This window comes from Ovis aries, chromosome 21 (genome assembly GCF_016772045.2).
Source record: "Ovis aries strain OAR_USU_Benz2616 breed Rambouillet chromosome 21, ARS-UI_Ramb_v3.0, whole genome shotgun sequence".
NCBI lineage: Eukaryota > Metazoa > Chordata > Mammalia > Artiodactyla > Bovidae > Ovis > Ovis aries.
The window spans coordinates 5259345-5331433 of NC_056074.1; the positions used below are offsets into that span (position 1 = coordinate 5259345).

The 72089-nt window shown below is 41.7% G+C and overlaps 2 protein-coding genes and 1 pseudogene across 2 annotated transcripts; 2 read left to right on the forward strand and 1 right to left on the reverse strand.

Moving 5' to 3' along the window:
- Window positions 1-9356: 9356 nt before the first annotated feature.
- LOC101121215 (tripartite motif-containing protein 64-like) lies at window positions 9357-14536 on the forward strand. Its single transcript, XM_004019387.4, has 6 exons — window positions 9357-9767; window positions 10265-10360; window positions 11025-11268; window positions 12062-12071; window positions 13362-13459; window positions 14037-14536. Exons 1-6 carry the CDS (start codon window positions 9357-9359, stop codon window positions 14534-14536), a joined length of 1359 nt encoding a protein of 452 aa, XP_004019436.2.
- A 6474-nt stretch (window positions 14537-21010) lies between these two features.
- Window positions 21011-28241, forward strand: LOC114110158 (tripartite motif-containing protein 43B-like; annotated as a pseudogene).
- Window positions 28242-48056: 19815 nt separating this feature from the next.
- On the reverse strand, window positions 48057-54801 carry LOC114110159 (tripartite motif-containing protein 43B-like). Its single transcript, XM_027960066.2, has 7 exons — window positions 54361-54801; window positions 53365-53422; window positions 52463-52551; window positions 51889-52116; window positions 50659-50681; window positions 50077-50174; window positions 48057-48556 (listed from the first exon to the last, which is right to left on the reverse strand). Exons 1-7 carry the CDS (start codon window positions 54769-54771, stop codon window positions 48057-48059), a joined length of 1407 nt encoding a protein of 468 aa, XP_027815867.1. The 5' UTR covers window positions 54772-54801.
- Between the last annotated feature and the right edge of the window lie 17288 nt (window positions 54802-72089).

The window sequence follows — 72089 nt, forward strand, 5'->3', positions numbered from 1 at the left end:
ACCTCTCCTGGAGCAAAGCATGGAGACGCCCACTTCTCTGAAGCCCCCTGGACAGAACACGGTAACAAGTAAGAGGAGCCAGAGGACTGGGGACGCAGCTCTTTCAGCTGCAGGGTCTCAGACACCTGCTTCCAGGGCCTGGTGGCAAGAGAGACTTCCATTTTCCCAAGGACTGGATCTCAAGGGGGTCTGAGGAAAAGCCTTCTGCTCCATTAGCTCTGGAAAATCCTCAGGAGTAGCCAAGGCCCAGGGACCAGGAGGAAGTTTAGGGATTAAAAATAGTGGTTCTCAAGGAGCTCACAAAATTCCCCAGGGTGGAGAAAACCCTGTGGTACCGAGGAATCCTGGCAGCTTCTGAAGGGACTGGACCCAGGAGGGAGGTGATCTCCTGTCCACCCAAGGCCAATCTGCCCACAGTGGTGCTGGGCCCCAGTAGACTCGGTCCTGGACTCAAGGGGTGGCTGCCCGCTGGGACCTTCCTTCAGGGCAGGAAGGGACCCTGCAGACCTTTGAGGGGCTGACACCAGGCTCTGTATTCTTGTCCCTGCCTCCATGGACACTGAATCTCTGACAGTCCAATGTGGTTTTGTTCAGAGAGGGAGATTTTCCCTGAGGCCCCAGCCTGGTTCGTGTACCTGGCACATCTGGTAAAGCAGGGGTGAGGCTCTGCTCAGCCCAGAGTCCCCCCTGGAGGATGTGCAGAAGGGGGCAGTGGGCTGCAGGGGTCCCATCGCTGCTCTTTACATTGAGTCTATGCCCCTCACCTCCAGGGCCTGCACCCCCAGGGGAACCGGGGAGCTCCACTCCTGGAGAGAGGAGGCAGAAGAACTAGGAAGGGCTCCAGGACTGAGAGGTCAAGAACTCCTGCCCTTCACTGAGAGAGAAGCTGCAGACAAGGAAAGGGAGACCGAGAAGCCTGAGAGGTGAGCCCCTGACCCCTGCTTTCCTCCTGCTGCTGCCCCACACCTGTCCTTTCACAGTGAAGGGGTCAGAAGTGCAGGCTGGGCTGGTTGTGAGAAGGAAGGTCTAATGATGTGGAGCAGCTGGCTCTCGCAGCCAAAGAGGCAGAAATATCTCTCGGGCTGAGTTGCTAGATCCTAGGATTCAGTTCTATTTCTAGAGAAAAAGGACGAAGCTGTCTGGCAGTGTGAGCAGTGCCTCACACTCTTCTCCATGAGTTTTTTCAATCAAAAGTTATGTTTAGATTTGCCAAGAGAAAAGAAATCCACTTAACATTTTGTGGGTATGAATGAACTGTAAGCCAGTCACTTTAGAAACACTAAATCTAATCTTAAACTAGATCTTAAACTACTGGAGTTTTATTCCCAGTTCCTGAATGGATAGGTGAGGCAATAAATATAGATTTATTATTTTAACCAATGCCATCTTCTTCCTTTAGAAAATTCAGAATTTAAGGCTATATTCATTTAGTATTTATATTTTTTAAAAAAAGAAGCTTATTTTGTACTGTAGTACCAGTCCATCCTAAGGGAGATCAGTCCTGGGTGTTCATTGGAAGGACTGATGTTGAAACTGAAACTCCAATACTCTGGCCACCTGATGCAAAGAACTCACTCATTTGAAAAGACCCTGGTGCTGGGAAAGTTCGAGGGCAGGAGAAGGGGACGACAGAGGATGAGATGGTTGGATGGCATCACCTACTCAATGGACATCGGTTTGAGTGGACTCTGGGAGTTGGTATGGACAGGGAGGCCTGGCATGTTAGGGTTAATGGGGTCGCAAAGAGTCAGACATGACTGAACGACTAATCTGAACTGAACAACTAATTTACAATTTTGGAGTAAAATGTACAATGTAGTAAACAATGCACAATGTAGTAAACAATGTACAGTGGTTCCTTGATGGTCTGGTGGTTAATAATCGCCCTGCCAATGCAGGGGACAGGGTTCCATTCCTGCTCTGGGAATATCCCACATGCCTCGGAGCAACTAAGCTCATGTGCCACAACTACTGAGCCAGCACTCCAGAGCCTGTGCGCTGAAATAAGAGGAGTCACTGTAGTGAGAAGCCCAAGCACCACAACAAAGAGTAGCCCCCATTCATTGCAACTAGAGAAAGCAGGTTCACAGCAATGAAGCCAAAATAAATAAACCTTTAGGAAAAATAAAAACGCTGTGATAGTTTCAGGTGAAAAGCAAAAGGACTCAGCCATGCATATATATGCATCCATTCTCCTCCAAACCTCCTCCCATTCAGTCAGCCACATAACAATTGAGCAGAGTTCCATGTGCTATATAGTAGGTGCCCGACCTGTATATTTATAAAGAATAAAGTATTTCACTAAGGCATCAAAGAGTAAGATGAACCCTCAAAACTCTACTATTTCCATACATATTAACACAACTTCATGTGGTAAAGAAACTGCCTGCCTATGCAGGATACCTCAGTTTTGATCCCTGGACTGGGAAGATCCCTTGGAGGAGGAAATGGCAACCTACTGTACTCCTACCTGGAAAATCCCATGGACAGAAGAACCAGACAAGCTGTAGTCCATGGGGTCACAAAGACTCAGACATGACTCAGCATGCACTTATGCACTTGTGTGATACTAATTTTCCATGAGAACCAAAAATGAAGCTAGCCAAGGATATTTAGAAAAGTTTAATGAGATGGCGCTAGCTTTAAACACATTTTAAAATAAACAAAAATTACAAAAGCAGTCCCACAATGGTACATGAATCCCCAAATAGTTTAGTAATCTCTGCACTAAGATACTTACCCGGATCATGGACAAATGCATAGCATAGTACAAATAAATCAAATGTATGACAAAAAGCATGATTCTCTCACAACCAGGAGCATAAGAAATGGATTGGAACAGAAACCAGAGATATTTAAACGTGGCCAAGAAAATTAGTGCCACTGAGTCATAGGAGGCTAGTTTTAAGGAAAAGCTAATGCAGATCAAGGAGTTTTAAATTTTTAATTTCTAATGATTGAGATAAGAAAATCTCATTGCCAGCTAAAAGTGCAAAAATACATATAGAACTGTTACTGTGCACATGCCCATCTCCATTTCAAAGATAAGGAAGGGTCAACTCCTCACTTTAGAGAGAAGGAAGAAAGACGTCAGAAGCTTGACAGTGTTGCTAAAGGAGACTTCTCTACATCCAGTCAATCATATCTTCCCCTCCGCAGTTCACTGCAGGAGTCCTGAGGGACGAGATCACTCACAGAGAAACGGGGACTCACAGACTCCTGGGACCTCACACCTAGGGGACGTCACACCTATGGCAGGCAGAGAATCCAATGGACGGAAGAGCCTGGTGGACTTCAGTCCAGAGGGTGGTAAAGAGTCAGACACGACTGAAGTGACTGAGCACGCACACACATTTACTGCATACAAGTTAAATAACTGTACTCCCTTCCCAATGTGGAACTGGTCTGCTGTTCCATGTCTGGTTCTAACTCTTCCTTCTTGATTTGCATAGCAGGTGTTTCAGGAGACAAGTAAGGTGGTCTCGTACTCCAGGCTCATTAAGAATTGTCCACGATTTGTTGTGATCCACACACTCAAAGCTTTAGTGTAGTCAGTGAAGCACAAGTGGATGTTTTTCTAGAATTTCTTTGCTTTCTCCATGATCCAACAAATGTTGGCAATTGGATATCGGGTTCCTCTGCCTCTTTGAAATCTAGCTTGTACCTCTGGGAGTTCTTGGTCCATGTACTGCTGAAGTCTAGCATGAAGGATTTTGAGCATAAACTTGCTAGCATGTAAAATGAGGGCAATTATAGGATAGTTTGAACCTTCTTTACCATTGCCCCTCATTGGAATGGAAAGTGACCTTTCCCAGTCCTGTGGCCTCTACTGAGCTTTCCAAATTTGATGAAATATGGAGTGCAACAGTTTAATGGCATTGTCTTTTAGGAATTAAATAGCTCAGCTGGAATTCCGTCACCTCCACTAGTTTGTTGTGACACTTTCTAAAACCAACTTTACTTCATATTGCAGGATCTTTGGCTCTAGGTTAGTGACCACACCATCGTGGCTATCCAGGTCATTAAGAACCTTCTTGTATAGTTCTTCTGTGTATTCTTGTCATGTCTTCTTAATCCCTTCTGCTTCTGTTCAGTCCTTAATGTTTGTGTTTATCATTGCTACCCTTGCATGAAACAGTCCTTGATATCTCCAATTTTTGGAAGAGATTGCAAGTCTTTCCATTCCATTGCTTACCTCTGTTTTTTGCATTGTTCATTTAAGAAGGCTGTCTTATTTCTCCTTGCTAGTCTCTGGAACTCTGTGTTCAGTTGAACATATCTTTCCTTTTCACCCTTGCTTTGATTTTTCTTCTTTCCTCAGCTATTTGTTAAACCTCCTCAGACAACCACTTTGCTTTCTGGCATTTACTTTTTCTTTGGGATGGTTTTGGCCACTGCCTCCTGTACTATGTTACTAACTTTCCTCCATGGTTCTTCAGGCATTCCGTCTGTCAAATCTAATACATTGAGTCTACTCACGACTTTCAGTGTATGATCATAAGGGATTTGATTTAGCTCACACCTGAAGGTCCTAGAGGTTTTCCCTACTTTCTTCAATTTAAGCCTGAATTTTGCAATAAGAACTCATGATCTGAGCAACAGTCAACTCTAGGTCTTATTTTTGCTGACTGCTGTATAGAGATTCTCCACCTTTGGTTGCAAAAAATAATAATAATAATAAAAAAAAATAATAATAATCAATCTGATTGTGGTATTGATCAAAATGCACTCTATGCATGGTGATGTCCATACCTACAGTCATCTCTTGAGTCTTTGACACGGGTGTTTGCTATGACCAGTTTAGTCTCTTGACAAGACTCTGTTAGCCTTTGCCCTGCTTCATTTCATACTGCAAGGCCAAACTTGACTGATAGTGCAGGTTTCTTTTGACTTCATACGTTTGCAATCCAATATCTTATGATTAAAAAGATATCTTTCTTTTAACGTCAGTTCTAGAAGATGCTGTAAGTCTTCATAGAATTGGTCAGCTTCAGTTTCTTTCACATCAGTGGTTGGAGCACAGACTTGGATTTCTGCAGTGTTGAATTGTTTGCCTTGGGAAAAAAAAACTGAAATAATATTGTCATTTTTGTGATTGCACACAAGTACTAAAGGAAATTAAGAGCCTCTTGATGAAAGTGAAATAGAGTGAAAAAGCTGGCTTAAAACTCAACATACAAAAAATTAAGATCATGGCATCTAGTCCCATCACTTAATGGCAGATAGATGGGGGAATAATGGAAACACTGAAAGACTTTATTTTGCAGGGCTCCAAAATCACTGCAGATGGTGACTGCAGCCATGAAATTAAAGAACACTTGCTCCTTGGAAGAAAAGTTATGGCTAACCTAGACAGCATATTAAAAAGCAGAGATATTATTTTGCCAACAAAGATCTGTCTAGTCAAAGCTATGGGTTTTCCAGTAGTCATTTATGGATGTGAGAGTTGGACCATAAAGAAAGATGAGTGCCAAAGAATTGATGGTTTTGAATGATGGTGTTGCAGAGGATTCTTGAGAGCCCCTTGGACTGCAAGGAGTCCAACCTGTCCATCCTAAAGGAGATCAGTCCTGAATATACATTGGAAGGACTGACGCTGAAACTGAAACTCCAATACTTGGCCACCTGATGCAAAGAAATGACTCATTGGAAAAGACTCTGATGCTGGGAAAGATTGAAGGCAAGAAGAGAAGGGGAGGACACAAGATGAGCTGTTTGGATGGCATCATTGACTCGATGGACATAAGTTTGAGCAGGTTCCAAGAGTTGGTGATGGACAGGAAGAATGGCATGCTGCCATCCATGGGGTGGACTAACAAAGAGTTAGACATGACTGAGCCACTGAACTGAACTGCATTTCAGACTCTTGTTGACCATGAGAGCTACTCCATTTCTTCTAAGGGATTCTTGCCCAAAGTAATAGATACACTGGTCATCTGAAATTAGAACTATGATGCAGTTCATTAAATGGAGATATTCACATCTGGGGAGTTTATTTATTGTCCAAACAGCAACTTCATGGATTACAACTATAAATTCAAAATGTGACTTTTTAGCAGAGATTGGATTGTGACACTTGGATTAAGTAGGTTTCAAAGGACTTCAATCATTGGCATCTAAAAATGTTTTCAACTCTGGGAAAATCTAATCATGTGCACCTATACCTTTTCACAGGACTGATAACACTATCACTTGGAAGATATGGGCGTGGTCTTCAAAGACTACATAAAGCTTCTCTTGAAGATCCACACTCACTTTTCTCCGGAGTCCAGAGCTGTCAGGACTGGAGTTGGCTGCATTGTGGAGACTTCAGGAAGTCTCTGCCAGCAGAGGTGAACCCCTAAAGCTGAACTGAATCGTGCAGAGTTACCTACAGCATAGGAGTAGAACATTTCATCAACTGTACCCAGTGGTGAGTTCTAATCAAAGTCAATGAAATTCTGCTATGTTCACTTAGGAATGAAACTTTAATGGTGATTATGGACAGAAATGTATTTTTTTTCCTATGAGTAATATCTGTATGTATGCAATGCATCAAGTATTTATTCCCTCTGAGGTCTGCAAAAATAGTAATGTCTTTTATCGATACGACATCAAGTAATTTCATTATAAAATGTGGGTAAAAATAGAGAATTAGTAAATATTGTTTAGAAGATTAAAAGAGTTAATCCATATAAAAGGAGTTAATCTAATGGCAAGCTGACTCTTTATCATGGAGCCACTGTGGAAGCCCATTTAGTTCTTCTATTGTTTTAATGCTATCATGATTCTCAGTGTCATTAGCATAAAAGTGATCTTATTCATAAAGAATTCTTGGTCAGTTTCTAGCCCACTCTACACATGGCTTCTTTATACTTTCTTCCTGTTCATCAGCTATCTCCTCATTTGATGCACATATTTATAAATGCGTAAGTATTTATAAAACACATAGTTCATAGTTCAGTCACTCAGTCGTGTCCAACTCTTTGCGACCCCATGAATCGTAGCATGACACACCTCCCTATTCATCACCAACTCCCGGAGTTCACTCAGACTCACGTCCATCTAGTCCGCGATGCCATCCAGCCATCTCATCCTCTGTCATCCCCTTCTCCTCATGCCCCCAATCCCTCCCAGCATCAGAGACTTTTCCAATGAGTCAACTCTTCACATGAGGTGGCCAAAGTACTGGAGTTTCAGTTTTAGCATCATTCCTTCCAAAGAAATCCCAGGGTTGATCTCCTTCAGAATGGACTGGTTGGATCTCCTTGCAGTCCAAGGGACTCTCAAGAGTCTTCTCCAACACCACAGTTCAAGAGCATCAATTCTTAGGCACTCAGCTTTATTCACAGTCCAACTCTCACATCCATACATGACCACTGGAAAAACCATAGCCTTGACTAGACAGACCTTAGTCGGCAAAGTAATGTCTCTGCTTTGGAATATGCTATCTAGGTTGGTCATAACTTTTCTTCCAAGGAGTAAGTGTCTTTTAATTTCATGGCTGCAGTCACCATCTGCAGTGATTTTGGAGCCCCCCAAAATAAAGTCTGACACCGTTTCCACTGTTTCCCCATCTATTTCCCATGAAGTGATGGGACCGGATGCCATGATCTTCATTTTCTGAATGTTGAGCTTTAAGCCAACTTTTTCGCTCTCCTCTTTCACTTTCATCAAGAGGCTTTTAGCTCCTCTTCACTTTCTGCCATAAGGGTGGTGTCTTAGTACTCCTAAAATATTCAACATAATGAATACATTTGATAGTCTTTACACAGATGAATATGAGTTAAATGGTTAAATTAATCAGAAAACCTTCTTGAAATGGTCACATTTGCTATCATTTTAAAGACATCACTTTGCAGTCCATAAATGAAAAGTGCTGAAAATAGATCCAATCAACCAATAGGGACTCCAAAGAAATGGAATGGGCAAAGAAGGAAACATCAAAAAACAAAAAATTTGATGTTGCTTCCATTAACCAGATATTTGGAATTTCCAGTGTAGAGCAGAAATCCTTGTGTATATTCAAACTTATTTCTGTGGTTATAGTAAACAATGAATAGTCAAATTGGTTCAGACAGTAAAGTGTCTGCCTTCAATTCAGGAGACCCGGGTTCAATCTCCGGGCTGGGACGATCTCCTGGAGAAGGAAATGGCAACCCACTCCAGTATTCTTGCCTGGGAAATCCCATGGACAGAGGAGCCTGGTAGGCTACAGTCTGTGGGGTTGCATAGAGTTGAACACAACTGAGTGACTTCACTTTCACTTTCTTTAGTGAACAATTGATTCTTTTTTTACAAATTACTGTTATAGTGGGAACATTCACCAGTTCAAAATATGAACTAGCAATGACATAGTTATTTTTTTTCTTTTTGTCTTGAAAGGAATAGTTTTGTTAATTTAAGTTGTAAGTAAACACTGACAAGTTAACAGTTTCAGAATGTCAAAGTTAAAGAAAACATTAATTATATTAAGTTTAAATTATTCATAAACAACTTTATTTGGCTTTAGAAAAGCATATATGTCACTTCAAAGGCAGAAGGCATAGAGAACATTAATGAAGAGACAAAGTGTGTGTTAGTGTGGGTTGTAAGTAGGGGAAAATGGAGAGAGAGAGAGACAGATTGAAATTATATATATGCTTTTGTACCAATCAGCTGACAAAAGTTACTCTGGAGTCATCCTAATATTTATCCTGAGGTTAATAAACAAACAAAAAATAGTTGCAAGTGGCTCTCTTATCTAATTTCATCCTTTTTATTATAGCAAGAATACAACCTGTCTGTGGTCACCATTTCCTGGTTTGTACTGTGTTTCTGCTTAGTCATTGAGTCATGTCCAACTCTTCGCAACCCCATGGACTGTAGCCCATCAGGCTCCACTGTCCATGGGCATTCCCAGGCAAGAGTACTGGGACTGGTGGACATTCCTTTCTCCAGGGGATCTTCCCAACCCAGGCCTCCAACCCACATTTCCTATTTCTCCTAAATTGTAGGCAGATTCTTTACCCACTGAGCCATTGAGGAAGTCTAGGTGCAATAATGGTAAAGAACCCACCTGGCAATCCAGGTCACTTAAGAGGCATGGGTTCAATCCATGGTAGCAAACATCCCCTGGAGGTGGGCACAGCAACCTACTCCAGTATTCTTGCCTTGAGAATCACATGAACAGAGCCTGGTGGGCTACAGTCCATACAGTCACAAAGAGTTGGACACGACTGAGCGACGAAGCATGTAGGTTTGTGTTGGGGTTTAGCAAATATGGAAATTAGACAAAGTTCAAGACAGGACTGTGCCAAAGGCTTTGTTTTCCCTGATCAAGGCAGAAGAAAGACTTTATCTTACCATTTCTATTTCTATCTTTAATTTTCAGAAACATGGATTCAGACACACTAGAAGCCTTCCAGAATGAACTCACCTGCTCCATCTGCATGAACTGCTTCCTGGACCCCGTCACCATAGACTGTGGGCACAGCTTCTGCCGTCCCTGTCTGAGCCTTTGCTGGGAGGAAGACTGGATTCCAAAGAGCTGCCCTGAGTGCAGGGGAATATCAGCAAAGACCCAGTTCACAACCAATATTGTCCTCAAGAGGCTGGCTTCCCTTGCCAGACAAGCCAGAGCTGACCACGACCACAGCTCTGAGGAGCAGATCTGTGTGACACACCAGGAAGCCAAAGGCCTCTTCTGTGAGGCTGACCAGACCCTGCTCTGTGGGCCCTGCTCTGAACGCCCCGAGCACACAGCTCACAGCCACAGGCCAATACACAGGGCTGCTGAGGAGTCCCGGGTAGGTGATGCCTCTCGAGCAGTTTGGGATCTAGAGGCTCCTAAGTCAGAGAGGAGGATGAGGATGTGATGATGGTGATGGGGGCGGAGATAGTGGAGGTGGGAGTTCTGAATGTGGATCCTCACATATAATGTGTCCTTTCAGTGTTGTTGCCCAATTGTCCACACGTGTGGAAATGCAGCATCCTGGGGCGGGTGGCAGCACCAGGGACAGAGGCTTCTGATGGGAGCTTGAGGCTTTCCTAATCAAGCTATATAAGTATGTGAGTCTCAGTTTCTTAGGGATTGGATTTCATGATCTGTAACATTTCCCCAGTTCTGTAGCATGCACCTTTGTCACTATCATCTTGGTGTTAGATTCAGATTAATGTGGGAAAATATGACCACAGTATTCTAGCTCAAGTTTTCTGTGTAACCAACAAGCGCCTTTGTTCAGGAATAAGGGGATGAAATTTACAGTGTCATCTTCTGTGTCTAAATCCCCTGGGTATTTTGTAGGAGAAACTTCTAAAGAGAATGGGCTCTTTATGGAAAATCAGAGAAGAAATGCAAACTATTCTGCACCAGGAAGCTAAAAAACCTAGGTCATTTAAGGTAAGAATAAAAACGCTCCTATTTATTTCTATAGATAATGATATAATTCCAGCTTTTAGGTCTATTTACATTCCCATTAAAGAATATTGATCTCTTCCCTTGAAAAAGCATGGTTTCAAATGACCTATCAGTAATCACAATTGGAACAGGACAATACATGCTAGCTAGTTCAAGGAATACTAGTACACGGGAAAACCTTGGCATGAAAAGTGTTCCTAGGCCAAATTTTGAGGATTTGAATAAAACTCAGAAATGAAGTATAAGACAACACTGCACTGTTACTCTGAGTAGAGGAGAGGAGTATAGAAGTACCTAGATGGAAAAGAGAGCAACTTTTAAAACTATACAAAATGGAGTTTACCCCATTAAATATATTTAGAAAAATAAGGGCAAGGAACAAGAGAAAAACATGATCCAAATTAAAGAGGAAATAATTGACAGAGTAAGAACCCTGAAGAATCCTTCTAAGGGGAGAGCTTGGAACCCCTCAGATGGCTTGATTCAAACAGGGCCAGAGACTAGGAACTCAGAGAAACCATGGACAGGAAGATACTTGAGGCCAACAGTTTGTCAAGAACATTCTTGATGACATCAAGGAAATAATATTTGAAATTTTCTTTTGAATGTGAGCATAAGCAATACTTTGAGTCCACTATCCCCACAGGACTATGTGGCCTTAAGGAAGGAGATGATTACAGCTGAATATCGGAGGATGCCTCTGTCGCTCCTGGAAGAGGAGCAACTGCATCTGGAGGCCCTGGAGCGAGAGGCCAAGGAGATTTGTGAACAACTTGAGGACAGTGTGTTCAGAATGACTCAGTACAGAGCAAGTCTGAAAGAAATGTACAGAGAGCTGACTGGGATGTGCTGCAAGCCGGACGGGGAGCTGCTCCAGGTGAGAAAGGAGGGCCCATCCTCAGAGAGAGAAACACTCTTTTAGACGAGTTGCTGTGACACTGGAATGTTCCCTGCTTAAACTTACTCTCAGCGGAGGGATGGTGCTCCTTGACGCCCTTTATTGTATTAGTCCAGTCCCCTAGTTCAACATATTCTGGTAATTTTTGGAAGATTTTTGTCCATGTCTTAGCTAAGGACTGTCAGTGTGATCAGGAGTGCTATCCAGACAGATGATCTAAAATCAGCAAAATTCTGTGACCAGCGGAAAGTTAACTTTCTGGGGGTAAATCTCAGTATGTGTTCCCCTAAACCTTTGTCACTCCCCGTTATCCCAAATTTTCCACAGACACTGAGGCTTCACCTGTTCTCTAGGCAAGGTTGTTACAACCAGTCATCAGTTTCACTCTGTAGTTAAATACGGTGCCCTGTTTTTGCTGTTGCTTTGTTAAATGGTGAGCTCTGCCCTTGAGAACAGCACTGGCAGAGGGTGACACTGGAATCCTAGATGCTGCTGTATCATTACGCAGACCCTTCTGACCTCCTTCCTTCCATAATATGCCCTGAGGAAGCCCCCCATGTTTTAGCTTAGGCTGTGTTATTAGGATGCCTGCTGAGTATTCCTTAGAAGATAATTTAAAAAACAATATCTTATTGAACAAAGAATAGAGAAGAAGATGCAAAACGACAGAAGTCTCATGATTAACATGATCTTTGTTTTTCTTTGCAGGTCTTGGCAAATGTATTGGAAATGTGAGTATACACTGAATTTTCATTTCTGGAAAAGTTGTTACCTTTTTGATGAAGTAGATGCACGGTACCATGGGAGATTGTTTTCAAGTCCTCCTCAATATTTAAATTCTGGGATACAGGATTCTTTATACAAAATGCCTAAGTATTTGCAGTTAACTTAAAAGCATATTGCCATACACTTTGTCATCTCTAGATGACTTATAACAACTAACACATACAATGTAAATTAAATGCATTGTAAATAGTTTCCTGCTATGTGGCATTTTCAAGTTTTACTTTCTGGAATTTTTTCCTGAATATTTTCCATTCAGAACCAGGACTAAGGATGGGGGAATGGATAGGCTGGGAATCCGAGGTTGACATATATACACAGCTGCGTTTAAAATATATTTAAAATCGGTTCAAGAAGTACCTCCCATGAAATAAATAAATGTATAAATAAACAAGTACATAAATAACTGAGAATTTATAAATCGAATCCATGTGTAAATCCATAGTTGCAGCACCCTCATATACAGATGACCAATATTGTCTTTTCGGCTGTTTTCTATTTTATTTCAAAAGAATTTCAGTCCTTGGCCTCAGAAGTTTCCTTTTCATTTGGCTGAAATACAATATACCTGAAAACATTCTGACATTCTGGGCTTTATTTTACCCACTCACCCCATCCTTTCCAACCTCATCACATTGAACTTAGTGAAGGGATTTTCTAAGATATCACAGAGGAAGCACCTATGCTAAAGAGTTGGAAAGTGGGAAAGCCAAAGAGGCAAATTCCCAAAGAATGAGAAAAGAACTGTCCTTTTGTTTTGAGGAGTAGCAGTGACTCAGCTTGTTCCATCATTGCAAGGTCCCTTATAGGCAGAACCTCAGAGGGTGTGACTTTCTGCTCCCCACTGAGAATGTAGACTTTTTGGACCAAAATAACCAGGTTGGAATTGGAGTCCCTTGCTTCGCTGACAAGAGCAAACAGGTCTGGCTCTCTTCCTTGTAGACACTGAATGTATCCTTGATGACTACTTACTGACTGAAGTCTCAAAGGCTTAGCCTAAATTTTCTGTCTGTAAAATGCCCAGTATCTTTGCATTAGCTGATATGGAATAGAGGAAGGGAATGAGGTTCAATGAGTTGAAAACTAGAATAATATCTGATGGGGAAGTTGAAATTTGATATAATTTATATTTAGGAAAAAAATCTGGTAATTTCTTTATATTCCAAACTGTGTAGAATATATTGTATATGCAATTAACCAAAAACAATTCTAACAAAATTTCCTGGGTTAAAAACTGCTTTTTTTGTAATGGTCATGTGATTAGCCTTTGGCCTTGACTTGTATCTATGTCATTTGTTGCAGGACTGACTTGGCAGAGATGCAGAAGCCTCAGCCAGTGAACCCAGAGCTCACTTGCTGGCCTGTCACTGGAATCCTAGACACACTGAACAACTTCAGAGGTGAGGGTCAGCCCTATGGTGATCAGGACTGCACTTCATTAGAGCTTCCTGGGAAGGAGCCTCCTTTTAATGTTATTTTATTTTTATCTGAAATGATATTATATGACTCTCCCAAGTTGTTGCATCTTTTCTGCCTGTATATTTGGATTGCAAAGATCAAGACTGCACTTTCCAACCTATAGTTTAATGAAAATGCAAAGTCACTTACATATTTTTAGTTACATCTGACATAGACCAAAAGAGAGCAATCACGTTGCTCATATGGTTATAAAGAAATAGAATATTCAGTTTTCAGAGTGATCATCAAGAGACTGAGATTAAATCAAGACTTCATACAGTTCATGATATATCTGTCTTCTTTTTTGATATGATTTAAGGTGTTTCTATATGCCATATATAGTAGTAACTTTTCCTTTTTGTAGAAGAACAATCTGAACTCACTTTGCTGTCTTTGTTTTGGGTTTCCTTGGAGGAGGGAAAATGAAAACAAAATCTCAGTGGGTAGGGAACCTCTGCCTTCTGCCTCTCAGAGACATGGAAATCCCACTTGCTAACCTGATTTCTGCTCTTTCTGCAGTGGATAACATTCTGAGTCAGACAATGACCATTCACCACATGAGCCTTTCTGAGGATGGTGATGATGCAAGTTTGATGTTCAGAGATGAGCACCACGGAGCATCCAGACAGCCTCAGATTGTGGAGAGTGTCATGTCCTGGGGAGCTCGGGCCTTCACCTCCGGGAGGCATTACTGGGAGCTGGACGTGACATACTCCTCCAGCTGGATTCTGGGCATCTGCAAAGATATCTTGATAACTGATACTAATATCAGTATTTATTCTGAAGAAGCATGTGTTCTATTTTCCAAGAAGGTGAACAATCATTATAGCCTCTTCACCAATGCCCCACCCTACATTCAGTATGTGAAAAGGCCTCTGGGTAGGATTGGGATGTTTCTGGATTATGACAATGGAATTGTGAGCTTCTACGATGTTTGCAGAGGATCCCTCATATACAGTTTCCTTCCTTCCCCCTTTTCCTTCCCTCTGAAGCCTTTCCTTTGTCTTAGGTCTCCATGATTTGTCAAATTCTGTGACCATTATTTTTACCTCCTCTGAGGTAATTATTCTGCAAAAACTCATGTGAGGCCACAGGATAATAATCCCTGACTATCTCTGAGCACACTGTAATTTAATGAAGCATAGTGACTGTATGTTATATGTATAAAATGGCATGACCATGTTGAATGTATAAATTTGTTAATTAAATTTTTTTCTAATAAAAATTTATTATGGAATATTTCATAAAATATAATCAATTGCTTTTCTTTTTTAAATAATAGTTCTATTAACATAAAAGTTACATACCATAACAATTACGCCATTTAAAGTACATAATTCAGTGTTTTTTTAGTAATATTCAAAAATTTGTGAAACAAGAACTAATTTCAGAACATAGCCATCACTCCAAAAACAAATCAATGCACATATTTACTCCCCATATCCCTTCCCCCATCTTGTTAGCCCCTTAATCCAGTTTTATTTTTCATGATTTTTTCTATTATATAGCTTCAATTAAACGGGTTCACACAATTTATGACTTTTTATATCTGGTTACTTTCACTTAATGCTTTCAAGGTTCATCTATATTGTAAGTAATGTGCTTTACTTGCATAAATGAACCAGACTGGGGTGCAGGAATGAAGTGGTATACTTATTTATATCAGGTTAGTAAACAAAAGGAATGGTGCTTAGTGTATAGTTCAAATCATGGTGGAACTTGTGATATCCACTCAGTGGGGGCTTCTTGGGCTTTCCAAGGAATTATATAAATCTTTTGACCTAGCAACATTACCTCTAGCATTCTTTCCAATAGAAATTATTACAAACAAGGATACATGGACCAAAGACTGTATTACATAGCATTTTCAATAACTAAATCAGTAAATAGAAAATCAATCAGAATTTCTGAAATATGGGATATCATTGAACAAAATATCTTACATATTAAACTATGTAAGTGACAATAGTTTGCACTTAGTCTCCGATCTCTTGTATATTTTTTAACTAGTTAATATTCTAAAGCAGTTGACTCCATATGACAGCAAAAAATACTGAAAAACAATTCACCATACTGAATGTTATAAGGTTAAAAATAGAAATCCACTGAAATCAGTCAAGTTCACAAACAGTAATCTTAGTGGACAAAATTTTAATTTCTTTCTCTTGCATCCAGAAATGTGTATGATCAGATTTGATCAATTTATTGAGTTCCAGACTATCTACCTAGTACACTTACTCCGTGCGGTCTTCATAATAAACTTATAATAGAACAATGAGGTATTTTTATATTTGGTAAATTCTTTGGCAGGGCTACATGACAGCGGGGAAGTGAAGGCAGCAGCCAGGTTGAAACATGCCCACAGGGTCACCCGGTCTATGATTATTCACACAAGCACTAAAGTAATCCAAGGGCTATCATGAAGGGAGTTTGCAGACATAAGTCTCTCATCCTGATTCTAAACTAGAGAGCTTACACTGAGCAGCCAACTTTTTTAAAGTATATTTTTAATCGGAGCGTGTATATATATACATATCCCCTCTCCCTTAAGCCTCATTCCCACCTGCCCCACAGCAGGGGCAGACTTTTCATTGAACATGCACTTACAGGCCTAATGTCATCCACTTCTGAGAACTCTGGGATAACACAGTCACCAAACTCTTGCACTGAGGAGATCCAGAGTACCCGTGTGTTCCAAAGAGGAAACTGTATACTTGTGTCTGGTGCCCTGATTTTTGTGACTGCTGCAATTTGTAAATACAGAAAAACAGAGAAATAATATAAAGTCATCTTTATGTCAGCATTCCTAAAAACACTTTATGACTAATTTGAAACACAAAATATTGTAGAAATTAACCTATACTGCCACACTTCACTTACCAAAGAAGGGTGCTAGGGAAATTGGTTAAGAATAGAAAAATAATGACCTGGGGATGCTTATAACAATTGTGGGCCCCCCTAAGACAGTGGTTGTGCTTTTGCAATTCAAGATCATTTTCATTTTTTAAAAACTTTTAATTTTGCATTGGAGTATAGCTGATTAACAAACAATGTTGTGATACTCTCCAGTGAACAGCAAAAGGACTCAGCCATACATATACATGTATCCATTGTCCCACAAACCCTCTTCCCATCCAGGCTGCCACATATCATTGAGCAAGGTTCCATGTACTATATAGTAGGTCCTTGTTGGTTATCCATTTTAAATAGAGCAGTGTATACCTGTCCATCCCAAACTCCCAGACTATCCCTCTTCCTCCCATTCTTCCCCCAACATCCATAAGTTCATTCTCTAAGTCTATGAATCATCAAGATCATTTTTAAATGCACATTCATAAACATTTAGGAGCATCAACAGCTTGCCTGCATGCATGCTCAGTCATTTCAGTTGTGTCTGACCCTATGGGCTGTAGCCCTCCAGACTCCTCAGTCCATGGAATTTTCCTGGCAAGTATACTGGAGTGAGTTGCCATTTCCTTCTCCAGTGGATCTTTCTAACCCAGGGGCCAAATCCATGTCTCCTGTGTGCCCTGCATTGCAGGTGGATTCTCTACCACTGAGCCACCTCAGAAGCCATCAGCTCCTTAAAATACATATAAATAGTACAGATGTCTTGAAAGAGGTAAAAGCACGGTCCTGATTCCCACTCTTCTCAAAAATTCTGCCCTCTCCAGCTGACTGTCAAATGGGAAATATATCAGGACAGAAAGGTGAGGATATGTGTTATTTCTTCAAAATATGTCTTTGTCCTAATTTTCCAACTGTGGTCACTAATGTTTCTGTTTTATACCAGAGCAACCTTTTAATGTCATTGGCCTGAAGGTGTGTCTGAGCTGGGGCCTTCCTCTACTGTCCTGCATGAGCTGGGTGGGGAGCACCAGGCAGAAACCCCTGTGCTGTTGTTGCTGGGGGGCACTGGAGTGCTCGATCTGGAGTGTGAGGGTGAGGAGCAAGAGATGTTTCCATTCTGCAGTGGTGAACACAGGAGTTCTTACATTACAGTGTTCCTTTAAAATGCAAAAATGAATGAATTGGTAAAATAAAGCTCCTCCTCCATGACAGAACATATTTGAATGAACCTCAAGAAACAGATTTCCAAGTTTTCCAAGACATTAGCTAAACTCTCTAAGTGATGAAATAATCTTTCCAACTTTTTTGGTAAGTTAAAAATGAAAATGATTAATATTCAGAAAGTCGAATATCATTATATTTCAGGGTGGGTTTGTAGTACAGTCAGTGATTCTTGATGAGCAGATGTTTGCAGAGACATGTATGTAGACAAGCCAAGGTGTTAAAGCAATCTTATCTTGTTTCAGAGAATCTCATCATCTGTATTAACCCCACTTGAAGACTGATGAAATTCAATCATTTGGAACAAATGGGTCGGGTTTAGAGATTCATTATAAGGAGACTCCAGGAGCCAAAGTTTTCTTCAGTACTGAGAGGCAGTGTTTGGAGCTCACCTGGATCTTGAGACTTTAGTAAGCTATCATGACCACATTGGAACTCTTGATCCCTAAGCCAACTTTACATTACTCTCCAGGATGAACGGTTTCTACATCTGCTTAGGTGCATACACAGTTCATCACAAAGCAGCTCCTGGGACTCTCTTGAGGAAGGAGGGGAAAAAAACACAAAATTTATTGATTTTAACAGAAAGCTGAGGTTGTTTCATTGAAGTAACTGTGTGTGTCAACTTAGTACAATTATTGTATTTCTATATTGTCTAAATGGCATACACGTTGGAATTAATGGTGACTAATTTTAGTTCTCTAATTTCATTCATCTTAGTTATTCCTATGCATTACAAGGACTCAGAAAGTGGTATAGATCCTAAAAATAATTTTTAGAGCTATTTATCTCCATGTGTAGTATCTACAATGGTCTACTTTAAAAATGGAGTATGCCTGTATACACAGGAGAGATAATATTGTCCACTATTGTATTCTATTGAACTATGTAAGGAATGCAATAGTTTGAGAAAAAAATATTATTTTAAAGTGAAATAAATCATTTCTCTTCAGAAACGTAAGTTTTTATGGCTGAAATTTTAAAGAAACTAGGATGTAATTTAGCCGGCAGAAAAGTGACACTTGAGATGTCTGAGGAATTTCTGTACTTAACTAGTACAGACACAAGGATCCAATATTTTAGCAAAGTCAATTTTAAGAGTATGATTTATTTTTTGGTGCTGATTATCACCATTACATGCAAACTGCATCTTACCACAAGATGAAAGGGGCGTCTGATAGTAATTTTAAAGACTTGGAAGATGTAACCCTATGGTTTCATTTTTGGTTTGATTAATGAGTATGATACTGATTAAACAGGAAGGGAAAGGCAGCCAATCAGTATATGTTACAATTCATGAAGGGCTTCCCTGGTGGCTCAGAGGTTAAGGATCCGCCTGTGCTGGGGTCCAGCCCCTGTTGATCCAGGGTAATTTGAAGTGAGGACAGAGTCAGAGTCCTAGGAAAGAACTTATTTAATTACAGATAAAAAGAGATTAGAAAAGAATAGTGTAGTAGGAAAATTTAGTGGAGAAAAAGAGGCTGAATAACTTGGTTTACATGGAAAACCAATAAAACTCCAAGACAAGGAATTTGCACCATCTATGTAGGCCACCAGTGCCTACTTCAATAGCGTAGGGTGCCCCGCTTTGGCTCCCTCTAGCATGGGTCTTAGAAGCCAGGGCAAGTAAGTAGACATGGCGAGCCTCCACACTCCAGATGGGAATTCAGCCAGAAAAGAAGAGAATGAGAAAAGACCACACGGGGGAAACCAGTCTTTCCAGGAACTGGTCTGTTTTCTTTATTTTTCAGGTTCGCTTATATACTTTTTGTTATACATAGGAATGAATACAGAGTCACGTGGGGTCAGCAGACCTGACCTTTATCAAAATCAGGTGCTTCATATAAAAGGTCTTAGAGGTTTTATATCATCTTCTGGCCAGAGGGCCTACTAACATTGTATGACCCTTTCTTTCTGATAACGGTCAGTCAACCAGAAAACTTATTTTTTTCCAGGGGTGATTTTTTTCTTAAACCAGGCACCACCCTCCGAAGGTACCAGATAAAGTTGCATTCCTATAGGGTGAGGGTGTAGTGGGTTACAATTAAGAAAGGAATTTACTTAGCCTAAGGTTTAACATGATTAATCTTAAAGGTTAATACTTATTTCTCCTATATGCTAGTTATATATTCATTAACGTGTATAAGGGCAGGGGATTTAGCAGCAAACATTGGCCCAATAAATGAAAAACTCTTCACCAATATAATTCCTAGTCAACCCACTATACTAATAATTTCTAACTTTCCAAAAGAATCTGTCTTTGGAAAGTTTTAAAACATTTTGTGCCTCTCACAGTTGGGAGGCTGTGAACAATCACATGTGGCTGGACGAACCTGTTCAGGCAGGCTAGATAACCTTCAGAGGAGTTTGTAAGTTGAAACACCCTAGTCACTCCCAGGAATTTTTATTAACTGGAGCTGTAGGTTAACTCCTTCTCCGAGAGAGGTGGTGGGGGATAGCCCCCTGTAAAGTCAGAGATATAGGTGAGAGCATAAGGCAGTAAAGTAGGCAGACACTGGTTTTGGGGGGTAGCTGCTCGGGAACAGGGGGTTTCCTGAGGCTCGATCCCACCTTTGCGTATGCAGCACCTCCTTCCTCATGACCTTTGCCATTGTCGAAGTTCCTCACACTGGCTCCCGGCACGCCTACAACACAGGAGACCTGGGTTCAATCCCTGGTTTGGGTAGATTCCTTGGAGGAAGGTACAGCCATCCGCTGAAGTATTCTTGTCTGGAGAATCCTGGTGGGCTACAGTCCACAGGGACCCAAAGAGTCAGACACGATTGAAGCAACTGAGCAGGCATGCACCCACAATTAAATACAGTGAGTTTATGTCAATAGTTTCTGTTACATAGGATCCTATTTGACAAAATTTACTTTCATCTTCATTAACTCTGAATGTATTCAGAAAGTGTTTTGGAGAGAAAAAAAAGTGATAGTGGATGTGAATTTAGATTGAGATAAAACAAAGGACATCCAATCACAGCAATGCTGACAATCACAGGAAATAATAAAATACAAGCTTAGTCAAATATCTTGTGCTAAATCAATGACTGGCATGGAGTATTGTGATTGATTGTGTAGGGCAATCAAGACCCATGACAAGAGCTATAAATTACGTCTAACTGCTAAAGCTCATGCTACTTAGAGGAAAATAAGACCTCAACAAAATTGAAGTTCTCCTCTAGGTAGAGGAAAAGGGGGCAGGAAGTAGATACTGTTTGTTTGGTGGTCGAGAAAATTTCCTGCAGCTCTTGAGAGCTCTCTTTGTGTCTCAGTTTTCCATTTGTGTCAAAGCAAACTCCAATCTCTTCTGTTCCCAATAGAGTTCCTCAGTTGAGTCATCCCCCAAGTCTAATTTGCTTGTTTCTTTGTGTCTTGGGGAAAGAGGAATAAACTCCTGATGTTCTTCCCTCAGGAAAATGGACTCAGAAATCCCAGAAGCCTTCCAGAAGGAGCTCACCTGCCTCATCTGCCTGAATTTCCTTCTAGACCCAGTCACCATAGTCTGTGGGCACAGCTTCTGTAGGTCCTGTCTTTGTCTTTTCTGGGAACAAGCCGAAGTCCCTGCCAGTTGTCCAGTGTGCAGACAACGATCAGAACAGACAAACCTCAAAACCAGTGTTCTTCTGAAGATTCTGGTGTCCACTGTCAGAAGAGCCAATCTCAGGCAATTCCTGAAGTATGAGGAACATCTGTGTGGGACCCAGAAGCAGACAAAGATGATCTTCTGTGAAGCCGACAAGAGCTTGCTCTGTTTGGTTTGCTCTCAAGGTCAGGAGCACAAGACTCACAGACATTGTCCCGCTGAAGAGGCTGCTGAGGAATCCTGAGTGAGTGATGCCCCTGAGAGCACTTAGGAAGCTTGGGGATGGTACACCTAAGAGACTAAAAGGATATGATGATCATGATGCTGACTGAAACTTCTCTTTACTGAGTGCCAGGACAGATCTAGTTAGCAGTGATACAGTTGTGGAGAAAATGCCATAGCACACCTGCCTTTAAGGAACTTGTATCCACTGGCTCGCTTATGAAGTCAATTTGTTGTAAAGTCATGTCTGACTTTGTGACTTCATGGACTGCAGCCCACCAGGCTCTTCAGTCCATGGCATTTCCTAGGCAAGAATACTGGAGTGGGTTGCCATTTCCTTCTCCAGGGGATCTTCCTGACCCAGGGGTTGAACCCACATCTCCTGCATTGGCATTTGGATTCCTTACTGCTGAGAAACCAGGAAGCCCCCTGATTATTTGGATGACACATTATTATGCTCAACACTCTGTAAAGCCTTCATTTTGAGAAAAGTCTTTGACTCCAAAATCTACAAGCATAAAAAGTCTTTTTCATGGGGTCCTGGTTTCCTAACCCTGGACAAAGAAGGAAGATTCAGTACATGGGAATTAACAGGGGACAAACATCACTAGAACCAAACTCTGATACAAGATCCCACAGTATCTGAAAGTTAGCTATCTTCAAAAAAAAACCTTGTTCCTTTCCCTAAAATGATGATTCCCTGGGTGTGGTTCTGTCATGTGGAATCTCTTGAAATTGATCATTAGTGAGGAAGAAAAGGGAAATGTGGTGATTTGTTATGGCCTTGCTAATCTTCCTCCAGTTCCTGTATCTGACATTCCCTAGTACATGCCCTTGTTTGGGGTCTGAAACCTCAGTATTTTCTGGCACTAAAAGTCAATTATTTTACAGGAGAAGCTGGCAAACCAAATGAGATCTTTATGGGAAAAGATACACGATGTTGAAAGAAACCTCAAAAAATATGGTGAAGGAACTGACACTTGGGTGGTAAATAGGAGAATGCATTTCTCTTTGAAAAAGATCGAGGCAGACATGCTGGAAACTTGTCCCTTAATAGTTTGAGGTGAAATAATCATGTGCTAAAAAATTCAGAGAATGGGTGGAACACTATTTAGAATACTAGTTCATGTACCATTTCAACTTACATTTCCAAGCCTCCTGGGCTTTTTGGAATCTAATGGATCAGGAACTACAGCAGAAGATCCATGAGAAGAATGTGGCACAAGTGCCGAGATGGAGGCACAGGATGGGACGAGGACGACTCCGCACCAGGGATTCAGGATCTCAGGGGAAACTTCCCAGGTTTAAGACAGCTCTCATTCTGAAGGTCAAGGGGGCATTTAAAACTTCATGGGTTATTTCAGGCACAGATTTCTGTATAAGTCATACATTCTAGAAAGTAAGGGACATATTATTGAGAAACACAGGTGTTTTCAAACTGATTAGTACCTGAGCTCAGGTGGATACAAAGGAAATTGAACAGCAATTTAAGAGGTGTGAGTATCATAGTGAAGAGTAACAGCTCATTATCTAGAGCATAAGCAGAAAATGTGACATGTTAAAGAAAACCCTCAGGAGGGAAAGGAATAAAGAGACACAGATAAAGAGTGAGAGAGTGAATTCAATACTCGGAAGGAATATGAAGTGGAATGAGGATGAATGACCTTCTAAACATTGCGGGTAGGAGCCTGTGACCTTACAGAACCTGTTTGTAGAGAAAAGGAATGAAAGAAATGACTGGGAGGATGAGCATCTGTTTGAGGGCAGTAGATGAAAATCTGAAGATCGTTCCTTAGGATACCCACCCTGAGGATAAAATGGAGCATAGCTACTCAGAGAGAAGTCAGGCTATGGTGTTTGGGAGGTTTGAGATGAGACATTAGTTTACTTCCTAATGTTGAAATCAGGATCCTGCACATGATGCATGAATCACCCATCGATTTCAATTGCTTACATGGGTCTTTCAGATTTGATAGGAGGCATATGAAAGAAATGACCCATGAAAAGATCTTCTCCAGATGTTTCAGAAACATGTATGAAATGGATGGAAGTTATTTGAGAAAAGGGTGGGTTTGAATCTTGACCTAGTCAAAAACCATGAAAAATAAGTGAAGGAAAGAGGAATAAGTTTGATTTCTGAGAAGAAGGAAGACATGAGTTTAAGATGAGTGTAGCTTCTTGGGAGACAGAATGAGTCAGCGCAAACTAAATGCTGTTGAAACCCCTCTCCCACCAGTTTTACGTGAATGGATACGAAGACATGATTAGGAAAACCTATCAGATGGTAACTCCAATTATTCAGGAGGGAGAAAATTACTAAAACGGGTTTATTACAAAAGAAGGCCAAAAGATTTGTAAGCCAATCAGAAAAAAAAAACAAAAGGAACTGAGTGGAAAGAAGATGGGAGCTCGTATACACCCGTGGTGGATTCATTTCAATGTATGACAAAACCAACACAGTATTGTAAAGTAAAATAAAGTAAAAATAAAATTTAAAAAAAAGCAACAACAACAACAAAAAAAAGAAGATAGATCTGAAAGTAATATACAAAGAATTCAAGAAAATGTCCTATAAACCAAATGTGGAGCTGCTCCAGGTAAGGATCGAGGACTGAAAAATGTATTATCTGAAGCTTACACCTTTGATGCCCATTAGATGATACCAGGGGTCTATTTTTTCATCTCTTGCATCCTAAGGTGGGAGTCTCTCCTGGTGGGAAATATAATAGAGAAAGTGCAACTCATGTAAATCATGATTGAGCAACCTTGGCAGAATTGTGATGATGGCGACTCCTCAGGGAATATTCCCTTCTCAAAATCTCCTTTTGTAATTTTATTGTGTAAAAACCAGAAAGGAACAACTTTTGTACTGCCATTCAATGTTTTGATCTCCAGTTGGACAATGGGAGAAATTTTAGATATATTCATAAATTTTCACCTCCTGTTGGAATATTCCAGGTCTGAGTTGCCTTTAGTTTGGGGCATATTAAACTTTTAGGACAAGCCCTAGGAAACATCAGTTTACAGAGAGCTGAGAGTTGTCCAATCACTACCCTTGTGCTTTTTCTCTCTTCTCCCTTGAAATTTCTTAATTTATCAAGAATTTGGATTCTCTCAACAAGCTGTGCTAATTTCCTTTGGGGAGAAAAAAGCCAATAGGTGTCCTGACTGTTTTCTCATGGTGATGATAAGAACTTTTCTGAAGTTTTCCCCAACCCAAATACTGATTGGCTATTTATGAAGAAGGCTAGTCTTATGTTTCCTTATTTTATTTTTGACAGGAATTGGGAGACAAACTGAAATGGTAAGTCTGATCTTGCGATGCTGCTGATGGCACTGTGAGGGCTGTGTAAGAGATCAAGCTGCATTTAACAAAGGGAACACATAATGTGCCAGACAATACTGCATTGCTTGTGTGTATATGGATCTATGGGGCTTCCCAGGTGGCGCTAGTGGTAAAGAACTCTCCTGCCAATGCAGAAGACACAAGAGATGCAGGTTCGATTTCTGAGTTGGGAAGATCCCCTGGAGCAAGGCATGGCAACCCACTCCAGTATTCTTGCCTGGAGAATCCCATGGACAGAGAAACCTGGAGGGCTACAGTCCATAGGGTCACACAGAATTGGACGCAACTTAAAACGCACGTATCTGTGTCTGTTTTGTTGAATAGGATTTCCTGTTACACTTGAATTGAAGTAATTAATAGCATATTTTGCTCCTGTGGCTGAGGGAGGTATGTGTTGCCATGCCCAATGCAAACTTTTCCAAAAGTCCAGTTTTTACTAATTTAAATTCCAAGACCATAAACATGTTGAAGCTCAAGGACTAGTATTTCCAGGCTTTAGGTGAGAAAGATAAGTACCTCTGGGAAATGAAGCTGAAAACAGATCATGAGAAATATGAGAAAAAAATTTTCCTAAGGATAGCCTGATCCTATACCATGCTTGTGGAGAAAAGGATTTAGATGAAGAATGTTGAGCTGAAAGATGCTGTCTTATCGTAAAGGCTGTGTTTAAGAAGCCCTGGGCAGCAGAAGGATGAACCGCATCTTCCTCTTACAGGAGTGAGTCAGCACAGCTGCACGTGCCTCAGCCTCTGCTCCCAGAACTCCCTGCGCGCCCCATGGCCGGGCTGATGGACTCGCTCAGCCGCTTCCGGAGTATCACCCCACTGGTGTGTCTGCCCTGTAGGGTCCCTCAGTGTTGGTTGCTGTAGACAGTCTTTCCCTTTTCATCTCTCAGCTTGTGCAGAGCAGCCTGCAAATAGGCACATACAGACATGTGCAGTCACAGAGTCACTAAAATCCTCTACAGAATACACACAGGCTGGTGCAGGGACTGATGCAATTCATGCCTCATCAATTGCTTATAAATTTGAATAATCTGCATAATGAAGAAAAGGACATACTCCAAAATGGATCCTGGATCCCTAGAAATATCATCACCTACCATGTCAGTTGTTCACTGAAACCTGGTTATTAATCGAGGATATTCCAGTTTGAGTTTAAGTGCATTTACATAGAGAAAGTTTCTTAGCAATCGAATGTATGATATGTTTTCACATTGATATAACCTGAAAAAACATATAAGCCTCAAAAAAAAGTATGGAAACCACAAGGAAGCAAATGGTTGGTGGATGGGCCCCACAGAGCTCCATGATAAGTCTTGGCAGGAAGTGAAAGACTAGACCTTAGGCTGGAACCGCAGATCAAAAGCAGAAAAAAGCCTATAAGGAAATCACTTTTAAGAAGCCATCCTTAGGTTTTGTTTCCTCAATGTCCATTTGCTAATTAAACTGAAATGGAAGAATGATCACCAATTCTCTATTCTACTACGTATTTTTTTTTCCCCTTGAGCAGGAGTAATGGAGGTGGAGGTAAGATATATTGTCATGGTCTTGGAGATGATCAATGCTTATTGTCCAGTCTTTTAGATGAAATAAAAAGTACCCAGCCAGAAGCAGACATGACCTCCCTATTGTTTATAATCTCTGAGTTTTTAAGCAGTTTTTTCCATGGTAACTAATGATCTATTTCCTTGGCAGATTTCCTGGCAATGTTTGAATCCAATGTTTTCCAGTTAAAACTATGTTTCTAATAACCTTAAGACTTTTCACCCAGTGAGACCCTAGATAAACCCTCCTCTCTCATAGATCATTTTATTTTAACACTAATTTTGACTGGCGTATTCTCTCATCTCTCCACAGTCACTTTTTCTTTCAGTAATGAAGTAAGCAGTCAGCGCATCAGGCTGTTCGATGACGCAAGAAGTCTGAAGTATGAACACGACAGTCCCCATACGTCTTCGGGTGGTGGAACATGGGAGTATCTTGCTGCTTGGGGAGCCCAGAGCTCCGTCTCCGGCAAACAGTACTGGGAGATGCGCGTGGACAGCTCTTGGGACTGGGCTGTAGGCGTCTGTAAGGATTCCTGGGTAAGGAAGGACGCCGGCATACTGGACGAGTCCAACAGGGACAACTTTCTCCTTGTGTGTGTGAAGCAGGATGACCATTACCAACTCTGGACCACCGCCCCCACCACGCCTCTGTACAGAGAGAGACCTCTGGGCAGGGCTGGGGTGTTCCTTGATTGTGACCGTGGGAGTGTAAGTTTTGTGGATGCTGCCAAGCACTCCCTCCTTTGGAGTACGATGATGGCGTGTGCACTTTCCCTGTCAGGCCCTTCATCTGCACTGGCCACAGGTGAGGAGGCTGAGTCACGGCCCAGATGGGATGCTCAGGACTCCTCTGGCGGGGCCCTTGTCCGGTGCTGCAAAAGAATACTTCATTGTCTTTAGGCTCTTTCTACTCTAATGGACTCTCCTTTTTATATTATAAAGCAGGTGTTAACTGCCAACCTTTGTTGGTTTCTACTATCATCTTGACAGTGAAATCTTCCCTTATAGCTGTTTGTCTGGATTATATGAAATGGTTATTCACCTGCGCTGTGAGCTTGCTGGACTCAACAAAATATGACCATGTGCTTCCCATTTCCTGCCCCCCAGGGCTTAAACAGCATGGAGAGACTTGGTCTCTAATCAAATTCAGGTCAGCCCCCAACCTACTCCTCCTCCCTCGAACACTACTTGGTCCCACACATCTATTCACACTCTGGGCGAAAACTGATTCTCAGGGAAATCTCCACTGACCCTGGAGACTGGGATAAGCATTTCTTTCAGAGAATCCAGAATTAGCAGGTCCTTTTTTTCTACAATAATAAAAATAAAATGTTTCATGGGGGGCACTGGACAAATCTTGGCCTGAATAAAAAAATAAACAATTAACTAATAAATAAATAAAACTCCTTATTTGGAAAGGAGTTTTACAGTGAAAGTTAGGGACTAGAGTCTAAAAGCTTAAGTTTTCAAGATTTGAAAGTGGATGTCAAAACCGAATTAGATTACACACATTGAGCTTAAGTGTATTTGTATGTTGGAGGCTCTGTTAAGCATAGATATTATAAGTATGGGGGTGATTGTGTGCATTGCAATCATACTGGTAGTATGTTACTCTTTTTTATTATTTTAATTTAGAATTATCACCTGGGCATGAAGGATGGGATTGTATGGCAAGGAGCATGTCTGTTCCCATTTTCCAATCATACAATAGAGCATTTCTTTTAATTTAAATATTTTTGCCCCACACTGAATTACATATTCACCATTGTATTTCTAACACTAAAGATACTTTCTAAATATGTATTGGTAAGTTTTTCAGTGCTAGTTAGTTAACCTTACTCTCTAGCTCATGTTGAAATGTTGCTGAAACCAGTACCCAAGAAACCAAGCACCATACTCGGAGAGTTGGAGAACTCAGATTTATTACACCAGCAGGTGCAGAGTTAACACTCCAAGCTCTGAGCCCCAGACAAAGGGATTACAGAGTTTTTATAGACAGACTGTAGTGGGCAACACTAGCTGCTAATAGGCTGGTTTTAAAGAAGGGTTTCACGTGCGGGAACAATGGTCAACATGGGGAGGGGGATGTCTGACCTGGACAGCCATGATTAAGCAGGATTGCAGGGGCTGGGTGATTGCAAGGAGCAGGACAAGGGTGAGTGGGATAAACTCCAGTTCCTAGTATTGAAGTCCCCACTTTCTGAGACCATGTGACCTATGTGATCTAGACTTTGCAAGGGGCAAGCTCAGTTACAGAGGCAGAAGGAGAAGGAGGTCAGGTAAAATTTTAACTTTTCAACTTCAATAAATGCTACTACATTTTAGTAGCAAGAGTCTCCTATATTACCTGCTATTTGAAATAAAAAGAATCATGTCTTTGGTGCTAATTTTACAAATTTCATATTGAGCAGAGAAGCAAATTATATAATTTGCAGCATGGTTTTCCAAATACATTCAGCATTTCAACCACTTAGAATTCATTTAAGTACAGATATTTCCTCATAGTCATGAGAATGAAAGTGTGTTTTTATATTTACCGCAATACCAAAAGCACCTGCAAGAATCTAGAAGGTTAAAAAAAAAAAGTACTTAATTTTATTTTTTTCAATGGCTGTTTCAAGTTATTTTACTTGGAATACACAGAAAAAAATCCACAAGTGAGCAGTTGTGTTCTATGGTTATGTCTTTTAAAAATGTTTTATATTTACAATTTTCTTTCCTAATTAAAAGCATCAGCTGCAGATACAAGCTGCTAAAAACATGAGACATTACAAACCCATTAAAAGACAGCTTTCCAAACATGATTCAATGGACACGAGTTTGAGCAAACTCCAGAAGACAGTGAAGGATGGGGAAGCCTGGCGTGCTGCAGTCCACGGGGTCGAGTCCGACATCACAGGTGAACAAAACAATAATGCCAAACATATTGGGTTGGCCAAAAAATTCGTTCAGGCTTTTCCATAAGCTGTCGTGAAAAAACCCAAATGAACTTTTTGGCCAACCCAATCCTTATTTAGAAAACAAATAAAAAATAAAAACCTTTAAGGAAACAAAAACAATGCAGCAAACAGATTTATCCACTGTGTCAGGCAGCCCTTTCCAATTTCCCTGTCTGTATTCCCAGTAAGTTGGACAAGGAGTGCTGACCCCAGAGGGGGGACCTTGGCCTCCCTCATGGTAACTGTCAGGACCCAACAACAGGGGGAGGCAGCTATGGGTCTGTGACAGAGCATGACATCTCCTGGACCGGCACCTCCAGAACCGCAGGCCCTGAGGGCCACCCCAACCAGTCAGAAGAAGTGGGAGGCACACACAAAAGGTCCGACTAGCTTTCAATGGTTCACCTCCCCACAGGAATCTTTCTGCCGCTTCCTCACATTCCTGTAAAGTTTTGGAGTTTTATTATCTGTTTTCCCTAAGCACTTAATGAAGGGAACGGCTACCTACTCCAGTATCCTGGCCTGGAGAATTCCATGGGCAGAGGAGCCTGGTGGGCTACAATCCATGGGATCGCAAAGAGTCGGACATGACTGAGCAAATTTCATTTCACTTTAGCTGTATGAGACTAACTGTAATGGCTCCCTGGGGGCTTGCTTGCTGTCTGTCTTAAATTCTTATGATTAAAAAAATGTGAGACACTGAATTTGGACTCACCAGGTGGTATTTACGACAGCTTTACATAACTGACAGGTGAAGGGGAGGCTCAAAGTTCGCACAAATGCACGCATGCAGATACACTTGGGTTGACCTCTGTGAAGCTAGAGTGGAATATTAAATATCAAATACTGAATTTGGGGCGGGGCGGGGCGGGGGGGGGGCGTCCCAGGTGGCTCAGTGGTAAAGAATCCATTTGCCAATGCAGGACACATGGTTTGATCTCTGGATCAGGAAGATCACCTGGAGGAGGAAGTAGCAACCCACTCCAGTATTCTTCCTGAAAATTTCCACAGGACCCTCGAGGGCTACAGTCCATAGGATCACAAAAAGTTGGACACAACTGAGTGGCTGAGCACACAGGCACACACTGAATTTCTAACTGTAGACTTAAGAGCTTGTCCCTAACTTTACATGTAACAGATAACAGAATGGTCACTACAAGCACCTTAATATCAAGACAGATGTTAAATGTTAAGGTTCTTATTTAAACTGCTCTACATACAAAATGCCCTAGAAGCAAAGGCTTAAACATAGAGAGATAAACATGATGTAGAGTGTACCCGACCTCCTTGTACTGGCTCTGGAAGAAGGAGAAGAGCACACACAGGTAAAAAAGCCACACACTCAGAGGTGGTAGGAGCTGAGAGCAAGGCTGTGCTCTGGACTGACCCTCTCCAGTGAACTGTTCAGTTCCCTATAGGTGTCTGTTTCCTTCCTTTATATACCTACTCACAAGGTTGGTGATGATGAAGGCCCACAGCTCCCAGTCATTCAGTTCAGTTCAGTTCAGTTCACTCGCTCAATCGTGTCGGACTCTTTGCGACCTTATGAATCGCAGCACGGCCAGGCCTCCCTGTCCATCACCAACTCCCGGAGTTCACTCAGATTCATGTGCATCAAGTCGATGATGTCATCCAGCCATCTCATCTTCTGTCCTCACCATCTCCTCCTGCCCCCAATCCCTCCCAGCATCAGAGTCTTTTCCAATGAGTCAACTCTTTGCATGAGGTGGCCAAACTATTGGAGTTTCATCCTTAGCATCAGTTCTCCCAGGACTTCCCAAGACTGGTCTCCTTTAGGATGGACTGGTTGGATCTCCCTGAAGACCAAGGGACTTGCAAGAGTCTTCACCAACACCACAGTTCAAAAGCATCCATTCTTCGGTGCTCAGCTTTCTTTACAGTCCAACTCTCACATCCATACATGACTACTGGAAAAGCCATAGCCTTGACTAGTTGGACCTTTGTTGGCAAATATCTCTGCTTTTTAATATGCTATCTAGGTTGGTCATAACTTTCCTTTCAAGGAGTAAGTGTCTATTAATTTCATGGCTACAATCACCATCTGCAGTGATTTTAGAGCCCAGAAAAATAAAGTCTGACACTATTCCCACCATTTCCTCCTCTATTTGCCATGAAGTAATGGGACCAGATGCCATGATCTTCGTTTTCTGAACGTTGAACTTTAAGCCAACTTTTTCCCTCTCCTCTCTCACTTTCATCAAGAGGCTTTTAGCTCCTCTTCACTTTCTGCCATAAGGGTGGTGTCATCTGCATATCTGAGGTTATTGATATTTCATCTGGCAATCTTGATTCCAGCTTGTATTTCTTCCAGTCGAGCGTTTCTCATTATGTACTCTGCATATAAGTTAAATAAGCAGGGTGACAATATACAGCCTTGACGTACTCCGTTTCCTATTTGGAACCAGTCTGTTGTTCCATGTCCAGTTCTAACTGTTGTTTCCTGACCTGCATATAGGTTTCTCAAGAGGCGGGTCAGGTGGTCTGTATTCCCATCTCTTTCAGAATTTTCCACAGTTTTTTGTGATCCACACAGTCAAAGGCTTTGGCATAATCATAAAGCAGAAGTAGATATTTTTCTGGAACTCTCTTGCATTTTCCATGATCCAGCAGATGTTGGCAATTTGATCTTTGGTTCCTCTGCCTTTCCTAAAACCACCTTGAACATCTGGAAGTTCATGGTTCACATATTGCTGAAGCTTGGCTTGGAAAATTTTGAGCATTACTTTACTAGGTAAAGAGAAACCCAAGTGAGACGGTAGGTGTTGCATGAGGGCATCAGAGGACAGACACACTGAAACCATAATCACAGAAAACTAGCCAATATGATCACATGGACCACAGCCTTGTCTAGCTCAATGAAACTAAGCCATGCCATGTGGGGCCACACAAGACAGACAGATCGTGGTGGAGAAGTCTGACAGAATGTGGTCCACTGGAGAAGGTAATGGCAAACCACTTCAGTATTCTTGCCTTGAGAACTCCATGAATAGTATGAAAAGGTAAAATGGTATGATCCTGAAAGAGGAACTCCCCAGGTTGGTAGGTGCCCAATATACTACTGGAGATCAGTGGAGAAATAACTCCAGAAAGAATAAAGGGAAGGAGCCAAAGCAAAAACAATACCCAGCCGTGGATGTGGCTGGTGATAGAAGCGAGGTCCAATGCTGCAAAGAGCAATATTGCATAGGAACCTGGAATGTTAGGTCCATGAATCATGGCAAATAAGTGTTCAAACAGGAGATGGCAAGAGTGAACATCTACATTCTAGGAATCAGTGAACTGAAATGGACTGGAATGGGTGAATTTAACTCAGATGACCATTATGTCTACTACTGTGGGCAAGAATCCCTTAGAAGAAATGGAGTAGCCATTATGGTCAACAAAAAAGATTGCAGTACTTGGATGCAATCTCAAAAATGACAGAATGATCTCTGTTCATTTCCAAGGCAAACTATTCAGTATCACAGTGATCCAAGCCTATGCCTCAACCAGTAACACTGAAGAAGCTGAAGCTGAAATGTTCTATGAAGACCTGCAAGACCTTTTAGAACTAACACCCAAAAGAGATATCCTTTTTGTTATAGGGGACTGGAATGCAAAAGTAGGAAGTCAAGAAACACCTGGAGTAACAGGCAAATTAGGCCTTGGAGTACTGAATGAAGCAGGGCAAAGACTAATAGAGTTTTGCCAAGAAAATGCACTGGTCATAGCAAACACCCTCTTCCAACAACACAAGAGAAGACTCTACACATGGACATCACCAGATGGTCAACACCAAAATCAGATTGATTATATTCTTTGCAGCCAAAGATGGAGAAGCTCTATAAGACCAGGAGCTGACTGCAGCTCAGATCATGAACTCCTTATTGCCAAATTCAAACTTAAATTGAAGAAAGCAGGGAAAACCTCTAGACCATTCAGGTATGACCTAAATCAAATCCCGTATGATTATACAGTGGAAGCGAGAAATAGATTTAACAGACTAAATCTGATAGACAGAGTACCTGAGAGTACCAGACCACTTGACCTGCCTCGTGAGAAACCTGTATGCAGGTCAGGAGGCAACAGTTAGAACTGGACATGGAACAAAAGACTGGTTCCAAATAGGAAAAGTGTTACGTCAAGGCTGTATATTGTCACCCTGCTTATTTAACTTCTATGCAGAGTACATCAGGAGAAATGCTGGGCTGGAAGAGGCACAAGCTGGAATCAAGATGCCGGGAGAAATATCAATAACCTCAGATATGCAGATGACACCACCCTTATGGCAGAAAGTGAAGAAGAACTAAAAAGCCTCCTGATGAAAGTGAAAGTGGAGAGTGAAAAAGTTGGCTTAAAGCTCAACATTCAGAAAACGAAGATCATGGCATCAGGTCCCATCACTTCATGGGAAATAGATGGGGAAACAGTGGAAATAGTGTCAGACTTTATTATTTTGGGCTCCAAAATCACTGCAGATGGTGACTGCAGCCATGAAATTAAAAGACGCTTACTCCTTGGAAGAAAAGTTATGACCAACCTAGATAGCATATTCAAAAGCAGAGACATTACTTTGCAGACTAAGGTCCGTCTAGTCAAGGCTCTAGTTTTTCCAGTGGTCATGTATGGATTTGAGAATTGGACTGTGAAGAAGGCTGAGTGCCACAGAATTGATGCTTTTGAACTGTGGTGTTGCAGAAGACTCTTGAGAGTCCCTTGGACTGCAAGGAGATCCAACCAATCCATTCTGAAGGGGATCAGCCCTGGGATTTCTTTGGAAGGAATGATGCTAAAGCTGAAACTCCAGTACTTTGGCCACCTCATGCGAAGAGTTGACTCATTGGAAAAGACTCTGATGCTGGGAGGGATTAGGGGCAGGAGGAGAAGGGGACGACAGAGGATGAGATGGCTGGATGGCATCACTGACTGGATGGATGTGAGTCTGAGTAAACTCTGGCATTTGGTGATGGACAGGGAGGCCTGGCGTGCTGTGATTCATGGGGTCACAAAGAGTCGGACACAACTGAACGACTGAACTGAACTGAACTCACCTAGTGAGAGACGTCTTGGTTGCTCCCATGTTTCTACAATTATGAATAAAGTTGCTATAGACGTCTGTGTACAGGTTTTGGGTAAGCAGACATTTTCTAAGCCCTTGTGCAAATAACAAAGAGTGAGATTGCTGGACAAACACGTGTTTAGATTTGGAAGAAATGCCAAAGTTTATTCCTTAGTGTCGGTGCCATTTTGCATTGCCAACAGCAATAGTTTCTGTTACTCCACGTCTTTGTTGGCATTTGACATGTTTTCTACTCCTTTATATTTTGCATGGCGGTCAGCACTTGTTGGTACCTGTTTATTTGAAGAAATAAATTTAAAAAGCATGATATTCCGAGTTGAAAGCAAACAAATAAGCAGGAAATCGTAGCTGTATTTATCTCAGAGGAAAATGGCCAGTGCTAGGAGCGCACTAGGGCTTCCCAGGAGGCTCAGTAGTACAGACACGCCGGTAGGACGCGGGGTAGATGCTTGACCAGGGACGATCTGCTGGAGGAGGAAACGGCAGTCCCCTCCAGAATTCTTGCGTGGAAGATTCCATGGACAAAGGAGCCCGGCGAGTTGCAGTCGTCCTCGGCGTCCCCTGGAGGAGGAGAAACTGAGCGCAGACAGGAGCCCCGGGCTTCCCTGACCATGGCCGGCTGCGCCTGGGCTGGGAGGTCCTGCAGCCCCGGGAGCCTCCCCTCAGGTCGCCCTGGACACAGAAGTCCCCCCGGCCTCGCTCCGCACACGGGGCCCTCGGCGTCCTTGCCCGCGGAGCCGGAGGTGAGGTCGCGGCCACAAAAGTCCGCGGATCTCCTCTAGAGCTTAGTGGCCCGGCGCGCCCCGTCTCCAGCACAGGGCCCGCAGATCCCGGGCTTCTGACGTGCGAACCGCCTCCCTCCCGCGACAGCATCCCCGGGGACGCAGGCCTCCTCGGCGCCGCCAGGCTCCCGGGGACAGAAGGAGCCCGGCGCCGGTGCCCACCCAGGGCTCGGTCTGCTCTCCGTCGGCCTCCGCGCCTCCTCAGTCCGTGCGCGGCTTCGGCGGGACGGAGCCGGACACCTCCCGCGGACCGGCCGGGGACGGACCGGCTCCCCGCGCGCCCTCACGTGTCCTCCGGGCTCCGGAGCCGCGCGCCCCGCGCTCCGCCTGGGCGCTCCTCCCGGCGGCGGGCGCGCTCGGCGGGGCGCGGAGAGAAGCCCCCCGCCCCCGCGAAGGCTCGGAGCTCAGATCCGCGGCCGCAGAGATTCTGCAGACGCGCCTCTCTCTGGGAAAGAGGAGGCTCCTTCCAGAAAGGATGCGAGAACCAGGGACAGACTAAGCTCACAAGAGCTCAGTCCCCAGCAGTGACACGGAACCAGAGGCGGGGCTGAGGCCGGGGTTTCCAGACCTGCAGGGTCAGAGAGTCCCCAGGGCCTCCCCGGCTCTTGCTCCCGCCCCTAGGGCCGCCGAAATCTGCGCTGTAGGGCTTCAGTTTAGGGCCATGAGGCCTTTGTATACTATCTTTGATTCAATATTTTTCTGTAGCACCGCTTACATTTTTTTTCTAGATAACGTTTGTATTTTTTATTCCCATTGTTTTTGTTCAAAGCCGAATCCCTTGATATTTTAAAAGATAATACAAGAAATACAGTGAAAACGTTGTTTCTAAATTAAACAGATAAAAATAAATGCAAATTATACTTCTAATTAATGTACAAAAAGCCTACAGTATCACAAATTCATGAAAGAGGAAACTGGAGTTGTTTATAGTAAGACAGAAATTAATTTACTCATTTTTATATATTCTAAAAATAATAATACTACATAATGAAAAAATAAAACTCCTGCGGAAATGCCCTCAACTTTTATATAACTCAAATTCATTTAATCCAATTACTGACTGTCATTTTTAAGTCATTTCACACAAAACTTCTACTTGCCGTTAGCTTTCCATGCACTCTCTCATCAAGTCATGTATAGCAAAGGGCTCTGGAGTTGTTGGTCTGTTAGAGAGACATAAACAGGCCACAGCTTCATCCAAACAACTGTTTTCCCATCAATAGAATTCCTGAAACAGTCAGCTGATTTAAATTCCTTGTCTTAGATTGTATATTGTAGGTGATACCCAGATTAAATATTTTCAAGCTGTGTGCAAACACGAAAGAGGACAGTAACTAGTAGTTTCAGTCTCCAGAGTAAGTGTTGCCAGATGTCTCCTGCTATTGATCAAGAAAGGATCTGCCCCTACACTAAGGTGGTTGTCAGTTTTCTGGGAACTGGCAGTGAGAATTTCAAGGAGACAGGACAGAGAAATTGGGAACACTGGGTCACAGCTGGGGAAGGAAAGGACTGGGACACACATCTGGAGTCTGTACACTTCCCTGGCGCATTAACTTCAACTGTTCCGCCTCTCCTGCCTCATTCTCATTACTACTTTCACTTCATCTTGGCTCCTGTATCAGTCGCCCTTTGTATATTGTTACCCTATATATGCTTTGTATGGCCCTCTCAATGATAACACTTTCTATTACTGATTACACTTACTGTTCAATCTTCAATCTCAAGAATGAAATACTATAAAGTCAAGAACCATAATTTTTAGGTTTGTATACTATGCAATTAGATATGCTTCAGTTCAGTCCCGTTCAGTCACTCAGTCGTTTCTGACTCTTTGCGACCTCATGAATCGCAGCACGCCAGGCCTCCCTGTCCACCACCAGCTCCCGAGTTCACTAGACCCACGTCCATCGAGTCCGTGATGCCATCCAGCCATCTCATCCTCGGCCGTCCCCTTCTCCTCCTGCCCCCAATCCCTCCCAGCATCAGAGTCTTTTCCAATGAGTCAACTCTTCGCATGAGGTGGCCAAAGTACTGGAGCTTCAGCTTCAGCATCATTCCTTCCAAAGAAATCCCAGGGTTGATCTCCTTCAGAATGGACTGCTTGGATCTCCTTGCAGTCCAAGGGACTCTCAAGAGTCTTCTCCAACACCACAGGTCAAAAGTATCAATTCTTTGGCACTTAGCCTTCTTCACAGTCCAACTCTCACATCCATACATGACCACTGTTAAAAACATAGCCTTGACTAGATAGACCTTAGTCGGCAAAGTAATGTCTCTGCTTTTGAATATGCTATCTAGGTTGCTCATAACTTTTCTTCCAAGGAGTAAGCTTCTTTTAATTTCATGGCTGCAGTCACAATCTGCAGTGATTTTGGAGCCCCCAAAAATAAAGTCTGACACTGTTTCCACTGTTTCCCCATCTATCTCCCATGAAGTGATGGGACCGGATACCATGATCTTCGTTTTCTGAATATTGAGCTTTAAGCCAACTTTTTCACTCTCCTCTTTCACTTTCATCAAGAGGCTTTTAGCTCCTCTTCACTTTCTGCCATAAGGGTGGTGTCATCTGCATATCTGAGGTTATTGATATTTCTCCCGGCAATCTTGATTCCAGCTTGTGCTTCTTCCAATCCAGCATTTCTCATGATGTACTCTGCATAGAAGTTAAATAAGCAGGGTGACAATATACAGCCTTGACATACTCCTTTTCCTATTTGGAACCAGTCTTTTTTTCCATGTCCAGTTCTAACTGTTGCTTCCTGACTTGCATACAGATTTCTCAAGAGGCAGATCAGGTGGTCTGGTATTCCCATCTCTTTGAGAATTTTCCACAGTTTATTGTGATCCACACAGTCAAAGGCTTTGGCATAGTCAATAAAGCAGAAATAGATGTTTTTCTGGAACTTTCTTGTTTTTTTTTGATGATCCAGCGGATGTTGGCAATATGCTTAGAACAGTAAATGCTGAATGAATTAGAAAATATGTGCTTTAAATTCACAAGAAGAGCCCCACTTGACTGAATATCTCACTATCTATGATGGGTTATAAGACTTATTAGCACTGAATGGCAAAAAAAAAAAAAAAAACTTATGAGAAATTCTCCTTGTTTTAGATAAAAAGAATTGTAACTTTTAAAACCAAGTAGGAAAGTAAGTGACAGAAACTGATAAGAAATTTTCCAAACAAATTCAATGTTTTGGTCATCTATTAATAAACGATATACTCTATATTTTATATAAATTGAAAATTTATATAAACCGTAACCTTGACTAAACGGACCTTGATTTTCTGCCTTTTTTAAATTTTATTTTTAATGTTTTTAATGTGTGTTCATGTTCAATATTTATTTAGAGGGAAAACTGGTTTACTAATAGTAAAATTTCACCCTTCCTCCCTCTCTTCCCTTCCGTCTTTTTTAAATTTTATTTTATTGTTATTATTTTTTTTTTTACTGTACAGTGTTGTATTGGTTTTGCCATACCTCAACATGAATCTGCCACAGGTGTACACGTGCTTTGAAACTTGAACCCCCCCTCCCACCTCCCTCCTCATACCATCCCTCTGGGTCATCCCAGTGCACCAACCCAGAGCATCCTGTATCCTGCATCGAACCTAGACTGGCGATTTGTTTCTTATGATATTATACATGTTTCAATGCCATTCTTCCAAATCATCCCACCCTCGCCCTCTCCCAGAGTCCAAAAGACTGTTCTATACATCTGTGTCTCTTTTGCTGTCTCACATACAGGGTTATCATTACCATCTTTCTAAAATCCATGTGTTAGTATACTGTATTGCTGTTTTTCTTTCTGGCTTACTTCACTCTGTATAATAGGCTCCAGTTTCACCCACCTCATTAGAACTGATTCAAATGGATTCTTTTTAATGGCTGAGTAATATTCCATTGTGTATATGTACAACAGCTTTCTTATCCATTCATCTGCTGATGGACATCTAGGTTGCTTCCATGACCTGGCTATTATAAAGAGTGCCTGCGATGAACATTGGGGTACATGTGTCTCTTTCAATTCTGGTTTCCTCGGTGTGTATGCCCAGCAGTGGGATGGCTGGGGCATAAGGAAGTTCTGTTTCCAGTTTTTTAAGGAATCTCCACACTGTTTTCCATAGTGGCTGTACTAGTTTGCATTCCCACCAACAGTGTAAGAGGGTTCCCTTTTCTCCACACCCTCTCCAGCCTTTACTGCTTGTAGACTTTTGGATCGCAGCCATCCTGACTGGCATGAAATGGTACCTCATTGTGGTTTTGATTTGCATTTCTCTGATAATGAGTGATGTTGAGCAACTTTTCATGTGTTTATTAGCCATCCATATGTCTTCTTTGGAGAAATGTCTATTTAGTTCTTTGGCCCATTTTTTGATTGGGTCGTTTATTTTTCTGAAATTGAGCTGCGTAAGTTGCTTGTATATTTTTGAGATTAGTTGTTTGTCAGTTGCTTCATTTGTTATTATTTTTTCCCAATCCAAAGGCTGTCTTTTCACCTTGCTTATGGTTTCCTTTGTTGTGCAGAAGCTTTTAATTTTAATTAGATCCATTTGTTTATTTTTGCTTTTATTTCCAGTATTCTGGGAAGTGGGTGAGAGAGGATGCTGCTGTGACTTATATCAGAGAGTGTTTTGCCTATATTATCCTCTAGGAGTTTTATAGTTTCTGGTCTTAGCTTTAGATCTTTAATCTATTTTGAGTTTATTTTTGTGTATGGTGTTAGAAAGTGATCTAGTTTCATTCTTTCACAAGTGGTTGACCAGTTTTCCCAGCACCGCTTGTTAAAGAGATTGTCTTTTCTCCATTGTATACTCTTGCCTCCTTTGTCAAAGATAAGATGTCCATAGGTGTGTGGATTTATCTCTGGGCTTTCTATTTTGTTCCATTGATCTATATTTCTGTCTTTGTGCCAGTACCATACTGTCTTGATGACTGTAGCTTTGTAGTAGAGCCTGATGTCAGGCAGGTTGATTGCTTTGGCTATTTGAGGGTTTTTATATTTCCATACAAATTGTGAAATCATTTGTTCTAGCTCTGTGAAAATATCTTTGGTAGCTTGATACGGATTGCATGGAATCTATAGATTGCTATGGGCAGTATAATCATTTTCACTATATTGATTCTTCCGATCCATGGACACGGTATATTTCTCCATCTATTAGTGTCCTCTTTGATTTCTTTCACCAGTGTCTTATAGTTTTCTATATATAGGTCTTTAGTTTCTTTAGGCAGACATATTCCTAAGTATTTTATTCTTTTCATTGAATGGTGAATGGAATTGTTTCCTTAATTTATTTTTCTACTTTCTCATTATCAGTGTATAGGAATGCAAGGGATTTCTGTGTGTTGATTTTATATCCTGCAACTTTACTATATTCATTGGTTAGCTCTAGCAATTTTCTGGTGGAGTCTTTAGGGTTTTCTATGTAGGGGATCATGTCATCTGCAAACAGTGAGAGTTTTACTTCTTTTCCAATTTGGATTCCTTTTATTTCTTTTTCTGCTCTGATTGTGTAGCCAAAACTTCCAAAACTATGTTTAATAGTAGTTGTGAGAGTGGGCACGTTTGTCTTGTTCCTGTTAGGGGAAGTGCTTTCAATTTTCACCATTGAGTTGTGGATGTGATGGGTGATAGAAGCAAGGTCCGATGCTGTAAAGAGCAATATTGCATAGGAACCTGGAGTCTCAGGTCCATGAATCAAGGCAAATTTGAAGTGGTCAAACAAGAGATGGTAAGGATGAACGTCGACATTCTAGGAATCAGCTAATTAAAATGGACTGGAATGGGTGAATTTAACTCCGATGACCATTATATCTACTACTGTGGGCAGGAATCCCTCAGAAGAAATGGAGTAGCCATCATGGTCAGTGAAAGAGTCCGAAATGCAGTACATGGATGCAATCTCAAAATTGACAGAATGATCTCTGTTCATCTCCAAGGCAAATGATTCAATATCACAGTTATCTAAGTCTATGCCCCAACCAATAATGCTGAAGAAACTGAAGTTGAATGGTTTTATGAAGACCTACACGACCTTTTAGAACTAACACCCAAAAAAGATGTCCTTTTCATTATAGGGGACTGGAATGCAAAAGTAGGAAGTCAAGAAACACCTGGAGTAACAGGCAAATTTGGCCTTGGAATGCGGAATGAAGTAGGGCAAAGACTAATAGAGTTTTGCCAAGAAAATGCACTGGATACAGCAAACACCCTCTTCCAACAACACAAGAGAAGACTCTACACATAGACCTCACCAGATAGTCAACACCAAAATCAGATTGATTATATTCTTTGCAGCCAAAGATGGAGAAGCTCTATACAGTCAACAAAACAAGACCAGGAGCTGACTGTGGCTCACATCATGAACTCCTTATTACCAAATTCAGACTTAAATCGAAGAAAGTAGGGAAAACTGCTAGACCATTCAGGTATGACCTAAATCAAATCCCTTATGATTATACAGTGGAAGTGAGAAATAGATTTAAGGGCCTAGATCTGATAGATAGAGTACCTGATGAGCTATGGACTGAGGTTCATGACATTGTACAGGAGACAGGGATCAAGACCATCTCCATGGAAAAGAAATGCAAAAAAGCAAAATGGCTGTCTGAGGAGGCCTTACAAATAGCTGTGAAAAGAAGAGAGGCAAAAGCAAAGGAGAAAAGGAAAGATATAAGCATTTGAATGCAGAGTTCCAAAGAATAGCAAGAAGAAATAAGAAAGCCTTCTTCAGTGATCAACGCAAAGAAATAGAGGAAAACAACAGAATGGGAAAGACTAGAGATCTCTTCAAGAAAATTAGAGATACCAAGGGAACATTTCATGCAAAGATGGGCTCAATAAAGAACAGAAATGGTATGGACCTAACAGAAGCAGAAGATATTAAGGAGAGGTGGCAAGAATACACAGAAGAACTGTACAAAAAAGACCTTCACGACCCAGATAATCATGATGATGTGATCACTAATCTAGAGCCAGACATCTTGGAATGTGAAGTCAAGTGGGCCTTAGAAAGCATCGCTGCGTACAAAGCTAGTGGAGGTGATGGAATTCCAGTTGAGCTGTTTCAAATCCTGAAAGATGACGTTGTGAAAGTGCTGCACTCAATATGTCAGCAAATTTGGAATACTCAGCAGTGGCCACAGGACTGGAAAATGTCAGTATTCATTCCAATTCCAAAGAAAGGCAATGCCAAAGAATGCTCAAACTACCACGCAATAGAACTTATCTCACATGCTAGTAAAGTAATCCTTAAAATTCTCCAAGCCAGGCTCCAGCAATACATGAACCGTGAACTCCCTGATGTTCAAGCTGGTTTTAGAAAAGGCAGAGGAACCAGAGATCAAATTGCCAACATCTGCTGGATCATGGAAAAAGCAAGAGAGTTCCAGAAAAACATCTATTTCTGCTTTATTGACTATGCCAAAGCCTTTGACCGTGTGGATCACAGGAAACTGTGGAAAATTCTCAAAGAGATGGGAATACCAGACCACCTGATCTGCCTCTTGAGAAATCTGTATGCAAGTCAGGGAGAAACAATTAGAACTGGACATGGAACAACAGAATGGTTCCAAATAGGAAAAGGAGTCTGTCAAGGCTGTATCTTGTCACCCTGCTTATTTAACTTCTATGCAGAGTACATCATAAGAAACGCTGGACTGGAAGAAGCACAGCTGGAATCAAGATTGCCGGGAGAAATATCAATAACCTCAGATATGCAGATGACACCACCCTTATGGCAGAAAGTGAAGAGGAGCTAAAAAGCCTCTTGATGAAAGTGAAAGAGGAGAGTGAAAAAGTTGGCTTAAAGCTCAACATTCCGAAAACGAAGATCATGGCATCCGGTCCCATCACTTCATGGGAAATAGATGGGGAAACAGTGGAAACAGTGTCAGATTTTATTTTGGGGGGTCTCCAAAATCACTGCAGATGGTGACTGCAGCCATGAAATTAAAAGACACTTACTCCTTGGAAGAAAATTTATGACCAACCTAGATAGCATATTCAAATGCAGAGACATTACTTTGTCAACTAAGGTCCGTTTAGTCGAGGCTATGGTTTTTCCAGTGGTCATGTATGGATGTGAGAGATGGACTGTGAAGAAAGCTGAGTGCCACAGAATTGATGCTTTTGAACTGTGGTGTTGGAGAAGACTCTTGAGAGTCCCTTGGACTGCAAGGAGATCCAACCAGTCCATTCTGAAGGAGATCAGCCCTGGGATTTCTTTGGAAGGAATGATGCTAAAGCTGAAGCTGCAGTACTTTGGCCACATTATGCGAAGAGTTGACTCATTGGAAAAGACTCTGATGCTGGGAGTGATTGAGGGCAGGAGGAGAAGGGGACAACAGAGGATGAGATGGCTGGATCGCACCATGGACTCGATGGACGCGAATCTGAGTGAACTCCGGTCGTTGGTGATGGACAGGGAGGCCTGGCATGCTGCGATTCATTGGGTCGCAAAGAGTCGGACACAACTGAGCGACTGAACTGAACTGATGTTTTGTAAGCCTGGAATTTTCATCTTTATCTTTGCTGATAATAACTACAGTATGTTGATTAAAACACCTTTGCTCCATCAGAGCTCTGGTCCCTGTGTCTTTCTTTCTCTTTCTCTCTCTCTCTCTCTTTCAGACTATTTTTTTGGAACACAGAGGCCCTCTGAGTTCCTGCCTGGGCTTCTAAGACCCTTTCGAGAAGGTGCTCTTCACCTTCACCCCATCGAGAGGGCTCCTGAGGCCTCCGTGAACAGAGCAAGCCCTGTGCCAGGGGTTTTATTGGCTTTCTGCATAAACCAAGGAATATCAGCCTCTTTCTCTCCTTTACTTTCTTATAGTCGACTCTGGACCACCAGGTTCTGGTCTGTTAAAGGACCACAACAACATTAAAGATTAAAAGGCTCAGATATCAGCCAAGATCACATAAGGTGATTTAAGGTACCAAATTTTCAATACTATTAGCATTACCATATTATTATCACTGCAATCAGTAGTGTTTTCTAAATTGTCGCATTTATTGAGAAATAGAGTGCATGCTCAGGTCATTCTGTAGGTGGGCAGTTCCGTGTATGAAGCTTAAATTGAATAAGTTTGCATGAGATTTATAATTAATTATGCTTAATGGCATATGGTCTTGTAATGGGTTTCTGTTGTTTCAACCTGACTAGGCTGTAATATAAGGATTTAAGGTAATCCACCAGCCACTTTGTGGAACACTCACATCTCCTGCAATTATTCAAGCAGATACTAATCTAGGTGATGCTGTGAAGAGGTTTTGAGGATGTAAATCCATAATATAGACTCTAATCTAAGGAGATTATGCAGATGCACTGATTTAATCAATAGGAGGTCTTTAAAAGATGTATAGTAACTCCTGGAACAAAATTCCAGACAATAAGTGGATCAGCATTACTCCCAATGCCTCAGTCTCCTGTGGGCAACAGCTTTGCCCTGAATAACTTGGATTCCAGCCTGCTTGTGTTTACCCTCCCTGAGGAAGTGCCCTCCTGTCCTCACACTTTTCTGTAACCATCACAGGAGCAAATTCCCTGTGAACATGAGCTCTTTCTCTCTCTCTCTCTCCTTCTATAATTGAGCTCTAACTGATACAAACCTGATACACTTATGATAACTATTAGCTTAACTTTAACTATAAATCTTATTTATAGTCCATTGACTGATAACACAATCCCCACTATATTAAGGTAGATGTACCCAAAATTTTCACGGAAAATGGTGATTTTTTTATTGCTGCAAGTTCTTAGGAATAACACTTACTTGCACTGTTTCTTCTTGGGTCAAGGAAGAAGAGGACCACTCTTAGATCTAATTAAAGACCTTGCCCAGGTTATTAGGAGATGCCAGTTTGGAAAATTTACATTTAGGAAGAAAATATAAATGCACCTTCTTAGAAGAAATGTATCATCAGTAATTTTCTGCTCTTTACTCCTGATTGCATGTGAGGTGTGGTTTCCGCTGCTTGCTAGTTGCCCTCCAGACTATCATCTATGTATCCCTTCAACAATCACCAACTTGCATGATTTTGTTCATAAAATTTGCTTTCTATGCTTATTTTATTTTTATTCATGCATTTTTATGATTTTTCTCATTGCAGCAAATTTAATTACCAAGGAGTTTATAAAGGAAACATTTTACAAAGTAAAGCCCCAATCATAATTACCAACCACAATGTTCTCATCATTGTTCTATGATCCATTCCTTTTCTATGGATTTCTCCTCATGGGCCCCTGTACTGGAACTACAGTGGGGAAATTTTAATGAGAGATGGGCTAGGTGACATTGAGAAAGTTTCCAAAATCTTGGTATCTCGCTTCCTTACTTCCTTAATATAGAAGTAGGCCACTCGCCTACTGGGAGTGAATAGATTGAGGCAGAACTATTTCCATATGTATATTTAAGCTCTGATCTGCCAATAAAATGTTTCTTTTTGACTTAGAAAAGTAAAAATAGAAAAATATTCATATTTCATTTAAATGAGGTACTCCACTTGTTTTCCAGCCAGCTTCTACATTTATTCTTAGCAGAAATCCTGACTCTTTGTCACTAATACATATCCCAGTGATGTATGAATGATATTGGAAATCTGTTTAAGATTAAGGCCCTCTCATTATTTGTTCTTTTCTCCCCCTCTAGGTTCCTGGCTTTTTTCCTTTTTTTGTCTTCATGAATAGTTGTATCTTTAATAAGTGAAAATGAAGTCGCTCAGTCGTGTCCAACTCTTTGTGACCCGTGGACTGTAGCCCACCAGATTCCTCTTTCCATGGGATTCTCCAGGCAAGAATACTGGAGTGGGTTGCCATTTCCTTCTCCAGGGGATCTTCCCGACCCAGGGATCGAACCCAGGTCTCTCACATTGCATGCAGATGCTTTAACCTCTGAGCCACCAGGGAAGCCCTATAAGTAGTTGTATCTTTTATATATGAAAAAATTGAGTTTGAATATTAATCTTATTTTCAGAATTAATCTTAGTGTTTTATTTATTTATTTTATTTTTTGTATACTCTTATTTTTTTTTTTTTACTTTATTGTTTATTAGTGTGTTTCTGGTGAACATTTCTTACAACAGAAATAATGATCATACTTGACTTTTTATACCTAAAGTTTATTTCTTACTGTGCTTTGCCAGTTTTCTAAAAAAATGCATTAATAGTGATGATGTATTATTGTCCGGATTGTGACCTTTGAAGACACTCCAAAGCTTTAAGACAGAATTTGCAACTACTAATATGATTTAAATTTATGTTTAAATTAACATAAGTTTAAATTATTCTTAAGCATCTACTAACTTATTTTGTTTTAGTTTTTTTAGCTCAGTTGGTAAAGAATCCACTTGCAATACAGCAGACCCTGGTTCTATTCCTGGGTTGGGAAGATCCCCTGGGGAAGGGATAGGCTACCCACTACAGTATTCTTGGGCTTCCCTGGTGGCTCAGCTGGTAAAGAATCTGCCTGCAATGTGGGAGACCTGGGTTCAATCCCTGGGTTGGGAAGATCCCCTGGAGAAGGGAAAGGTGACCCAATCTAGTATTCTTGCCTGAGAATACCATGGACTGTATTCCATGGGTTGCAAAGAGTTGAACACGACTCAGCAACTTTCACTTTCATTTCAGTTCATGATGTGTGCTAGTATGTTCATGGCATGCTTTCTTTCAACTATCAGTCTGATTTTTCCTCAGACACATTAATATAAGGCAACTGTATTAATTGGTTACTTTCAAAAGTCCTGTTGTTTTCCAGAAATAACCCACATATAATGCTTTATTGACAATATGACAAATTCAGACAGATTCTCTCAACCTTTGTTAGAGTGGAAATTCATATTTATGCAAGGCCCCATGGTATACAAGTTTCATCACTTGTTATGTTTTTTCTTTCTTTTTTGATGACCTAGATGTTGATACTGTGTTCATGTAACAGTAACATGACCCACAGGAAAACTTGGAAATTATTCAAAGTCCAAATAATTCTCTAACTCCTTTCTCTAGATTGTTATTTTGTAATACACAGTAAACCACTCATCTGCAGATTTGCTTTCCTTGATTTCAGTTACTCAGGTGGTTAAAACCTTGTTCAGGAAATATTAAATGGAAAATCTCAGAAATCAATAATTCAAATGTATTTTATTGTGAGCCATTCTATGTAGTGCAATGAAATTCCACACCATCAAGCTTTATCCCAACGAGAACATGTATTGTCACTTTGTCCTGCTTATCCCACCCTCATTGACTTAACTTTCTAGGCTATCATATCCATGGTCCTAAAAATCACACTAGGTGTCTTCAAGTAGCCCTTATTTAATAATGGCCCTCAAGTATGGTGATAATGATGGTGGTATTTCAGACATGCCAAAGGGAAGCCATAGGGTCCATCCTTTAGGAGATTGTTTCTGTCTTTGTTTTTTCCCTTATACTAATGTAATAGAAAAAGACATGCAAATTCTAAGTTCTCTAAAAGAAATGCTTTTCCCAGTTTCCAGGGCAATGGCGATTTCCCTGCAAATCAGATTTCATCCTGAGGTTGAATAGATGTACATAGGGCAGAGTAGATTATGAGGAAGCAGGAGAAGTTTGCAGGCTGACGTAGGCCTGGTTGGTGACCAGGTCAGCCTATGCTGTACAGGTTCTCGGTTCATGTATTGAAGTCCAGGAAGTGGGAAGCACATCATCATATTGTGAATTTAGGAAGCTCATGAAGGAAGTGAAAAACCACAACATATATTCTGGACACATGATAACAAAAGAATTTATTGTCAGCAATATGGAGGACAACCAAGTGAAGTTTGCATTTGACACTATCTTCACATCAAATAACAATAAAGGAAGTTCCATTACAGTAGAAAGAGCCTAAAGATCAGGAAGTCTCCTTGATATGCTGCAGTGGACCAGGGCTCCCTCAAGAGAAGGAGTCCTGAGCATCCCATCTGGGCTGTGACTCAGATCCTCACCTGTGGCCAGTGCAGATGAAGGGCCTGACAGGGAAAGTGCACCTGCCATCATCGTACCGCCAAAGGAGGGAGTGCTTGGCAGCATCCACAAAACTAACACTCCCATTGTCACAATCAAGGAACACCCCAACCCTTTCCAGAGGTCTCTCTATGTACAGAGGCGTGGTGGGGGCGGTGGTCCAGAGTTGGTAATGGTCATCCTGCTTCACACACACAAGGAGAAAGTTGTCCCTGTTGGACTCGTCCAGTATGCCGGCGTCCTTCCTTATCCAGGAATCCTTACAGACGCCTACAGCCCAGTCCCAAGAGCTGTCCACGTGCATCTCCCAGTACTGTTTGCCAGAGGTGAAGCTCTGGTCTCCCCATGAGGCAAAATGCTTTGCTGTTCCACCATCCGAAGGTGCATGGGGGTTGTCGTGTTCATATGTCAGACGTCTTGCATCATCAAACAGCCTGATGTGCTGACTGCTGACTTCATTACTGAATGAAAAGTTGACTGTGGCGAGATGAGAGAAAATGCCAGTCAAAACCAATGTTAAAATTCAAATTATCTACCAGAGAAGGTGGTCCACCTGGAGTCTCACTGGAAATATATTGTAAGATAGGAAGGGCAGTTCTGATTGCAAAGTATTGGATTTAAATATTGCTAACATATCTGCTGAAGAAAGAACTAATTAAAATGCAGATAACTTCCTACAAGTTCAGCAATTGTAAGTTAGAGGGAGGTCAAGGTGACTTCTGGCTGGGTATAATATTGTATATTTGTTACATCTAAAAGGCTGGACTCCTGGGCATCGATCACCTCCAAGACCATGAAGCATATCTTATCCCCACCTTCACCACCACAGTGCAAGGAAAAAAGCTGCACTGTAGAACGGAAAATTGGTGATCACTCTACAATTACAGATAAGTTAGCAAATGGACACTGAAGAAATACAACCTAAGGATGGCGTCTTCAAAGTAGTTTATTTGTAGGGCTTTTCTGTCTTTGATCTGTGGTTCCAAACTGAGGCCTAGTGTTCCACTTCCTGCTAAGTCACCCTCGAGGGTGAGGTTTATCATGGACCTCATTGTGGCCTCATCATCCAACCATTTGCTTACTTGTGATTTCTGCATTTGATTTTTGAGGCTTATGTATTTTGTCAAATTATGTGAATGGAAAAAGCACTTTATGCCTTCAATTCTTAAGAACTTTTTAAGCAAAAATGTTTTTTTAGGACTTTCCTGGTGGCACAGTGGATAAGATGCTTCCTGCAAATTTAGGGGACATTCCTAACCTGGGAAGATTCCACATGTTGTGGAGCAACTGAACCTGTGGATTATGACTACCAAGCCTGTGCTCTTGAGCCCAGGACCCACCACTACTGAGCCCACATGCTACAATTATTGAAGCTCACTCATCAAGAGTCTCCTGTGCTCTGCAGCAAGAGAAGCCACTGCAATGAGAAGCAACCACTGTAGTGAAGAGTAACCTGGCTCACCCCAGCAAGAGAAACCTGGGCAAAGCAACAAAGACACAGTGTGGCTAAAACTAAATAAAGAAATATTTTAAAAATAATACAAATAAAAAAGAAAAGAAAATGTATTCTTAAAAAATGTTTTAAAACTCTAACTGCACTTAAACTCTGAAATTTATTTATTTATTTTAATTGTGGTTAATTACTTTAATATCCTGTTTTAATTACCAGTTTTCTAGAAGTCAGTGAACAGCTGACATTGTATGTCATGATATTTCTAGGGCTCAAGATGTCATTTTGGGAGCATGTTACTTTTTTCATTATACAAATTTTTATTAAATTTAAAAATATTTGATGAGGCCTGAATCAAATCAGCATCTGCACCAGCCTGCATGTATTCTGTAAGGACTTTAGTGACTCTGTGACCATATATGTCTTCACCTGTCTATTGGCAGGCTATTTCCCTGCACAAGGTGAAAGCCAAGCAGGAAAAGATTCTCTGTGGACACCATCACTGAAGGACCCTGCAGGGCAGACACACCAATGGGGTGACACTCACCTCGGAAGAGGTTGAGCCAGTCCATCAGCCCAGACATGGGGCGCGCAGGGAGTTCTGGGAGCAGAGGCTGAGGCACGTGCAGCTGTGCTGACTCACTCCTGTAAGAGAAAGATGGGCTCATCCTCCTGCTGCCCAGGGCTTCTTAAACACAGCCTTTGCTATAAGACAGCATGCTTCAGCTCAACATTCTTCATCTAAATCCCTTCTCCACCCTCATAGAATTGAGCTGGTTTTGGAAATTCTCACTCTTCTTCTTGCCCTGATTCCAGCCCATATCTCAGGGGAAATTGCCTCTCTAATCTCAAACTTGGAAAAAAGTAGTCTTTGTGATTTTAATATCTAAATCAGAAATTATTGACCTTTAAGAAATTTTTGCACTGAGCTGGATAATACCTCCCTCTGCCACAGCAACAAAAAGGCTAACTTCCTTTTGAGCAAGAAATCATACTCAGCAAAACAGGTGCAGACACACGTACACAAGCAATCTAGCATTATCTAGGTAAGTTAAGTCATTGCTTTGTTAAGTGCTGCTGTATCTCTTTCAGAGCCCCCAGGTGCCCTCATCAGTATCAAAAAGCTTACCATTTCAGCTTGTCTTCCAATTCCTGGCAAGGAAAAAAAAAAAAAACAAGTTAGACCTTATATATAGGCAACCAGGATTTGGCTTGGCAAAACTTCAGTAGAGTTCTAATCACCACCACCAGAAAACAGTCTGAGAAATCTGTTTTCCTTTTCTTTCTGAAAAAAAAAAAAAACCTCTGAGACAATATATTTTACATGGATAGAATGTATTCTTGATAAGTTAATAAAATGAAAGATGAAACAGAAAGGACAAGAGTACTGATGACTCACCCTCTGCTTTCTGCATAATGATCTTTCCTGGGGCTTTTACCCAAAGTGTAATAAGCTCCAAAGTAATGTCAAATGAAACCTGGTATATCTCAACAGGAATTGGAAATATACATATACACATATATATGTATATCTATACACATATACATGTATTTGTGTGTTTGTATGTATGTATATACATACACATATGAGCTTTGTCCAAATGTCTCCCATTATTACACATTTGGAGACCAAAAGATGGAATCAGTACATAAGCTGTTCCTTTCTGGTTTTAATAGAAGCAAGTTACACAAGGAGATTTTGAAAAGGGAATATTCCCTGGGGAACATCTAGGATCAAAATACTGTAAAGCTTGCTCAGGCATAATTCGAATGCTGCTAAGTCGCTTCAGTCGTGTCCAACTCTGTGCGACCCCATAGACGGTGGCCCATCAGGCTCCACCGTCCCTGGGATTCTTCAGGCAAGAACACTGGAGTGGGTTGCCATTTCCTTCTCCAATGCATGAAAGAAAAAAGTGAAAGTGAAGTTGCTCAGTCATGTCCGGCTCTTAGCCATAGCGACCCTATGGATTGCAGCCTACCAGGCTTCTCTGGAGTGGGGTACCATTGCCTTCTCTGAAATTATTCCTGAGTAAACTATAAATAGAAAATAACTACAATGTACAACACTTTATAATGACTTAAAAGTACTATTTACATTTAGAGTATGCATTTTAAATATTATTAAAACAGAACTTAATATATCAACTTTATTAATTATATGTACATAATTTATACAAAAATGTTAAGGATTTTTTCCCCCATGGTTATAAGGACACCTCTAATCAAATTTTATCTATAATATTTCCAAGTAGGAGAGAATCCCACCTTAGTCACAGAGAGTGAAGAAATATACCATGTCAGGGACGTCAAAGGTGTGAACTTCAAGTAATATATTTTCAAACACATCCTCAGTTCTTACCTGGAGCAGCTCCACGTCTAGTTTAAAGCACATTTGAATGAGTTCCTTGTGTATTTCTAGGAGCTCTCTCTTCTTTCCGATTATTTCCTCTTGCCTGCTTATGAGTTGATCGTATATGTTTTCGCCTTCTTTTATAACACTCTCTACATAGTAATCTTCCTCTGGGAGAAGTGGGGGTGCCATCTGATAAGTTCTCCTAATCATGTCTCCATGTCGATACACATAAAACTGTTGAGAAATGAATTTCAATATCATTTAGTTTGCTCTGATTCATGTTCTCTCCCAAGAAGCTACATCCATCCTAAATGCATGCCCTCCCTCATCTCAGAAGCCAAGTTCATTCCTCTTTCCTTCACTTTGTTTTTATTCTTTTTAATTGATCAGAAACCAAACCTACCCTTTCCTCAAACAACTGTCATCTAATTCAGGAGTTCCTGAAACACTTGGAGAAAATCTTTTCATGAATCATTTATTTCATATGCCTCCTGTTAAATGTGAAAGAGCCCATATAAGCAATTGAAATTTATGGGTGATTCATATGTCATATGCAATATCCTCATTTCAATGCTAATACGTAAGCTTGTGCTTCACCTAATATCTCCTGGCTTTCTCTTAGTGCCATGAAACATCTTTCTAAAAATGATTGCCTGTCCTCGAACAGTTGTCCAGCCTCAATCATTTCTTTCTAGTGTTCTTTTCTATATGAATCTGTTTTCTTCCTCCCCATTAGTTCACAATCTTCTTCCCATATTGTTTGGAAGATCATTTCTCTTCATTCCATTTCATATTCCTCCTGGTATTGAATGATTCACTCTCTCATGAGCCAACTCTTTCTCCTTGTTCCTTTCCCCCTGAGTTGTTTAACATGTCACGTTTTCTCCAACTTGAACCAATATCACCCTCTAGGCAGAGAGCAATCACTCTTCACCAGAATGGGCACACTCCTTAAAGTGCTGTTCGTGTTTGCTTTGTATCACCTGGGCTCATGTACTAATCAGATTGAAGTACTTCGTGGTTCCCAATGACATGCCTTTTACTTTCTGGAATGTATGACTGACAGAAATCTGTGCCTGAAATAACCCATGGATTTTTAAACATTTACTTGAACTTCAAAACTGGAATTGATCTTAAACTTGAGAAGCTTTCCATGAGATCCTGAATCACATCTATGTAATCATCCATATCACACCATAAACCTCCACCTTAGAACTTTCTTCTAATGGGTATTTTGTTTTAGTTATTGATCCATTGGATTCTAAAGAGCTCGAGAGGCATGAAAAAGTTGGTTGAATGGTGCTTAGACGATTTTTTCTGACGGTGTTCAACTCACTCTCTGAATTTCACTATACATGTTGATTTCAGCTCACTTTGTTAATGGTAAGTTTCTCGCTGTCTGCCTTAACCTGTTTTTTTCAGAGAAATATGTTCTTCTACTTACCATCCAAGGGTCAGTTCCTCTGCCATGTTTCTTGCGATTTCTTTCAGTTTCTTGAATCTTTTCCCATAAAGATCTTATGTGGTTTGCCAACTTTTCCTGTAAAAGAGTTATCAATTTCAGTACAAGAAAAGGAAATACACTGGAGTTTCAGAGCCCAAAGATTGGGGTGTATCAATGATTATTAGACAAAGGCCCTAGAGAGAGACACTAACAGACCAGGACAGGTCATCAGGTATCCCTATTTTTCCTCACTCATGATCTCTTGTATGAAATTCTACACTAAAAATCCACACACCATTAGGTAATTATCTGCCTGAGGTATGACTAATTTTCATCTGCTGTGGCAACTTATATCAAAATTTGGATATAGGTACGTTTATCTTCTGTAAAATCCAATCTACTGTATCTTCCTTCTTGTCCAGGATTAGAAAACCTGTATTCAATGAAAAGTATTTTTGCACTTGTAGATTTTACAGTTTCTTTCTTAAAATGAAGGACCAACAGTGTCATTAGCATAATAATATATCACCCAAATAATTTCAGTTAGCTTCATCAGCTAGCTGTTGGATATAAGTTCTATAAAGCAGGTATACTGCTCTATATTCTTCACCACTTTATTATTGTTAACTAGATCTGTACGTGGCACTCAGTAAAAGTGAAAGTTGCTCAGTCGTGTCCAACTCTTTGTGACTCCATGGACTATATAGTCTGTGGAATTCTCTAGGCCAGAATACTGGAGTGGGCAGCTTTTCCCTTCTCCAGGGGATCTTCCCAACCCAGGGATCAAACCCAGGTCTCCAGCATTGTAGGTGGATGCTTTACCAGCTGAGCCACAAGGAAAGCCCAAGAATACTGGAGTGGGCAGCCTACCACTTCTCCATGGGATCTTCCCAAACCAGAATCAAACCGGGGTCTCCTGCATTGCAGGTGAATTCTTTACCAACTCAATCAAGAGAGGGTTTAAGCATCATCATTTTAATCTCTTAGGTGTACCATCCCCAAGCTTCCTAAGTGCTCTCAGAGGCATCACTCACCCAGGATTCCTCAGCAGCCTCTTCTGCGGGACAATGTCTGTGAGTCTTGTGCTCCTGACCTTGAGAGCAGACCAAACAGAGCAAGCTCTTGTCGGCTTCACAGAAGATGGTCTTTGTCTGCTTGTGGGCCCCACACAGGTGTTCCTCACACTTCAGGAATTGCCTGAGATTGGCTTTTCTGACAGTGGACACCAGAGTCTTCAGAAGAAAATTGGTTTTGAAGTTTGTCTGTTCTGATCGTTGTCTGCACACTGGACAACTGGCAAAGACAAAGGCTTGTTCCCAGAAAAGACAAATACAGGACCTACAGAAGCTGTGCCCACAGCCTATGGTGACTGGATCTAGAAGGAAATTCAGGCAGACGAAGCAGGTAAGCTCCTTCTGGAAGGCTTCTGAGATTTCTGAGTCCATTTTCCTGAGGGAAGAACATCAGTTTATTCCTCTTTCCCCGAGCCAAAAAAGGAACCAAAAAAAAAAAAAAAAAAAAGACTTGGGTTGTGACTGAATAATACATGGCTTTAGGAGCAGAAGCCAAAATCACTGCAGATGGTGACTGCATCCATGAAATTAAAAGATGCTTACTCCTTGGAAGAAAAGTTATGAGCAACCTAGATAGCATATTCAAAAGCAGAGACGTTACTTTGCCAACAAAGGTCCGTCTAGTCAAGGCTATGGTTTTACCTGTGGTCATGTATGGATGTGAGAGTTGGACTGTGAAGAATGCTGAGCGCCGAAGAATTGATACTTTTGAACTGTGGTGTTGGAGAAGACTCTTGAGAGTCCCTTGGACTGCAAGGAGATCCAACCAGTCCATTCTGAAGGAGATCAGCCCTGGGATTTCTTTGGAAGGAATGATGCTAAAGCTGAAGCTCCAGTACTTTGGCCACCTCCTGTGAAGGGTTGACTCATTGGAAAAGACTCTGATGCTGGGAGGGATTGAGGGCAGGAGGAGAAGGGGACGACAGAGGATGAAATAGCTGGATGGCATCACGGACTCGATGGACTTGAGTCTGAGTGAACTCCGGGAGATGGTGATGACAAGGAGGCCTGGCATGCTGCGATTCATGGGGATGCAAAGAGTCGGACACGACTGAGCAAAAGAACTGAACTGAACTGAACTTAGGAGCAGAAGAATCTGGATTTTCATTGGATACAAGTGGAAAACAGAAACACAAAGAGAGCTTTCAAGAGCTGCAGAAAAGTTTCTCAGTGGCCTAACCAACACTATCTTCTGACCTCTTTCCCCTCTACCTACTGGAGAAGCTCAGTTTTGAAGAGGTCTTGTTTTCCTCTAGATAGCATGACTTCAGGACCTTGACCTAATTGACAGCTCTACATGGTGGGTCCTAATTTCTGCAAATAGTCATGATTCTCTATGCCAGCCATTGATTTGGTGTGAGATAGTTGATTACGCTTGTATTTTTATTATTTCATGTAATTATCATGCATTTTCTTTAGATGTCCTTTTTTTTATCTCAATCTGCATTTTATTCCAAAAATATTTTTTTTCGTCTTAAAGCACTTTGAGTGCATTCAGAGTCTATAAAGAGAAAATTCAGAGTCAATAAAGAGAAAATTAAACGTTGGAAAATTGTAACTTATTCCAACCAGAGTTTATTTACATGAATGTACTAAGTGGTTGAATTTTTCTTTCTATCCATACTCATCCGATGCATTTTATATGTTATAGTAATAGTCATCATCAAAAAAATATCATGTGATTAAAATTTTACATTTTAAAAAATTTAGGTCCTTTTGCCTGTACTTGTTAAGCATAGAGCATCTTCAGTTTCTCATATCTTTGTATGCTCAGTAGTGTCACCTTTCTGACTTCTGAATCATTCCCTAGCTGCTTTAAGATTTCAGTAAAAAATGTTTTGGGAGGGATGATAGTTACCTCCCTTCACTTTCACTTTCTTTTATAGTTACCTCACTTTAGCAATATTTTCAGCAACTCATTGTGTGCATTAGCTAGCTCTAGTGTAGAGTATTATCTCTCTGGTATTTACAGACACATTCCACTTTTTGGGTAAGTGATGATAGGTACTACATATTGAATCAAATAGTCTTAAGAAATATTTTTAGAAGCTACATCGAACACAAAACAGCAGTCAGCCGCTTTCTGAGTCCTTAAAATGCATGGGGACAAGTGAGAAAGAAACGCAATCACAGAAATAAAATGAATCCCCCTAATCATTCCACAGTGCATGTCAAGACAAGCTAACAAAACTGGAACAGAGTCATTTCACTAAGTTGGTAAACAGCTGTTACACTGAAAAAAATCTCATTTTACCAATAAATTAAAATTAGGAAACTTAGTTTGGTTTCCCTCAGAAGAGTCCCAGAAGCTGCTCTGTGGTGAATTGTGTACTCACCTAAGGAGTTGTAGAAACAGTCTACCCTGGAGAATAATATGAAGTTGGCTCAGGGGTCAAGAGTTCCAAGTGTGGCTTTCAGAAGTCTCAAGATGCAGGTGAGCTCCAAACACTCCCTCTCAGTTCTGGAGAAGACTGACTTTGCCTCCTGGAGCCTCCTTATATTGTGTCTCTGAGCCCCACCCATTTGTTGAAGTGATTGCGTTTCGCCAGTCTTCCAATGGGGTTAATATGGATGATTAGGTTTCCTGAAACGAGACAAGACTGCTTTAACAAATCGGCTTATCTTCACAAACATATCAGCCAACATCTTCTCCTCCAGAGTCACTGATTGTACCACAAACCCAACCTGTGACTCTCTGAATGTCTAATTTTAATTTTTAATTTACCAAACAAGTTGGAAAGATTCTTTCACCTCTATTGAGTTTAGCAAATGTCTTGAAAAACTTGGGAATTTATTTTCTGAGGTTTTATTAAATATGTTCTGTCATGCAAGAAGAGCTTTATTGTATTGATTCATTGAATTTTGAATTGTGAAAAAGCACTTCAACGTAAGAATGCCTGTGGTCACCAGTCTAGAATGGAAATTTCTCTGCCCCATATCCTCACAGAGATCAAGCCCCTCAGTACCCCCCAGCAACAACAAGCCAGGAAATTCTCTTCCTGGTGCTCCCCACCCAACTCATGGGAGACAGTAGAGAAAGGCCCCAGCTCAGACACCCCTTTGGGTCAGTTTCATGAATAGGTTACTCTCAAACAAAACAGAAACAACAGTGACCACTTTGGAAAAATTAAGCCAAAAAATATTTTGAAGAAGTCACACATATCCTTACCTTTCTCCTCTGACATATTTTCCACTGAACAATTAGTTTGAGAATGCAGACTTGACCCTGTCTTTAAGTCTTTTAAGACACACGTACCGTTGTGTACATTTCAAGTGGCTGATGCTCCTAAGTGCTTATGAACAAGCATTTGTAAGCAAAAAATAAAAATAAAAAATAAAATGACAGTAAGTTGCAAAGCACAGCCATTCTTTGCTGGGGCAGGTTCTTGTTAACATCAACCCGAAGGGATTTATATTCCAAGTCTTTACCAATTTCCTTACCATTCTCTTTGCCTAAGTGAAATATGCCAATATACGATAATTACTACAATAGTATGATTTGTCATAGTCATGAAGTCTTTTTAGGAATGCTGGCATGATAGTGATTTTATTTCTCTATGTTTCTGTATTTTACAAAATAATGACAAAAATGAGATCACCAGACCCAAGTACAATGTTTCCTCTTATGGAGACACTGGTGCACTGGATCACCTCAGAGGAAGAGCTTGAAGATGGGACTAGCCCAGAGCTCACTGTAGAGGATGACACTGGGCCTGTAAGTGTGTGTTTATTAAAAGTCTGCCCTTCAAGCAACAGTGAGAAGATGAATTAGCGTAAGCTCTCTAGTTTAAACTCAGGGTAAGATTCTTGCATGCAAACTTCCTTCATGATAGCCCTAGCTTAGTGCAGTGCCTGAGTGAATACTCACAGAGGGTGTGTGCATGGTGCAATATGGCTGCTACTCTCACTTCCCCCTTTGTTGTTTAGCCCTGCCCACCGGCATGTCACAGAGCCATTGTGAGGTTCTGTGCCGCAAAACTTATCAAATACAAAGGTAAATCTACTTGCTTCATTGTAAGTTTATTATGCAAGACCACTCACAAAGTAAATGTTCTAGATATACATTCTGAAACTCAATAAAATGATCATGTTACTGATTGAAAATTTCCTGATTGAAAAGTTAAGAAGGCAAAATTTTGGCTTCTAAGCTTACTCTCTGTGAGCTTGAGAGATGTCAAGGAATTTCTATATTTAATTTTACATCAGTCAGTATTGTGAATTGTCTTGTAGTGTTTTTGTTTTGTTTTAATGTGGAATCAGTTGTTTGAGAATATTAATAAAATTTATTATTTTTAAAGAATAATATTAGTTCTGCTTCATTGACTATGCTAAAACGTTTGACTGTGTGGATCACAAAACAATGTGGAAAATCCTTAAAGAGATGAGAATACCAGACCCCTTTACCTGCCTCCTGAGAAATGTGTATGCAGGTCAAGAAGCAATAGTTAGAACTGGACATACAACAATGGACTGGTACCAAATTGGGAAATGATTATGTAAAAGCTGTATGTTGTCACTCTGTTTATTGAACTTCTATGCAGGGTACATCACAGAGAAGGCAATGACACCCCACTCCAGTACTCTTGCCTGGAAAAATCCCATGGACGGAGGAGCCTGGAAGGCTGCAGTCCATGGGGTCGCTGAGGTTTGGACACGACTGAGCGACTTCATTTTCACTTTTCACTTTCATGTATTGGAGAAGGAAATGGCAACCCACTCCAGTGTTCTTGCCTGGAGAATCCCAGGGACAGGGGAGCCTTGTGGGCTGCCGTCCATGGGGTCGCACAGAGTCAGACATGACTGAAGCGACTTAGCAGCAGTAGCAGCAGGGCACATCATGTGAAATGCTGGGTTGGATGAAGCACAAGCTGGAATCAGGATTGCTGGGAGAAATATCAGTAACCTCAGATATGCAGGTGATAGCATCCTTATGGCAGAAAGTGAAGAAGAACTAAAGAGCCTCTTGATGAAAGTGCAAGAGGAGAGTGAAAAGCTGGCTTGAAACTCAACATTCAGAAAACAAAGGTCATGGTGTCCCATTACTTCATGGCAGATAGTCGGGGAAAATATGGAAACAGTGATGGAGTATTTTCCTGGGCTCCAAAATCAGTGCAGATGGTGACTGCAGCCATGAAATTATAAGACGCTTGCTCCTTGGAAGAAAAGCTATAAAACCCTAGACATTGTATTAAAAAGCAGAGATATCACGTTGCTGACAAAGATCTGTATAGTCAAAGCTATGGTTTTTCCAGAAGTCGTGTGCAGATGTGAGAGTTTAACTACAAAGGCTGAGCGCCAAAGAATTGATGCCATCAAACTGCAGTGCTGGAGAAGTCTCTTAGAGTCCCTTGGACTGCAAGGAGACCAAATCAGTCCCTCCTAAAGGAAATCAACCCTGAATATTCACTGAAAGGACAGATGCTGAAGCTGAAGTTCCAGTACTTTGGCCACCTTGGAAAAGACTGATGCTGGGACAAATTGAAGTCCAAAGCAGTAGGCTGTGCCAGAGGATGAGTTGGTTAGCTAACATCTCTGATTTAGTGGACATAAATTTAAGTAAACTCTGGGAAATAGTGGAGGACAAAGAAGCCTGGTATGCTGCAGTCCATGAGGCTGCAAACAGTTGGAAATGATTTAGTGACTGAACAGCAACCACAAATGCATTGGAAGAAATCAATAGGAGTAATTGGAAAAGATATAAGCACCCCAATATTCATTGTAGTAAATATGATCTCTTGTGTCTCTTTCTCGGGATTTAGGCTGTTTTTTTCCCAATCTATAGAGGTATGTAGGAGGCCTTACAAAAAGCTGAGAAACAAAGAAAAGCTAAAGGCGAAGGCAAAAAGATATGACACTAAAAGATGAACTCACCAGGTCAGTAGGTGCCCAATACGCTACTGGAGAAGAGTGCAGAAATAACCCCAGAAAGAATGAAGATATGCAGCCAAAGCAAAAAACAGTGTTCAGTTGTGGACGTGACTGGTGATGGAAGTAAAGTCCAATGCTGTAAGAACAATATTGCATAGGAACCTGCAATGTTAGGTCCACGAATCAAGGTAAATTAGATGTGGTCAAACAGGAGATGGCAAGAGTGAACATCAACATTTTAGGAATCAGTGAAATAAAATGGAATGAAATGGGTGAATTTAACTCAGATGACCATTATATCGACTACTATGGGCAAAAATCCCTTAGAAGAAATGGAGTAGCCATCATAGTCAACAAAAGAGTCTGAAATGCAGGTTTTGGGTGCAATCTCAAAAATAACAGTATGATCTCTGTCCATTTGCAAGGCAAACTATTCAATGCCACAGTAATCCAAGTCTATGCCCCAACCAGTTATGATGAAGAAGCTGAAGTTGAATGGTTCTATGAAGACCTATAAGACCCTCTAGAACTAAAACCCAAAAACCATGTCCTTTTCACTATAGGAGATTGAAATGCAAAAGTAGGAAGTCAAGAGATACCTGGAGTAACAAGCAAGTTTGATGTTGTAGTACAAAATGAAGCAGAGCAAGGGCTAACAGAATTCTGCCAAGAGAATGCACTGGCCATAGCAAACACCCTCTTCCAACAACAAAAGAGGAGATTCTACACATGGGCATCATCAGATGGTCAGCACTGGAATCAGATAAATATATTGTTTGCAGCCAAAGATGGAGAAGCTCTCTATAGTCAGCAAAAACAAGACAAGGAGCTGACTGTGGCTCAGAACATGAACTTCTTATTGCCAAATTCAGACTTAAATTGAAGAAAGTAGGGAAACCACTAGCCACTCAGGTATGACCTAAATCAAATCTCTTATTATATAGTGGAAGTGATGCATAAATTCAAGAAATTAGATCTGATAGATGGGAGTGCTTGAAGAACTATGGATGGAAGTTTATGACATCGTACAGGAGGCAGTGATCAAGACCATCCTCAAGGAAAAGAAATGCAAAAAGGCAAAATGACTGTCTGACTGTCTGAGGAGGCCTTACAAACAGCTGAGTAAAAAAAAAGTGAAATGAAAAGGAGAAAAGGAAAGATATACCCTTTTGAATGCAGAGTTTCAAAGAACAGCAAGGAGAGATAAGAAAGCCTTCCTCAGTGATCAATGCAAAGAAATAGAGGAAAACAATAGAATAGAAAAGACTAGAGATCTCCTCAAGAAAATTGGAGATACCAAGGGAATACTTCATGCAAAAATGGGGCATAATAAAGGACGGAAATGATATGGACCTAAGAGAAGCAGAAGATATTAAGAAGATGTGGCAATAATACCCAGAAGAACTATACAAAAAAGATCTTGATGAACCAGATAACCACGATGTGTGTGATCATGATGTTGTGATCACTCACCTAGAGCCAGACATCCTGGAATGTGAAACCAAGTGGGTCTTAGGAAACATCACTACAAACAAAGCTAGTGGAGGTGATGGAATTCCAGCAGAGCTATTTCAAATTCTAAAAGATGATGCTGTGAAAGTGCTGCTCTCAATATGCCAGGAAATTTGGGAAACTCGGCAGTGGCCACAGGACTGCAAAGGGTCTGTTTTCATCCCAATCTTAAAGAAAGGCAATGCCAAAGAGTGCTCAAACTACTGCACAATTGCATTCATCTCACACACTAGCAAAGTAATGCTCAAAATTCTCCAAGCCAGGCTTCAGCAGTATGTGAACTGTGAATAACTTCTAGATCTTCAAGCTGGATTTAGAAAAGGCAGAGGAGCCAGAGATCAAATTTCCAACATCCATTGGATCATTGAAATAGCAACAAAACTCCAGAAAAACATCTACTTCTGCTTTATTGACTACGCCAAAGCTTTTGACTGTGTGGATCACAACAAACTGTGGAATATTCTTAGAGATGGGAAGTCCAGATTGTCTTACTGGCCTCCTGAGAAATCTGTATGCAGGTCAAGAAGCAACAGTTAGAACTGGACATGGAACAATAGACTGGTTTCAAATCAGGAAAGGAGTATGTGAAGGCTCTATATTATCGCCCTGCTTATTTAACTTATATGTAGAGTACATCATGCAAAATGCTGAGCTGAATGAAGAGCATGCTTGAATCAAGATTGCTAGAGGGAAATATTAATAACCTCAGATATGCGGATGACACCACCCTTATGGCAGAAACTGAAGAAGAACTAAAGAGCTTCTTGATGAAAGTGAAAGAAGAGAGTGAAAAAGTTGGTTTAAAACAAAACATTCAGAAAACTAAGATCATGGCATCTGGTCTCATCACTTCATGCCAAATAGACAGGGAAATAATTTTTAAGCCATGTCTTGTTGCATAGGATACTAACATAAAAGTTACAGTTCTTGACTTTATAATATATCATCCTATCATTAAAGACCGACCACTATAATCAGTACTAGAAAGCATTGTTTGGTCAAAAACGTACAAGTATTGGAAGTGGGCAAAAATAGATCAAATTAAGAATTTGCTATTAACATAAGATGACACTGTTTAAAATACTGAAGTCTTTATCCGTTTCCTCATCTGTACTTTCATCAAAGAGAATAAAATCATAGTTGAATATGGTATAATTGAAGCTTTATATGGCTGACTCCCTTCACTGTTCACCCGAAAACACAACATCCTTAACCAGCTATATCACGATACAAAATAAAAAGTTCAAAAAAAATGTAACGTCTGTACAATATCTAATTAACAGCAGATTCATAGAACATGTTAGGGGAAGCCCAGTGGGCCTGCTATAACAAAAACATCAGAAACTGAATACATAGAAATTGCTTTCTCACAGCTCTGGAGGCTGGAAGTCTCAGATCAGGGTGCCGTAATGGTTGGCTGATGGCTCTGCTTCGGGGGCCAGACTTCTTGTATCCTCACTTGGTAGAAGAGACTCAGGATATCTCTGGAGCCTCTTTCATAATGCAGTGATCCCATTCATGTGGACTCCAGTCTCATGCCTTTAAGCAACTCTCAAAAACCTCCCCTCCTAATGCCATCAGACATTAGGGTTCAATATATGAATTTGAGGGTGACATGGACATTTAGATCATAGCACTTAGCTTCCTTTATTTCTTTGTTTCATCCATCTATCGTACTTCTTATGCACTGAATTCTAACAAACAAGAAGTCATTAATACATTCTTGATAGCAAAATAAATTACATTAAGACATTAAATGCATTTAATCTACTATATATATATAAAACACTAACCCTAACCCTAACCCTAATCCTCTAACCCTAACCCTAACCCATATATATATGATGACCTACAATCTTGCTAGAATGTGGTTCTAATGCTGGCCCAAAGCATCATTCTAGAAATTTTTTAACCAGCACTATTGCTACATAGACATATTTACACAAAATAAAAGTAGAGGATCTGTGGTGCAATGGAAATTGATAGAAGTGCGGGACACTTTTTGAAATGTAAAACTCTTCTGACAGGAAATTATCCCCAAACTTGTCCTTGAATAAACAGGGATAAAGTAGAAAAGGAGAGGGGCTTCCCAGGTGGCCCTAGTGGTGAAGAACCAGCCTGTCAAGGCATGAGACATAAGGAGCTCAGGTTCGATCCCTGGGTCAGGAAGATCTCCTGGAGGAGGGCATGGCAACCCACTCCAGTGTTCTTACCTGGAGAATCCCATGGACAGAGGAGCCTAGCAGGCTACAGTCCATGGGGTCACACAGAGTCGGACACGACTGAAGTGACTACACACAGCCTCAGGAAAAGGGGTGGCGGAAGTAATGTCCAGAGAGAGCAGAGTCTGCTCAAATATTCAGAGTAAAGCAGAGCATGTGCCTTGGAAGACTCTGTCTCCAGAACAACTCCTTTGTGCTCGTTCTCTCTTATATACAGCTTATGGAAACTACAAAAACAGGGAAATTCAGATCGGAGTCATTTTTTGTTTATTTGTATAATGCATTTCTCAAAATTATACTGGGTGGGTGGAGACTGAAACCTGCCAGGAGTTCACAACATGTGAAGTGACTGGTACCATCTGGTTCCTGCAAGTCTCAGACATAACCAGCTACAACTCTCTTCCAGGGCCAAGCTCTGCACTGAGAAAAAACTACTGGGAATAAAATTTGTGGGGGGAAAAGACTGAGGCAGTGGGAGCAGAGAAAAAGAATGTCTCAGGGAAAGAAATGGAAAGAGAATCAGGAGATGACACAAAGTGAAGAGTTCACATTATTGAACACCTTATCAACATAACAGAGAACCGTAGACTGGTGAAGTGAAGAAAGCTGTCTTGACCCATGTTCACCCTTATAAAATCCAGGAAGACTAACTGCATGTAAATACCATTAAAAGAGCACATTTTCACTTAATATTTAGGAAGCATTCAGAGAGAAGAAAGTAACTTTTCAGATATAATAGAACTGGTAAGACTGTTCATGAAGTGGCTCTAGAGAGACCGTCCCTAGCAGAGTCCTAGGGCCAGACCTCCGTGAGGACTGCGCCTTGTTCTCCCATCTCGGGAGAACATGGCTCTGAGAGGCCCTCTCTGCTCCTCAGCCCCAGAAACCCGCAGCCCCACAGCCCCGTCTCCCCAGATCCTTCTCCACCACATGCGGGGCCACCTCCAGCTCTTCCTGAAGGTCAGTTTTGCAGCGTTTCATTTCCTCTCTTTCACACATCGTCTCTAGTCCCTGAGGTCACTCCTTCTAAGGAACCATCTGTAAGTCATTTTGTCCTGGCTTGGCAACAGCAAACTATTCTAAGAAATCATTACAGAAAAAAAAAAAAAAGTATATTAAAAAATATGTATATATATGCATGTATATACATATGTAAAACCTCCTCTGTGGGCCCAGGCTTTCTTATTCCTAATCGTAGACCACACACCCAGCTCTCACTAGGCTTTAATACTTTTCTAGTGAATATGTAATACAAAGGGCTAGATATGTCTGGGACCACAAGGTATTTCCCGTTATCTACTAATTTTTGTCTTGGAAAATGACTCAATTAAGCCAGCCACCTTCAAAGGATGGAGGGAGGAAACCAAAGGCCATAGGATTTGATCCTGAGCATTCATTAGGACCAGTGACAAGACCCTTGTGAGGGGCTGCTGGGGGCAGCTGGGTCTCTGTATTGGGTGTAGGGGGAGTGGTATAGAGGGTGAGTCCTCCCTTGTTCCTCCAGGACTAATATGGTGAACTTTGGTCTCTGGGACAGGGCCCATGTGAGTGGAGAAATCCCGACACCTGAAGGTCAGGAGGGACGAGTCTGGGCTTAAACCTTTCATGGAGCAGAGGCTGCTTCCCTAGTCCATCCCAGCTCCAGGATTAAAGGGAACACTACATTCTTTCTAGGGGCTTCCCTGTAGCTCAGCTGGTAAAGAACCTGCCTGAAGTGCAGGAGACTCCAGTTCGATTCCTGGGTTGGGAAGATCCCTGGAGAAGGGATAGGCTACCCAGTCCAGCATTCCTGGGCTTCCCTGGTGGCTGCTCTGGTAAAGAATCCACCTGCAATGTGGGAGACCTGGGTTCCATCCCTGGGCTGAGAAGATCCCCCAGAGACTGGAAAGGCTATCCACTCCAGTATTCTGGCCTGGAGAATTCCATGGACTGTATAGTCCACGGGGTCGCAAAGAGTGGGACATGAGTAAGTGACTTTCATTTTTTCTGTGCACTTCTTTTTGTGTTTGTTAAAGTGTGATAAAGACTGCATGGGTGATGAATGATCCCAAGAAAACTATGTCATTTTCAATAAAATCCACTGAACCACCACCAAGACCTACAGAAGAAACCAGGGTTGGTGAAGATGACCAGAGGCCTACTTGGCCTGGAGGGGCCCCTTGTTCCCAGAGCTAAGACTTCCTTGTGTGTCTTGGAAGCACAGCGGCTCTGTGGAGGGTATGGTTCTACTTCTCTCCAGGCTGAGAAGAGCCTAGGAGGCCTCCATCCCTGGAGCAATGTCTCCTTCTCCAGTTCGCAGGTGTTCAGACTGGGGATCTCCAGGCAAGGGCACTCCCCGCCGCCTCCTTCAGCTGAGGAAGGAGGCAGGCAGAGCTCAGAAGCCCACTGTTACAGCCGCAGCTCCTCTGGTGTTCAAGGTTCATCAAGGATCATGTGGACAAGGACTCTCCAGGGCTTGCCTGTGACCAGGGTCGCAAGTCGAGAATGTGGAGGGAGGGGAAGAGGGGTGCAGGGGTGGGGCAGTTTACCAGGCGTGGAGCTGTTCCAGACTCCCTGCCCCTGGCAGCTCTGCAAGTGATGCCTAAGGTCTACACAACAGGTGAGATCCCAGGATTGTCTGGGAAAGACCTGAGGTTCTGTCTGGCCAGGAGCTGTTGAGGCTGAGTAGAGAGTTAGGAGGATGTGAGCTGTGATGGGAGAACAGCCATATTCCTGGGGGTAAACAGGCTACTTTTAAGGAACTCAGGAATCTTGTCCACAACTCCCTGGCAGTGTCAAGGAGTCCTGACCATATCCCTTAGAATATTGCTGAGGGATGGAGGTGGTGCAAGTTTCAGAAAGAAGCTGGATGGGGAAATTTGGTGGGAAAATAAAAGATGCGGGAACATTAATCCATCAGAGATTCTTGGGACTTTTGTGACTGCAACCTCATCTCCAGCTCACTTACGTAGCTCTGCAGGCACCTAAACCCACTGTGCATCTGCACATCCCTCTCTTCTTCCTGGGGGAGGCCCCAGGGGAGTTCTTTGACCAGAAAAAAATGAGACGAGAAGCCCTACAGTTGTCCACACCTCCCAGGCCAGATGCAGCCTTAGGGGCAGGCAAGCAGCATTAAGGTATTCCCAGCACCAGTCTCCTTCCTTGGGGATAAACAGAGCTGGGATGTCCTGATTCTTTTGCTTGTTTGTTTTCAACTCTGAATATCATGATATTTGTCTCAATCTGTTTCTTTTTTAATAAAAGTTTATTAAGAAGTGCTGACTGTTATATAAAATGTGAAGGAGTAGGAAACATCTCAAACACTGGCAAGCATGTGGAGTAACAGAAACTTTCATTGCTGCTGGGAATTTGAATAATAAAAGAATCCAATAAATTATGAGTATGAGATTCAAACAGATGATTCGCCACAGAAGATACCTAGGTGGTGAATATTTATAATGAATGATATTCAACATCATTAATCATTAAGGAAATGCAAATTAAATCAAAATAATATACCACTTTTAAAACTTTAAAAACTGTACTTACTAAGTATTATCAAAAACATGCAGGAACTTAAATACTCATATTCTGCTACTGGAAATATGAAATAGTGCAGCTATGTTGTCATTTATTGAAAAGTTAGATATATGATCTATTCATCTAAGTCCTAAGCATTTACCTAAGAAAAATGAAAGCATATATCTATACAAGTACATATATATATATATATATATATATATATATGTTCATAACATCTCTTTTGTTGTTGTTTGTATGCAAGAGGGGAAGATGTCTGAATTCTACTGAATTCAACTCTCCCATGGTGGAGGGGTGGGGGATGGGAATCTAGGAAACAAACAGAAAAGGGAGTGACTGTCCCCAGACCCCAGAAGGGACCCAGAACTGTCTCAGCTGCATTCTGTGCTAAATCAGCCTTTTATGCTATCTTTCCTTTGCTAAGTGTGTTCATGAGTTCCATGTGATACCAAGCCTTGGGTTTTACAGGCACTCTAGGTGTTTAAAGGTGCATACACCTGATGGCTTCCCTAGGAAGCAGATGCCAGAGTGATACCCACTGTGCAGGTAGGGTTCTGGGGAGATGCTGAGAGGCACATGGCTTGTCTCCAGTCACATGAGGAGGAGGAGGAGCCAGGTCTGAACCCAGCTGCTTTCACAGGGCTGGGGCCCTGGCCACACCCAGGCTTCCCAGGGACTGTGGAGTAGGCTGTGTTGCTGTCACTGTGATGGATGTGGCATGAGGTGGACAGAGCAGTCAGCAGCTTACAGATGCCCTGGGGGAGTTTTGAGTAAGGGGGAAGCCAGGGCGAGCAGATTCCAGAACGCGACCTCACTTCCGGGCAAGAGAGCCCCCAGACTTGGAATCTGGGTAACCAGGCCCCCTCTTCTAGAGAAGTCCCCTACACAGCTCACTGGGTGGGAGAGAAGGAAGGGATTTGTTGGGTTGTGTCCCGACACCCCAAGGCCCTGTTCTGGGGAAAGTTCCCAGTGAGAGTGCTTTCTGACCTTGCAGGCGCTGGGTCAGATCTCCCCCTGGAGCCTTTGGCCATTTCCCCAGGGACCCAAAAGTAACCCCGGGAGGTGTAGGGCAGGCCAGCTCAGGACAGGCCACCCATCTGATCCCAGCCAGGTAGCCTTATGTCCCCCCCCTGTACGTGTGGAGGTGCAGGATTTATGTGGGTTGGATCAGCCTCCAGCAAGAGCAGACTGATGGGGTGTCAGAATCCTGGCGGGCCTGTCACATGCACACCCAGGTCGGAGCTGGTGGGATGAGATGTGGAAAACCAGGACAGCACTCTTCCATCCAAGGTTTATCCCAAGCCCTCTAGACAGATCTCTTCCTACCGGGTGGACATCTGCGCAGACTCAGGTGTGGGCCTGCTCTGGGTGCAGAAAGTCAAGTGGGCAGAAGAGGCAGGGATAAGACAATGGCCACAGCAGGCTCTGATACCTCCAGGCTGTCTGCTGGTCACTGTCGTTGCAGAGAGACACCTTAGAGAAGCAAGGAGCCAATGAATTGGGATACCCCGTCCATCTCCCCGAGTGAGAGGCCGGTGCCACACTGCCAGTGAGGGCCAACTCAAGCTCCTGGTGAGGGTAGGCACTGAGGGTTCTCCAGAAGCAAGGCCCAGAGGTGAAGAGGGAAGGCCTTCTTTCCATACCACCCCTCCCAAGCCACCCCTGAGGACCCAGTCTTGGGTCCATGCACCCTCAGCATACCTGCTCAGACCTGAAGCATCATGTGCACATTCCCCTGGGTCAGCTGGAGGACCTGGAGCCCGTCACGGCAGAGCCTAAATGTGAGAAGGCCATGATGAGTACTTGTGAGTATGTGAGGGGTGATCAAATAGCCAACATGTGCTGGATCATTGAAAAAGAAAGAGACCCAGAAAAACATCTACTTTTTCTTTATTGACAATGCTAAAGCCTTTGACTGTGGGGATCACAACAAACTGTAGACAATTCTTCAAGAGATGGGAATACCAGACCACCTGACCTGCCTCTTGAGAAATCTGTATGCAGGTCAGGAAGCAACACTTAGAACTAGACATGGAACAACAGACTAGTTCCAAATTGGGAAAGTAGTATGTCAAGGCTGTATATTGTCACCCTGCTTATTTAGCTTATATGCAGAAAACATAATGAGAAATGCTAGACTGGATGAAGCACAAGCTAGAATCAAGATTGCTGAGAGAAATATCAATAACCTCAGATACCCAGATGACACCACACTTATGGCAAAAAGCGAAGAAGAACTAAAGAGCCTCTTGATGAAAGTGAAAGAGGAGAGTGAAAAAGTTGGCTTAAAACTCAACATTTGGGAAACTAAGATCATGGCATCTGATCCTATCACTTTATGGCAGATAGATGGGGAAACAGTGGAAACAGTGAGAGACTTTATTTTCTTGGGGCTCCAAAATCACTGCAGATGGTGACTACAGCCATGAAATTAAAAGACGCTTGCTCCTTGGAAGAAAAGTTATGACCAATCTAGACAGCATATTAAAAAGCAGAGACATTACTTTGCCAACAAAGGTCCATCTAGTTGAAACTATGGTTTTTCCAGTAGTCAGGTATGGATGTGAGAGTTGGACTATAAAGAAAACTGAGCACCAACGAACTGATGCTTTTGAACTGTGGTGTTGGAGAAGACTCTTGAGAGTCCCTTGGACTGGGAGGTGATGGAACCAGTCCATCCTAAAGGAAATCAGTCCTGAATATTCATTGGAAGGACTGATGCTGAAGTTGAAACTCTAATAGCTTGGCCACCTGATGCAAAGAACTGACTCCTTTGAAAAGACCCTGAAGCCAGAAAAGATTGAAGACAGGAGGAGAGTGGGACGACAGAAGATGAGAGGGGTTGGATGGCATCACCAACTCAATGGACGTGAGTTTGAGTAGCTTCAGTAATTGGTGATGGACAGGGAGGCCTGGCGTGCTGCAGTCCATGGGGTCACAAAGAGTCGGACATGACCAATCAACTGAACTGACTATGAAGGGTGAGTTCTGGGCCACACAGGGAGGAGACCCACGAGTAAAGACTGGCCTCAGACCACCCATCTGGTGGACTGCAGTTTGAGAAGACTTTCTATTGTGAATTCCTGAGCTAAGCCGTCTCTGGAAAGCTCTGTGAAGATTTCTCTTCTTTAGAAACACACATTCAAAGGCAGACACGTAGGTAATCTTTTCTTCTCTCACAGTTCCACACTTCCACAAGTGACTCCATAACCAACATCTGTGTGACTAGGTGTGTGCTGAATTGTGTCTGTCTCTCTGTGACCCCATGGACTGTGACAACCCAGCGTCTCTGACCATGGGATTCTTGAGGCAAGAACACTGGAGTGGGTTGCATTTCCTCCTCCAGGGGGTCTTCCTGGCCCAGGGATCACACCTGTGTCTCCTACGTCTTCTTCATTGGCGGGTTGATCCTTTACCACTGAGTCACCTATAAGCCTGTCCAATATCTGTACATTCTGAGGTTTTAGGTGCAGGGGGTAACTAAGCCCACAGGCAGACAGCTTCCAGCAGGGCTGTTCTTGGAGCTCAATGATGTCAGCAGGAATCAAGGAATCATCTCTCCTGACCTCTCAGCTCTCCTTAGTGAGGCTCTTGGGCTTGCAAAACATCAGACACGACTGTAATGACTTAACACACACACACCCCTCTCTCAGTTGGCTCTACTTCATGAGAGCAAGATGGCAGCAACTGCTACAGGGTGAGACCATGTGCCCACCACTCCCAACAGAAGGAGAGCTTCTCTTCTCCAGGATTTCAGCACAAGACCCATAGCAGCTTTACAGGAAATATCGATAAACCATAGCAAAATGGCAGTAAAATAGGAATAACCCAAGTATCTACTAAACAGGTGAATGGATATATGAATTGTGGTATATCCATAAACTGAAGCACTACTTTGCAATACATGAAATGACATTTATATTAAAACACACTACAAAAAGATGAATCTCAAAATAATCATTCTGAGCAAAAGAAAGTGAGATTAAAAAAGAAGAGGATGTAGTGTATAATTCTGTTTATATAATATTCTAGAAAGCACATCTAATCAATAGCAACAGAATACAGATCAGTGATGCCTGGGGACGGAACTGGGGTGACTTGGAGTTTTGTGTGGGGAAAGTTTGGTGAGAAAGATTATAAATGGGCAGGAGAATGTTTTACATTTGGTGCGTATGCTCATTATCTCAATCTAAAGGATACAAAATAATTATATATCACAGTCTTTGATTTTGTTATTTTAATGTTTTATAGGGAAGAGGATGGCAGGAAGGACTCTAGTGTTGTTTTCATTCATTTCCTAGATTTCCTCCACCCAACTTATTTATAACAACATATTTCTAGATTTTATTGTTAGACTCTAAAATTAAGTTTCCTCTTCTCACCAAGTAGGTGAACATACAGTACAGCCCAATGCAAAACTCTGCGTATTCTATGTAGACAGTTTATTCATAGCACATGGTGTGTTCAAATTTTCATATATCCATCTGTCAGCTGATGTAGTCCAAGCTCACCTTTCAATTTACATAAGTAATACTGTTGGTAGCAAAGTCCAGGGAGAGCATATTTACA

Coding starts and splice junctions, on each gene's coding strand:
- LOC101121215 (XM_004019387.4), top strand. CDS start 9,357: ATGGATTCAGACACACTAGAAGCCTTCCAGAATGAACTCACCTGCTCC. Junction 9,768..10,264: donor GGGCTGCTGAGGAGTCCCGG/GTAGGTGATGCC, acceptor GGTATTTTGTAG/GAGAAACTTCTAAAGAGAAT. Junction 10,361..11,024: donor AAAAACCTAGGTCATTTAAG/GTAAGAATAAAA, acceptor CTATCCCCACAG/GACTATGTGGCCTTAAGGAA.
- LOC114110159 (XM_027960066.2), bottom strand. CDS start 54,771: ATGGACTCAGAAATCTCAGAAGCCTTCCAGAAGGAGCTTACCTGCTTC. Junction 52,117..52,462: donor TAGGTGAAGCACAAGCTTAC/GTATTAGCATTG, acceptor ATTTCTCAACAG/TTTTATGTGTATCGACATGG. Junction 50,682..51,888: donor TAGACGTGGAGCTGCTCCAG/GTAAGAACTGAG, acceptor TTTCCTTGCCAG/GAATTGGAAGACAAGCTGAA.